Genomic DNA, 72,089 nt, shown 5'->3' on the forward strand with positions numbered 1-72,089 from the left:
TCAACAAAAACACATGATTGATACAGTGATGAAATCACAACAACTACGCATGATTTAACAGCTAATTTAACTATAAGCTACGCACAATTTAGGTTTAGCAAAACAAAAATGAAATCACATTGATGAAATTTGAAATACAAATCAAGCTAAACAAATTGTAGAGAGAGAAGGCTGAGATCGAATCAAAACAAAAACGAAATTACAGTGATGAAAATCGAAGTAAAAATCAAGCTAAACAGAGTGCAAAGATATGGAATTAAACCTCAATGATCGATTAGAGACTGTTGCGAACTAGAAGGAGAGCTTCATCTTCGTTTCGGAGCTAGAGAGAGAGCTTTGTCTTCCTGAGCGAGCTAGAGAGAGAGCTTTGTCTTCCTGAGCGAGCTAGAGAGAGAGAGCTTCACGGTTTGCTAGAGAGAGAGAGTTTCATCGTGGTAGAGAGAGAGAGAGACTGAGTAACTGAAACAGAAATTTAAATAATAGATAGGTGAGGGTAAAATAAGTATGGTTTTTTACTTCAACAGTGTCTGAACTCTTCAAGGACTTTTGAAATGATACCTGAACTTTCAAAGTGATCAAAGTGATACCTGGACTCTAATTTTCTTGTCAACGGAATACCTACGTCAGAATTCAGTTACGGCTCCGTAATCCGGAGGCACGTGAGGCGCATGTGATCAAAAAAGTGAGGGCAAAACAGACTTTTTCTCCTGATTCCCCCCTACAGTCGATCAAAAACTCAATTCCCTCTAAACTAACCACACTTTGGGAAAATCTCATACCTAAATCAGTCCCAAACTATTGCTCCCAAAACAAAAAGATCGATAAAAGCGAATCAACCAGATTGGAAAAGGGCTCCATTCAATTTTATTCCCGACAAAAAGTGATCGATGGCGAAGATGTGGAGATTCTTTAGAGAATCTGGACCCAAAAGAGAAGATAGTAAGTGTTCATTCCTCTCTCTTTTGATAAAGTCAGTAATAACATAGAACTAGTCATGGTTTTCAGAGAATCCCGTTTTGTTAGCTCAGATTACCATTTAGGGGTTAGATTAAAATGAAAATATTTTTTAGGGTTTGGGGATTTGGGGCAGAATATTTAAATCTAGATTGGGATGGGTCCTTGTATTGATAAGTAGTATTTTCCTTGTCATTTACTGGTTTTGCATTGGATTCTTCTTGTTTGAATATGCATAAACAGTTTTTATTGTTTCGATTGGGTACCCATTTCGATTTGATGAACTTGGATTATATATATTTTGTTTTTGTTTTACTTTTTCTGGAATTTCTGGGAAACATAATCTTGTGCTGGGAAGCAATTTTGAAGTTGTTTTGCTTTTTCTGGAATTTTTGGGAAGCAATTTTGATGAGAGATTGAGCATTAATCTTGTACTTTTTCAATTTCATTTTAGTTCCAGAGGATTTATACACCATGGAAATACACCATGGTGGTTACTTTGACAAGATGCCTGATGGTACGAAGAAATACAAAGTGGCTAGGTTCAACAAGGATGGTGGGAAATTTTGGCTAGATGGCCTAGATCCTGATAAGATTGCATGGACAGAGTTTGGAAACATTGCTTGGGATCTTGGGTACAGGGAGAAGCCAATTTCATATTACTACAAGATGCCTAGGACTTACTGCAATGAGGGATGGATGCCACTTAGAAACGATGCAGATGCACTTGAGATGGTGAAGCTTATTCCACTGAAGACAAGGCAGATTAGTGTCTTCATTACTGGTGGAGGGAGGAGGAGGAAGAAGGAGGCAGAGGATGATGATTTGAGGCCAGTGGACCCAAATTGGGAGAATCCTTTGAATAGATTAACAGCAGCTGAGAAAAGGAAGGTGGAACTGGAAGCAAACATTGCTGGGAGTAAGCTAAATAGGCTTGGTGTGTCAGGTTGTGGTTCAAGTGGAGTTAATGTGGTTGGTGGTGGAGATGTTAATGCAAGGCAAGAAGGGGTTAGGCAGAAGGTAAGGGCAGATGGGGTCATTACTTTGGACTCAGACTCAGACTTGGAAGCTACTGAGGGTGGAAGGCAGCAAAGTCAAGGCACCTTTACTGGTTTTAGTGACTTGGTGCCTGACTTGTTTTCTTTTGAAAGTGTGGCCCAAGCTGGAAATGAAAATATTGGACAGGGGCAAAGGAATAAGGCTGAGGAGCAAGCTAAGGTGGGATACAACAAGCACATCAAGACCTAGAGTGAAACATACCGTGCAAAAGAGGTGGGAAGGAAGGCGGCTACCTTGTGTGCTTGCTGCAGAACAACAAGAATCCGAACCAACTGAAGTTGAAGCAGTACCAACCCAAACTGAACCAGGCCATCCTAAAGCAGAAGCAAACCAATTTGAAGCACAACTAAGCCAAGTTGAAGGTGAGGCAAGTCAGGTTGAACCAAGCCAACCTGAAGTAAAGGAAGCTAAAGCAGAAGCAAAGGAAGCTGAAGCTGAAGCAAGCCAATTTGAAGCACAACCAAGCCAAGTTGAAGGTGAGGCAAGTAAGGTTGAACCAACTGAAGCTGAAGCAAAGGAAGCTGAAGCTGAGAGATTGAGCCAATTTGAAGCACCACCAAGTCAAGTTGAAGGTGAACCAAGTCGGGTTAAACCAAGCCAAGCTGAAGCAAAGGAAGCTGAATTCGGAGAGAAGAAGGGCAAGAAGCAGAACCAAGGTGAGAAGGGCAAGAAGCAGAACAAAGGAGTAGGGAAGGGGAAGAAGGTTGGTGAATCAGAGAAGGGGAAGAAGGTTGGTGAATCTAAAAGGGGGAAGAAACAAAAGTTGAGTGAAGCTGAGAAAGGCAAGAAGGTTGCTGTTGATTCTGGCAGACCTGCTTCTAAGAAGAAGGGGAGACGAACTAAGGAACCAAGGTACAACACCAGGAAGAGTAGTTCAAAGGTTTATGAGCAAGTTGAAGACACAGATACCAGCTCTGAGGGTTCAGATTTCTACATTGACAGTGATTATGATCCACAAGTTTCTGAAGATGATGTGGAGTTTGAAGCCAATGTGTCAAATCCCACAATTGTTGAAGAATATGAAGACATGGGATTTAAAGGACAATGTAGTGATGAAGGTGGAGATACAGAGGAAGATCTGGGCAGTTTGCAAGGTTCTGAAACAGAGGAAGATGAGGAAGGGAATCCACTTCCCATGCCTACTTTGAGAGGTATTAAGCTGAAGAGTTGGAATAGAAGGGTGGATTTGAAGAACCCTAAGTTTGTACTTGGCCATGTGTTTCCAAATAATGAGGTGCTCAAAGAAGCTATAAGGGAGTATGGTCTAGTGAGTAGAAGAGGGTTGTGGTTTTAGAAGAACAGTAAACAGAAAATTGAGGTTAAGTGTCAACTTGGCTGCCCTTTTTGGTTGTATGCAAGAAACATTGCAGATCTTGACCCATCCACACTTGTCATCAAGACTCTAAATGATAAGCACAATTGTTCCCACCTTACACATAGTCATCACCTGACTTACAATAGAGTAGCCAAGGAGGTTCAAGCGGACTTGTTGGTGGATGAAGATTGGTCTAGGAAAGGGATTCAAAACCATATCCAGAAGAAGTTCAATTTGGAAGTGAGTGTTCAGAAAATTTCGAGGGGGAAAATCAAGGCTAAAAGAATGAATGAGGGACATTATATAGATCAGTATAACAAGTTAGCAAGTTACCAGAAGGAGTTGATGAGGAGCAACCCAGGATCCACAGTGGAAATAAAGACTGAAATGGTGGGGGAGGTGAGGAGATTTCATAGGATGTATGTATGTTTGGCTGCCTGCAAGAAAGGTTGGATTGAAGGTTGCAGACCCATTATTGGGTTGGATGACTGCCATATAAAGGGTCATCACCCAGGTCAGTTGTTGTGTGCAGTGGGGGTTGATGCAAACAATGGGATGTTCCCCATTGCCTATTCAATTGCTGAGGTGGAAAACACAGATACTTGGAGGTGGTTTCTGGAGTACCTGAAATGGGATTTGAGGATTGAAAGGGAGTCAGCCTACACATTCATCACTGACAAGCAGAAGGGTTTGGGGATTGCCATTGGAGAGTTGTTCCTTGGAGCTGAACACAGACATTGTGTGAGGCATATGTACAACAACTTCAAGGCTAAGCATCCAGGAGAGGGGCTGAAACAACTTGTGTGGGATGCAGCTAGATCAAGCACAAAGGTTTGGTTTAAGAAACACATGGAGGAGCTGCAACAATTGGATGATGTGGCCTGGAAATGGTTTGAGGACAAGAATCCAGAACAGTGGAGTAGAGCCTATTTCAGGGGAGATTCAAAATGTGACTTGCTATTGAACAATTTGTGTGAGTCATGGAATGGAGCTCTAATTCCAGCAAGGGACAAGCCTATATTAACCATGTTGGAGAAGATAAGGATGGAATTGATGGTTAGAATGGAAAATAGAAGAGTGGCAGCACATAGATGGAAGGATATGGTTGGTCCAAGGATTAAGAAGATTATTGAAAAAGTGGCAGAGAGGACTAGTTGTTACAGAGCCTATCATTCAGGGGAGTTTGAGTTCCAAATTACTGGAGGGGGAGATCATGGAAGCAAGCATGCAGTGGACTTGAGGATGCACACATGTACATGTAGGAGGTGGCAATTGAGTGGCATTCCTTGTGTGCATGCCATTTGTGCCATTAGAACCAAAAAGGCAGATCCTGTTCTCTTTTGTGACGATTGCCTACTGCCTTCTACCTACATGGAGTCATACAATCCAATTATTCATGCTATTGCTGGTGAGGATGATTGGGAACCGGTGGATTACCCAATAGCACCTCGCCCATACAAAAAGCAAGCTGGCAGACCCAAAATGAAGAGAACTAAGGAGCCATGTGAGAACAAGCAACCACCACCAGCCCCTAACACAACCAAAATGCCAAGAACCTACTCGAAGATGACATGTCAAGTTTGCTTCAAGAAAGGGCATAATAGATTGGGTTGCCCAATTAGAAAGGCAAAGAAAGCAGCAGCACAACAAGCAGTAAGTAATTCCAATTGTTTATGCTGGTTACATTACACATCATGGAGTTGATATTAATCACTACAAGAAAATGACTCTTTTACCGCCCACATTTTACGGCGTGCATTAATGCGTGCCGTAATAGGTACACATTTACAGCGCATTTACACGCAGGCCGTTAATAACCTTTCTGATATGGTCTTTTACGGCGTGCATTTAATGCGTGCCGTAATAGGTACACATTAACGGCGCATTTTCACGCAAGCCGTTAATATCGTTTCTGATATGGTCTTTTACGGCTTACATTTAATACACGCCGTTAATGTTATTTTTTTATTTAGTCTTTTACGCCGTGCATTAGATGTACGCCGTTAATGTTATTTTTCATTTGGTCTTTTATGGCATGCTCTAATGCACGCCATTAATGTTATTTTTCATTTAGTCTTTTATGACATGCATAGATACACGCCGTAATAGTATTATCTTTTACAACGTGCAAGAGTAGTGCGCCGTTAATGTCCTTTTAAAATGGACTTTTACGGCATGCATTGATGTGTGCCGTAAAACTAAAAGGCGGAAAAATTTTCACTAAGTTTTTATTTCCCTCCATCACTTCCCGCTACACATTTCATTTTCATTTTTTTTTCATTCATAACACAAAAAATTTTCTCTCTCCCAGACACAGACCTCAATTTTCGCATCTCTTCCTTCCACGTCTCTTCCCACCGCCAAGTCCCCGTTCACTGGATTTGCTCCACCACAGAGTCACCGGCCGCGTACCTCCCACCACCACCACCACGACGTTCTGTGCTCCTCTCATCGAGATGTCGTGGATCGATTGAGCTGCGAATTAAAGAACATTGAAGTGGTTGCTGCTCTCAGAGATTGGGGCCACCGGTTTCAGGGTCTTGAAGTTTCTGAAACCCTTTTGGAGAAAGTTGAGAACTTTTTGGCCTTGTCTTGCTCATTTTCTCTCAATCTTCATATTGAGTTGTAGTCTTTAGTAGAATCAATGATTAATAAGCATGTGTAGGAACAAAGCTTAGCCATTTTTGTTTCTGGGTACTCTAATCCAATTTGGTTCATTGCTGGTTGTCTATGTAATTGGGAAAGTGGGTTTCTTTATTTGCTATGTAATAACCCTGCCAATACTTTATTAAGCAACCCAAGTGGAATTTGATGTTGTGAATGAGCATGTTTATAATTGTTTATACTAGGAAAAAAGAAACTAGTGCAGGAGAATACTGGCTATAGTTAAATTATAAGCTTGCCTAGCATATATTCCTCACACCGTAGATCCTAGCATATGTTCCATGCTTTTTTTTTTCTTTCTTTTTTATGATCTTAAGCAGGTTTTTGACTTTTAAATTAATGTGCTGCAGGGTATCAAGTTCTTTGAACCAGAGGTGGGAAGAATTGATTGCTTACATTCTGTATCTGGAGTCAGAATTTTTTTTTGTATTAAGTTTAAACTAGAACTTGAAGTGTTATATTCCCATTAATTTTGTAAGTTTCTTTTAGTAACTATGAAGCATTGGTTTATTGATTGAACCAGATCAAGGGAGATTTGCCTGAAAAGGTGGAGTACGTTGGGATGAAAAATTTGATTAATGCTCTAAAACAAAGTGTTGGACTTCAAAATGGAAAGCTACTATTTGGATATGAAGGTACACTCTTCTATATCATCATCCTGTGCTGTGTCATTTCCAGTAGTTTTTGTACAAATAATTTGGAATCAAATAGAATACTTTTTTAAATTGAATCACTAATTGACAATTTAAATTGTAAGATCAAGCTTAACCAGTTCCATAAGATGAATTATCTAAACATTCATTCATAGACACCTTGGTTGAGCCAGGAAAGAATGTGAATATTGGTCTGGCCAACACAAGTCACTGACTTTTCCATGGGATTCTACAGTCGAGTATTTGATATATCAAAATGAACTGAAATTTTTGGTTTGATCTTTTATGCTTGTAACATCTTTGGAAAAACATACAGAAAAAATAGTTATAATTCTTTTCTCTGACCCAATAACAAAAATTAATAATTTTCTTTCTTCTAATCTTCAGGTAATAATTATAGGGAATTGACTTGGGGAGCTTTAGATGATGTTGTGATGGGTGGAGTGAGTGAAAGTACATTTCTGATCGACCCAAATGGCAGTGAAAATGGTGGACCAACTGGACTTTTTAAAGGTCCGTTCTTTGTAAACTCTAGACTTTTGGTTGTCTAGTGTTTTCTTACTAGTGATTCTATAAAACTGTAGTTAGTAATTATTTTTTTCATATTGGGTTGCATCAACTCAAACATTTAATATATTTTGTATGTCTCCTTTAGGAGTTGTTTTTACTGCATATAACGGTGGGTTTACAAGCATCAGAACAAAGGTAAACAGGGATGCTTTCTCTTGATTGTTAGAACTTTTTACCCAGTCATGAATGTTTTTTGACATCCGAAGTTACTAAGTCCTTGTCAAGTGTAATATTAAGTTTGGCAGTCAAGATACAAGATATTCTAAATTGCTTGCTTTCCTTAATTTACTTGTGGCTTGTTTTTAGAATCTATCAACTCCTGAGGATCTCTCTGCATATGATGGTATAGAGCTGCGCCTTAAAGGTGATGGTCGTTGTTATAAACTAATTCTTCGGACAAGTGGTCATTGGGATACTGTTGGTTACACAGCAGGCTTTGACACCGTAAAAGACCAGTGGCAGACAGTGAGTATCACAATGGTCCTCTCAATTTTTCTCTGGCCAAATCAAGGTACAATTTTTTTCACTTATTGTTTCAGTTTTCATATTCTGCTTGATCTATTTAGGGTTTTTCAATTGTGGGAGGTTTCTTGTCTGGTTTGCCTAGTTTGTTGGTTTGACTGCTTGTTTGACCGTATGTACCTACATTTGAGGTTTTATTTTGATCAATCTTGATTGTTTTTTTTTAATAAGGGGCTGGTTCCCCCCCCCCCCCCCCCCCTATCTTGATTGTTCTTAGCTTTAGTGGGACTTTAGTTGGAGTGTGTTTCGATTCGAGGAATCAAATTCCATTCTGGGTCTATTGAGTTGTGTTCAAATTTTGAGTTTTCTGCATTTATGATTAAGCCCAGATAGATAGTTTAGAGAAAAAGTTTATATTTTTTGTTAAGTTTGAAGTTGAATATGTGCTTGGGTTTTGGTTATATATATATATATATATATATATGTATATGTGTGTGTGTATATCTCTTTTGGTTTTGGTTATCTTTTGTCAGCAGGTGGGATTTTGATTTCTTCTATCTTTTTGGGTTTTGGCTTAGAATCACTTGCTAGGTGGTTTGAGCTGCCTCAGCCGAGCTGTCGGGCTTCACACTCACCAGAGGAACAAGAGAGCCAGACTTTTCGACTTTCAGGTGGGTTTCTTTCTTTCTCATTTTATTCTTGCTAGCTGTGTTGAGGGCCATAGTTTGCTGAAATTCTTGTTCACATGAACATGCAGAGATCTGAGACAATTAAATTCGTAATAATGAGGGAGGAGCGTGATGGGTCTATTTTGATTTGGAACTTGGTTTTATTTAACTGGTTTGGTGATCATTGCTTTTGATCAGAGTAGATAAATTGGATGCTGAAACCAGTTGTTCATAGTTGAGATATCTGGCATCCAAAGTCTAACAGCCCTGATTCTCGCACTTGGTATGAATTTCTCAGCCAATCTTATTCTTTCTTGTTCCCTAAAATTGTTTGAGATCTGCCTACTACTGATGTATTATATGTGATTCTGTACTTTGTAATTTTTCCCCCCTTGTATTTTGTTACTGATAAAATATTATCAGTATGACCAAGTATTTAAGTTTTAATCAAACTCCCCAACTGATCAGGGAGGATGAATTTTAATTTGGTGATGATGATTTCTATGACTAGGCTGAGATTGTAAGTGTTTTTAATTAAGCATGATTATGAAGTTAGTTTTGTGCAAGTAGATAATACTTCCCTTTTGACAGTTCGATTATATATGCTGTACTCTTTTGAGAAAATCTTGTGAGTTCATGTTGTCTTCTGACCAAATATTCACTACTGCAATCCTTTACATTACTATATGAGTTTCAGTAATCCTATAGGAGTTTGACTATATTAACTTAAATGTGTGTTTGCTAGCTGGAATAATGACATAATGGACTTCACAAGGCTAGGTTGCGTATTTCTTACTTTATTTGTTTTCTTTCTTTGTTGTTTATGGTTCTATGATACTTTTGTATCACTTGAGTGTTTACCTCCTTGTGGGGATACTTTTATTTGCTACCAATTTTCTTTGTTTTTGCACTTCTGATGTAAGAGTCTATTTGATTGCATTTATATTACCTAAATAACAACCAGAGAGTTTGGAACACTAAGTATGGCTCAAGGAAGTACAATTGCATGGCCTATCAAGTACATCAAGTTGGTTTAGCTAGTATTGAAACTTTGAGGTAATTTATTCTCTGATCTCTTTTTCTTCCATATCTGTGTGCATCTAATAAGGTGACTTCTGTTCTTTTTGGTTTTCTGGTTCTTACTTCTTAGTTTCATTGCAAATTATTTAAGTTTTCATTTAGCATCAGATTTTTATTGCATTGTTGGATAGTCTGAAAGAGCTGCATTTTTTTGCTAGATTTTGGGCTTATCTACAGGTTCTGTTTTACAGAGTTCATATATCTTCTCCTAAGTTGAGAGCTTGGGTTTTACTTTTGGTGTGATTGGAGGAATGGAAAAGCGCTATGGCCGGATACTTGCACTCTCTTTTAGTGTTTGTTGGTTTATTTTGTGTTTTTATGTCATTGATTGTTTTTAGAAAAGTTGTGCTGAAATATTAGGTAATTGAACTTGTTACTGTTAGTGAAAAATTGACATCTTCATTATATGTTTAACTCAGATGGTCATTTGCTATTAGATGGTTTGCTGAGTACTTGCTTCTATTTATTATTAATTGTGTTTTACATTCATAACAGGGACTTCCAGATTTTGAGGTTTATATTAACATGCCCTACTGATGATAAAGTGCTCAAAGTGATGGTCGATCGAGAGAATCTGCATTTAAATAGTTAGATGTTCAAAAGATGATGCAGTATATTTTGTAATATGCTATATTCTTAACATAAGTTTAAACTCAAGTTGGCTAGAAATTGTACTGAGTCTGTAGTACATTGGATATGACAAGGTTGTTAAAACCGTTTCTATTATCTATGATATATATGTTGATTCACCTGTACTTTGAGATTATTATTCTTGCTTAAGATTTACAAAATGAAATGTTAGTTGACCATTTTTGGATTATGAGCAGCCACGAAACCTCTCTGCCATAAAGACTTTTATGGCAGCCTATGTGCGTCGTAAGCGACATAAAAATTGACAGGAAAGCTTTTTACAGCGTGCAAATTGGGCTGTAAAAAACTGGGCAACTACTTCTTTTACGGCATGCAAAAGTGTGACATAAAAATAGTCTTTTACGGCATTCGAAGTAGGCCGTAAATAGAGTGCTAGATAGCCTTTTACGGCATGCCCTGTGTGCCGTAATAAGTGGTCTAAAAAGTCATTTACGGCGTGCTTTCTCGACATTCACGGCGTGCAAACATCCCATAAATCAAATTGGATATAGTTGAGAATATATTTACGGCCTACTTGGATGCACAATTACGGCCCTCTTATGAACGCCGTTAAAAGGTAATGTCTTTTACGGCTCCAGCATTTACAGCCTGCATTTGTGCGCCGTAAAAGGGTATTTACGGCGCACATTGTGGGCGGTAAAAGACTGTTTTTGGTGTAGTGAATAGACTCTTCTCATTTCAGGGAGAAGGGAGTTTCAATGCACTCAAGCAAAATAAGAAGAGGTCAAGGCAACAGGTTTGTGATTTCCTGTTCAGCACTTGGCTTAGTGACTTGTTCCTGATGTTCAAAAAATAGAATTAGTTTTAATCAATAGAGAGCCCAAGAGGGCTAAGGCCATCTTTTGACTTTTAATATATGCATATTTCTATGGGAAATCCAATAGAAAAACCCACCAAAGCCCACACCTAGACTTGTCATCAATTTATGTCTTTAGAAGAATGTGTCCTTATGAAGGGTATGAGCCTTTAAAACTTCTTCCATGTGGGACTAACCAAGTTGCATTTCCAGCAGAATTGCTAATGCAACAGACCTGTAACTTTGCAAAATTATAACTAATTCTAGAAAAATCGTTTTCAAGAGATTCCAATTCTGAAATGATCTTTAAGATGTCTACTGCAACTTTTATGAAGAAACCAACTTAAAATACCCAACCAAAATGTACAGTTTTCAGTAAAAACACAGCTGCATCAAAAGCTCAGAAACACAATTTCAGAATTTGCAGACCTATAACTTTGTAAAATCATAACTAATTATAGAAAAATCTTTTCAAGAGATTCCAATTCTAAAATGATCTTTGAGATGTCTACTGCAACTTTTATGAAGACACCAAATTCAAATACCGAACCAAAATATACAGTTTTCAGTAAAAAGGTAGCTGCATCAAAAGCTCATAAACACAATTTCAGAATTTTCAGACCTATAACTTTGCAAAATCATAACTGATTATAGAAAAATTGTTTTCAAGAGATTCCAATTCTAAAATGATCTTTGAGATGTCTACTGCAACTTTTATGAAGACACCAAATTCAAATACCGAACCAAAATGTACAGTTTTCAGTAAAAATGTAGCTGCATCAAAAGCTCAGAAACACAATTTCAGAATTTGTAGACCTCTATTCTACCTTGCAATGTAATTTACCTTTTTGAGGTGACTCTAGATGAAATAACATATGAATTAACCCCATAACCCAAACCATGATTCCCTTTTTGCTAGTCATCTTACTTAATCTCACAAGTTCCAACAGTTGGTTGTGTTCAATATGGATATGGTTGTGTTGACTTGTTGGTTGTGTTGAATCTGGCATGGTTGTGTAGGCAGCAAAAGTTCCAGCTTCAAAGGGAAGGCCCTTATTGAATGATAATATCATCAAGTCTAGGAAGGGTTGGAAGAAGATGAAAATCGATGCAGGGCCTTCTAGTTCACAAACTATGCATGATCCTCCAACACAAGGCAGCCAAAATCCTGCAGCAAAAAAGGCAAGGCAGCAAGGCCAAACTGATTCTGAATGGGCAGGGTTGTGAAGAAAAAACATTGTTTTTGGTGTTGTTTTTGTTTAGGTTGTATGTAAGCTTATGATGCTATGAACAAACACATGACATTGCTGTTGGTTTGTCAACCATTTTTTGAAACTTTGGGAACTTGCTATGTCCTTTTTGGTTGACCAATTTGTGCAGTTCTAGAGCAATGACTATCTATTATGTTACAAGCTTGTTGTTTTCAATTTTTCTTTTTCATTTCCATTCACTTATAGTACCAGATTTTCCTTGGAGATGGTACTGTTTTATTTGTTGATGCTATTTGGTACCCAAATTATGTGAATTAAGTCATGCCCAACTTGGTCAATGATTTTTGGAGGGAAACGGTTAGAGGGTTCAACTACATCTATTTATGGAGGGAAAAAGTCTTGGTCAGACCAAACAAAACAAATTGAGGGCAAATAAGCCATTTTGCTCTGTTTTAGGGCCACACGTGCGCCTCACGTGATAAAATTAACGGAGCCGTAACGGAATTTTGACGTAGGTATTCCGTTGACAAGAAAATTAGAGTCCAGGTATCACTTTGATCACTTTGAAAGTTCAGGTATCATTTCAAAAGTCCTCGAAGAGTTCAGACACTATTGAAGTAAAAAACCCAAATAAGTATAGCAAAAAAAGGAGCTAATGGTTTTGGGCCCTAAAGTGACCTTATGTGTACACAACAATTTAGGTGGCCTTATGAGTCATATAAGTCTCAAAGTGACACTTCTTTGTAATTTTCTATAATATTTTCTGCTCAACCAATAATAAGGTCTATGACACTATTAATTAGTGGATATTCTTCGCTATGTAAAATGTACTTATTATTTTTCTGTGGAAAATAATAAATGAGAGTATTCTGCGTGATTTTTCATGTTTGATGCTCTATAATTTCTAAATTAAGATAATCTATCATAAAACTAAAACAGATTTAAGTAGTAAAGTACGGGTTACAAAGATGAAAATTTTAGTATACTGAGATTTTTCTTTCATGCTGTGTTGTGCCTTTATTGTAGATTCAAACACTATTTATACAAACATGCAAGCTGCATGCATAATTACACGTACTATTACACATGTAAGAAACGAAGACTGAAAATTGACACAGCTATAAAAGCTATTGTGGACACCAGGGGACCAATACACACCTCAAGAAGAAACCAAAACCCAGAGTAATTGGTACAGGACAAAAACAAAATTTGCATACATGGAGAAAAGAAAGTGGACCTAGTGGACCTGATACACAGATAATTTTGAAAATAACTAGACCGCAAGGGAGTTACCAATTGAGTATTAATTGTGTAATGAAAGTTTAGCGATTGCACACTACTTTCATTCACACTTGCTTGTTTATTGTCTTTAGCTTCTTTTACTTTGCATCTTTAACTTTAATTATACAATTATTTTTCATCTAATTAATCAGACGATCATTTTGAGATAAAAAAAAACCCTAGCCTCCCTACGCTCCGCACGTGTGTTTCAACCTTCAAAGCTTCCAAGCTCGTCTAGCAGCTCTTAGAATGTCGTCATCGGACGGGCATCTAGGCTAACTTTTTTTAGGCAGGGTAACTCGACGAGATTTTGGGGCTTGGGTGGGATAAGTCTCCATGGACGCGGTCTGATTTGTTTTGGTTCGTTGGGTTGAGGAGGACGACTGTGCTTGCGGGGTAGTAGAAGGCGAAGCGGGCGGCGGAATCCGTTGTTTGTGGCAGGAGTATGGGCGGTTGCATTGCATGTTTGGGTGGACGATTGCTCCTGAATCTCAGTTTGATGATGGATAGCTAGTGCTGCTTGCTTGGATGGACCGACGACGGTGGACACTGATGGTGTGGCTACTGGGCGGGATTGTCGGCGTCGACAGCTTTGATGTTGCCAGTGGTGACGGGGAAGTTGCTTGGTGGTGCCGCTTTGGAGCTGCTCGTCACTCCGATTCTGTTCAAGCTTGAGCGGTTGGACCTAGTTTATGGACCTTTCCCTTGGGTCAGGTCTTTGATCTTTTTGGGTTAGCCCTAATTCTAAGGGCAAAGAACGTTTTTTTATTCATTATTTTTTATCTAGTTTTGCCTTTCAAATGAACTTTGGTTTTTGTTTGCTTAATTCGTAGTATTTCTAGTTGTACACCAATTGAGGTCTCTAGGCGACTAGTTTACTATTTGTCGGAGTTATGTTGTGAGAGTTGAGTCCTTTTGTTTTTTAGACTTAAATATATGAGCTCATTTTGTTTGCAATAAATGTTACCTGTCAATTTGTTTGGCGCATGTGCCAAATATGATTTTAGAATAAGATAACATTTGACGTATGTGCTTTCTGGCCAATTAAGTAATGAAATTATATATATATATTTTTTTTCTTTAAATTATATTTAAAAAAATGCAATTATTTATCATCTTCCGTGCAATAAAAAAAACACATAAAAAGAAAATTAATAAAGTCGGTGTAAATGTCTGTCTCCTTAATTTCTATAATTTTGCATTTTTGTCTGTGGCAACAAACATTGCTCTAAGAAGATCGGGACTGAGACATGAGACTGTGATCCTTTAACTAAAGAGAGATTTTCTTGAACTTCATGAGAAGTATACATGAAATTTGTATTTAATTGTGGCCTTTTTTGTTTGGATGCTTGATATTGTTTGGGCTTTTTTTGCTTAACTTTAGCCTTCATTTTCACTCTAGGTTGACATAGGAGCTGAACTTTCTCTTTCTCTTTCTCTCTATCAGACATTAGGTTGCCCCATTTCCACTCAACTTCATACCCATCTTTTGTTGTTTCTTTTATATACGTATATATCCCAGATTTAAGATTTTAACAAATCAAAGCTCCCTTTGCCTTTACACAGTGTAAATAAGGACCCAGAGAAGTACATTTATCCTCCTACAAGTTTTCATATTATACATACATTAGAACAACCAAACTTTGGATGCAAGCAAACCCTATATTATTTCTCCTTCCTTTCTTCAAACTCACTGTACTAATTTTTAGAAATGCTTCTTTCTTCGTTCATTATTTATTTTCAGCTCTCTCTCTCTCTGATCTCTCTCTAGATCTCAGTAATATAGGAGCCAGCACCAGCTATGGAGGAATATTCAACTAAATCAAGTATGCATGCAGAGGAGTAAAAGTGAATAGGAATTTGATTCCTCCCGAAACCTTGAAGCAGAATAATTAAGCAGCTGCTAGCTGCCTATAGGGGACAGGCTACACAACAAACAAGTCTGCTTTTCTTTCCCTTTTTCCCCTTCTATTAATTCCAAGTCTAACCGCAACCCTATTCCTTTCCTTCTTAGATTATTCTAATTTGGAGTAGTGGGCATATAACTGTGTAAACAAACAAGGGAAATGACTCACTGCAATGATCTTGGTCAGGAAGACCAAACAATCATTGCCAAAGATGGCCTAACCACCAGAACATGTCCTTCATGTGGTTATCAGATCAAATACCAACAACAGGTTTAATTCCCTTTTTTTTTCTTTCAGATTTTTTTGATGTGTAAGTATATACGTTGTAATTATGTAAATCAAAGTACGTGTTATATATTAATTAACTACAGGCCGGAATTCAAAACTTGCCCGGGCTGCCAGCGGGAGTGAAGTTTGATCCTACGGATCAAGAGGTGCTTCAACATTTGGAGGGGAAGGTCTGGAGTAGTACTGATATTGCTGCAGGCAATAAGCTCCACCATCATCCTCTGATAGATCAGTTCATCCCTACAATTGAAGGGGAGAATGGAATTTGCTACACTCATCCACATAAGTTGCCAGGTACATCCTCAATGGCCGGGTTTCATTGATGTTTCATGTCATATACATGATATATATGAATGGAATGATCTTATATACGTACTTTGTCACAATATTGGTATTATAAATGAACATGCAGGAGTTAGCAAAGATGGGCTGGTACGCCACTTCTTCCATCGACCTTCCAAAGCTTACACAACAGGATCTAGGAAAAGGAGAAAGGTGCACACTGATAGGGATAGCAGCGGCGAGGGAGGCGAGACGCGGTGGCACAAGACAGGCAAGACCAGACCAGTATTTGTTGGTGGCAAAGTGAAAGGGTACAAAAAGATACTTGTGCTCTACACAAACTATGGGAAGCAAAGAAAGCCTGAGAAAACCAACTGGGTAATGCACCAGTACCACCTTGGCAATAATGAAGAAGAGAAAGATGGAGAGCTTGTGGTCTCCAAGGTGTTCTACCAAACACAACCTAGACAATGTGGGAACTCAGGTATGAAGGACTTGATTAATAATAACTCTGCCAAATTGATGAAGGGACAAAGTGGGCACAATGAGGCACTTGTTCAGTATTGTAATAATGCTAATTCCTTCATATCCTTTGATCAAAATGGCCAAGATAGATCGAGCAGTAATCCTCAAATAATTCCTCATCATTTTCCTCTTCATGATGGGTCGTTTGTTTCTTTGAAATAAGGAATGAGTGGGAGGTAATAAAGGACAAAAGAGGTATACACATTCGTTCAATAAAGGCAGGTCTGGCCTATTGTTGGCTCTGAAAATTGTGAATGATGAAGTAGTTATTTCGTATGCTGATTTAGGAGGTGATATGTCGTAGGGTGATACAATAAACAAAAGTATTTGGCCTTGGGGGCCGGGGGAGAGGGAAGAAGGTGATAACCTTTTTATTTTTATTTTTTCGATTTAAATTTATGTTTACATAGTTGGTAAATGTACAATGAACACAAATGTGTAATGTATGCATGTCCATCCAAAGACTTGAAGATTTGGTCATGCTTTGTACGTAAGAAACAGAAAGTTGTAAACATCACATGACCCTTTGATTTGGGGAAGTGTAAATTATAAACTAAGCTATACAAAGATGATTCTTACTTTAAAGCAGTCTAAGGTAGAGTGTAGCATTCATTCTCCTTACTTTCAAGTTGTAGTGATTACTCAATTTATATAAAACGATCCTTCCATTTTTTCAGAAAATGCTTGAAAAATTCCCCTGTAAGAGCTTCATTGTCAACAAAATAGTCTTTTGGATTCTGTTTTGTCGGTCTACAAGACTTATTTTTACTGCTGTCCGGTCTCAGTGACTTGGAGGAGATTGCTCCATGTACTTTGTTGAAATTTTAGTGTCAACATTACATCAGCAACCACATTCATCACACGTACGCTAGATGCGATTAATTTCAAGCTCACCAAACTGGGCTCGGTAGAATTTGTAACTACTGAACGCACCATTTCGAGTCCAAGGAGTGATCCCCAAGCTTCAGCTTCAATAACATGACGACTGCCCAATGCCATATTAGCAGTTAAATCCTTAATCTATAAGAGCCACATTCTCTCTTCTAAGGGGGGTGTATTGTATTTGGATTTGTGTAGACTTTTTTTAAATGATAGACTTTTTGAAAAGTCTACAGACTCTTTAAAAAGTTGATAGACTGTTATGGATTTCTTAAAACCATTGATTTTAGCAACAGACTTTTATTGATTCATGAAAATCTATATACTTTATCATGAATAACTTCTACAGATTTCCTAGGATGTACAAAAAAAAAAAACAAAAAAAAAAAATTAAAACAAATGCAGCCCAAACACAAAACAAAATAATAACTTGTTGTCTCTTCAATGTTCCAATATCTTCTAATAGAAATTACTCAAATAAATGATTGTTAGTCCGTCTAGCGAGTTTGTTCTCATTCCTAATCTCCCAACAACATAAATATACAATATAGATCACTTGATGTTTATGGTTAATTATTCTCATCAATTTTGTTTTCGCCGATTAACATATATTGTAGCAATATTGGTCAATGTCTTGATCTATAATCAATCAATTTAAATTCAATTGTTCAACCTTTTTTGAACCATAATATAAATTCAAATTAATGAGAATAATTAATTAATAAAATAAAATTTAGTATGGTTCAAGGTCTTAGAGTTAGACCACAATATTTGAGTTTTAGGGTTTCATAAATCATTTTTATTGCTATTAGGGTTCGAATTATCACAATTGAAAAAAAAAAAATCACATTCAACAACTACAATGAACATGTTGGGTATCAAAAAAGGTTGATATCATAAAAGATTAGAGAAAAGACAAAAAATTAAGAGAGAGATGATGAAAGACAAACTTCTTCTGTGCGTAGAGAGAAGAACTTTGATAAACCTTTTTTTTTTTTTTTTGAAGGAGGAAACTTTGATAGACTTTTTGAAATCTTTGGTCTGGAGGTTGGAAAATTATTGGAGTTTGGTATGTATAGTTAACACTACAAAGTCCCTGATTATCCATGATTTTCTAATTCCATAAGTATGAATGATATTTTGAATACCTCTGTACTTTTATTCATTTTTAAAAGTCCTAATTGAATACCCCTAGATTTTGGTGGAATTCATGAAGTCTTTAAAAATCCTAATTGAATACCTCAAGACTTTCATGGACTATTAAAAGTCTATATTGAATACACCCAGACTTTTAAATTCCATAGATTTCTTTAAAAGTTCCACTAATTCCATATACAATACACTCCCCTAAAGATAGAACCCCTTATGAACGGTACCTTCCCTTATGAACAGTATGTTTCCGCTGTTGCCCCTGCCACCTGTCACGGCATTTACCGTCTTACCCTCACCTGTACTTTTGTCGTCTTCGCACCGCTTTGACCTCGCACAGCTTTGTTAGTTCTATTTTGGTTTTGATCAACAGACAGAGAGAGAGAACCAAGAGAGCAGAGTGATCTGGGTAGAAGAAAAAGGAAGAAGAGATTTCCAATGGCAAACAAATCTCCATGACTCCTTCATTTTTTTTTTTTGGAAGCTCTGCATAACTCTCTCCTCCACTGTTATTCAAGTCGACATCAGTGCATCATTGTCGATTTCGGGCAAACTCATCCTCGCTGGTGATTTCTATAGCATGCATGGAGTCAAATTTTAGCGACATCTTTGAATTCTGTCAGTACCAATAAATCCGTTAATTTTTGTGTTTGGAAGACCGGAACAAGGGGAGAGAGAGAGAGAGCGAAGCTAGAGAGCAGAGGAACACGGGAGGAAAAAAGAGGGAGGGGGACGGGAAGCTCTCATAGAAATCATATACGCTAAACTAATACAATTTCTTGGTAATTGATCGAGGGGTTTCTTCAAAATTGAATCTTGAATCTCCAAATTGGTTGAATTTTGATTTTTTCATTAATTTCTTGATGATTGATCAAGTAGTGATAGTGGTGCTTCTTCCAATTTTACATTTTGTAGCTGTTGGTGGCGGTCTAGTAGGTGTGGAGCTTTCTGCAGAGCTTCGTGACTTTGTAGTTATCCATTACTGTAATGGAAGCAAGCCATCATATTTGACACATACGTTTCTGCATGTGATTGATGGTATTCCGATTGGTGTATTGATCAAGTTAACTATTATGGACTTGGTTTGGTCTTACAGGTTTGAAACAAGATCAATTACAACATTTGCTGGAGAAAAGTTCTCCAGAGATGGTGTTCAAGTAAAAACAGGTCCCCAGGTTGTAAAAGTAGTTGTTGCAGTCTAAAAACCCATTTCTGGTACTGTTCACATGAACAAAGATGTAGTTAACAAATTTGACCCTTATATTATTCCTTAATGTCTTCACAGGTCTGTGTTTTTTTTCCTCGGTTTGATATTATTGGCTTACTACATTAGTTTTTAGCTCTGATAACTTGTGTTGAATTTTTTGAATGGTCTTTGGTTCTTTCTTTATTTTATCGTATGTCATGTCTTATTACCAAAATAGATATAGAACAGCGACATATAAGAAATCCATAAATTTCCATAACCATGGTGCTGCTACTTGGCCTATTCAAATATTGGAAATCAATAACTGCATGCAGCCACCAAGTTTGTCACCCTTAATTTCTTTCCTCAAGAAAACACATTACTGATCCAATTTTCTTGGTCAGTTAGAAATCACAAACTTAGAAGCCTACCTCATTTCTAGACCAAGAAAACCAGCTTCTCCAGATTTGCAACATTTTGATAGCATAGATCTACAGAGCTTGAAAAGAAACATATTTATATGTAACTAAGTGAATACTCTCTCTTTTTTCTTCCAATTTTTCAATGCATGTGGTTTTGTTAAATTGGTTCTTAGATTATTGGGGTGTTCTTCGCCTTCTCTGTGTTTGGCTATGGTTATTGGCTCCAACATCAATTGATCACCTGCTGTGCTTTCTTTTTTCTTTTTCTTTTTCTTTCTCTTCTTTTGCAAAGTAGATTCGCTCTTTGCCTGATGACGCAAATATTGACAAATCTATAGAAACTAGATAGCTTGAGACTACTTGATAAAACTAAATACATCCAATAAGAAATTCTGTATATCAATTCATGTTAGAATGAAAATAGATTGCTTCTTGGGAGCCCATGTGCAGCAATATATATAGTATCTGTCTTGGTGATTCAAACAATATTTTTCTGATTCTAAAGCTACACGCTCTTTAATTTGCAGGAAGCTAGCGCATCATTAGGAACTATGTGAATATAGTAAAGGAAACATAGAAGTTGGTTTACATGTATTTGAAGGGGAATATATATTTAGGCCTCATCGAAAAGCCTGCAGATCAAGTGGGCAGATGGAGGCCCGCCAACTCGGAGGGCCAAAAGCCCGCAAAAGCCAGGTCCGGCCCTCCAAAAGCCCGTAAACTATTATATATATATTATATATATATATATATATGTATGTTGATGTGCTCATATTTTCTTAATTCTTATATTTCTATGCCTCTTTCTCTTGGTATATATGTTTAGTTCTCCTTATTTATGGTTCATTTACGTTAGTTTAGTTTCTTTGTAGGTGTGTTTCAAAGAAAGAAGAAAAGAAGCTAAGCTAAGCTAACTAACACATAAACTGTTGTGCAGAAAACCTAACTTCGCTGAATTACCGGGAACTGCTCGGATGAAATTAGGAGCTGTACGCTATATTCACGGAAAGCCCCATGTGCACACTATCATTTTGGATCAAGATATATATCCAAAGAAGCCTGCTTGTCTTGTAATTACTAGTTATCATCCTCACTTTTATAATATTATAATATGGACAAGGTCAAAAAGAAAAGGTAATTGATTTAATTTGGCCAGTCATTGGTCTATCCACCACTTCAGTTTGTTGTTTTAACTTTTAAAGCTTCAGTTTAGCTGAAATCTTTCATATTCAAGTTTCTAGTTTGTATGAAACATTCAAGTAATAATGTCAGATTATTTACCAGAGGAAGTGCTGATACAGATACTCGCAAGATCACCTGTGAAGTCACTATTGAGATTCAGGTGGTTTTCCAAAACATGGTACTCTCTTATTTCTAGCGCTGCATTCATCAGCTACCCACCTTAATCAAGCTCTTCACCACACTGGAACCAGCGAGAATGGTGAAAGAGACCACCTTCTCTTTCGATATTGCCTGTACACAAATACAATGAGAAATGATGGATATTCTCTATCAACCAAAGCAGGAGAGCGCTTTGCTTTGCACTTGAATGAGGAGTCCTACCCCCACAATTCCCCTATTAAACTTTATTTCCGTTATAATACCGATTTTTACTTCCACATAGTTGCCTCTGTGCATGGAATAGTCTGCCTGGTCGATAAAACTAGCTGCTTTTTGTGGAACCCGTCTACTATCAATAGAACCATACAGCTTCCCATATATTGAACTTAAATATTCATTCCTTCCGGACATGCGCGCATCGTCTTCGGTTTGGCTATGACCGAACTACAGATGACTATAAATTTGTGTATCTTGCAAGGGGTTACTATTCAGAACTTGCACCTGAGTCTGAGATCTACACGCTTAACAATAGCTCAAAGCGAAAATCTGCTCTCCCTTGTCCACTTAACATCGCCAAACATAATTCAACTCCATCAGAGGCCTTTATGTCTGGTGCACTTCACTGGGTTTTGTGTAGTTATCCACCCAATATGCATCGGTAACTTTCTGTTAAACAGCGACAAGAGTGGATGGATCTCACCCAATTGTACCGAGGCCTTTTGTGATTAAAACCCAACACCTATCGGGTGGTTAAGTTAGGACAATATCGGTACAATGGTGGGCTACGGGCCACGCTTGTCGCTGTTTAACACTTTCACTATATGATCCTGGCATTTGATATGAGTACTGAGGTTTTCCATGTTATTACGCTACCTAGATGTTTAGCTAAAAAAAAAAAACCAGTTAAACATGAATGTTACCGTGCTCAAAGGGTCCCTTCTCTAGTGCCGAAAGAGTATGGCATGACAGAATCTTGGACTAAACTGTTGAATATCAAAATTCATGGACAAGAACAACTAAGTAGGGTGTTAGCCTTCAGAAAGAATGGTGAAGTTCTATATACCAGCGAAATGGGAAGATTGTTCTCTTATGAACACATGAAAGTAATAGAATGGCCTGGGGGGGGGGGGGGGGGGGGGGGTGAATAGGCAACGCTCTGAAATGTAAGCACAAAACCGAAACTGATCTCAAGGATTGTAATAAGATTGCTATCCCAAGACAATGAGAAATAGAACAAGCAGAAATCAACGTATCAAGCAAACACACATATAAGAACCAAAGAAACACAGAAGATGTTTGAGCAGTAAAAATCCTCAAAGTGAGGTAAATAACTGTGTGGCCTTAACTCTTGAAGGCAAGTGCTCAAGCACACACTATAAGATAGTAGTCAAATTACAAAGTAGACTTACAACCTCTCGGATAACTCTGAACGTGGTTACCTCTAGCTAAACTCATTCAAGCCGGTTGAACTACTTCACACAAATTTGCTCACTGCTTCTAGATGCACTTCACACGTTTCAACTCGTCAATCTTCAATTCTTGAATATGTTTGACTCCTAACTGAACTCGTAGGACTTCCAAGACATAAGAATAATATGGATGATGTATGAATGAATTCTTGACTCACTAATTCACTTAGACATGGAACAAATGAATTAATGATCAAGACACAGCTTTGCCTTCTTATGAAACAAAAGAACTTTTCTATCGTGCAAAGCTTAAAGAAAAGAAACCTAATGCAGGACATATATATGCGTCAAGAGTAGACTCTCCCTAAAACAATTAGGGTGTGATAAATACCAATAAAAGTAAATTGACACCTAATAGGAAACAAATTTCCCTAAAAGATAATACGCAATAAGAACTGATTTTATCATAATAAAAGGAGATATGTGCTCTAAACAATACAAGTCCAAATCAGAGAATTAAGCACTGACAGAACCACTTGATATGACATTCCTTTTAAAAACCCAGACACCTAGACAACGTACAAGGTGAGAATACTAAATAGACCACTTCAGGATTGAAGCACAGCTAACAATCCTGGAACTCAATCATGCATAATGTAATGAATACCAGACCTTCCATACGAGTCAATAGGATCTTGTCTTGTGTTTCAAGCCATGAACCTCAATTCCAATTGTTAAGATCATTCTTCTCAAACACACTCTTAAGCTAGAACTCTCTAGTTTTGTATAAAGGGAATGCCAACATACAAGTTCCTATACTAACAACACAATACCCAAAAAACTCAAGATATTAACTTCGGAAATGGGTAAACCAGTGGCAAGTGAGTCATTGTGCGCCAAGATCATATTATATAAATACATACATGGAGAGCCTTGTTCTGTCGAATGCATCATCTGATAAATGCACGTCGTCTCACAGCTACTCCTGGAATCAGAAAGAAGATAGATGATGCTACTCCTGCTTCATTGTTGAGGCACTTCCAATACATTGTGTTTGTATGTTTTTGGTATGTACACGCTATTGGTCTTCGGTGTCACGTAATGCTTCATTTCCACTAAAATAGTAAACCTCCACTGTTTACTGATATCTGCTGTTTTAGGTATTCAAGACCTGTGAAATGTTACAGCGAGGATTTTATTTTATTTTATTTTTTGATTCCCATTCCCATTCCTTTTTTTTTTCTTTTTCTTTTCTTTCTTTGTTTTTTTTTTTGAACAAGTATTCCCATTCCTTCTTGTTAAATGCATTGAGCTTCACTCCAGGTTATTTTGCTGTGTTTTGGTTCTATCAAATATGTTCTATCTTAAGTGATAAAAGTTTCTGGACTAATGATTTCAGCAGCAAGCTACTTGCAAGGATATATCACCTTCTGTTTTATTTGTTAATGCTGAATCATCCTATTTATCTGTGTTAAAAGTTTTAGGACTCTTATTGGAGACTTTAAGGTGTCAAACTCAAAATTTTAGGAGCAATATGCAGTAGTAGTATTTATAGCTATATTGAGCAACATGGATATTAGTTCATCTGACTTGTGCTCTATCAATGAACATTAAAAGTTTAAGCTATAAGCTATTAGACGAAAAGATACAATGGGGATATATTAGATACATACATAGACTAAATTATTAGAAACTCACCTCAATCAATATGACAGTAGTGCTCAACAAAACTGATAGTGCTAAGCACAATGGTTCGGAAAACAACAGAACTTGGTAAACTCAGAGTTGGCCTCTTTGTTGACAAAGTCACCAAAGCCCTTCGAATATGCAGCTCATGTTAATAGGTTTATCTATCAAGTCTGCATCAAACTGTATCAAAGAGGATTATCATATTCTTGTTCTTTTTTTTATTAAATTTATTCCTCCAAATTCCAATTCATTCATCTATAACAAGTGTTAGAGGCTTAAAGCTGCAGGCTGAAATATGTTTGCGAGTGAGACGGGGAAGAGTTGCTAAATCCAATGGAAAAATTATGTTGTGCCGGCCGGGTTCAAATCCAATTTGATTCACCAGGTCAAGAATTTAAAGAATTTAGTCTAATCTTGTCTGAGACAAAATGTAAAGCATACAAGAACATAATAACAAGATGGAGATTAACTTGTCTTTGACAAATATAGTGACAGGCAGACTTTTCAAATTGATGTGATTTTGTCAATTCAGTAGAACGATTTGGTATATAGTTTGTCCATATGAAAACAATTCATAGCTAGGGTACAACTTATATCATTCTAGATTATATGAAATAGTCATAGTTGCTTTCTTTGGTGACTAGAATCATCATCCGTATTATAATATTGTCAAACTCTGAAAGATTGATATGGTTGATTCAGTTATTGGGTTCTCCGAAACTTGCACAGCAAGCTACTTGTTTTTGTAAAGCTTCAGTTCTCTTCTTTTAAATTCTTCAGTTCAGCTTCTAAGTTCTTACAGCAAAAGCAATAGAATGTAAGGAAAAGAAATAGCAAAAGAAAAAATTTACGAGCTATTTTCTTTTTATGAGAGCAAACAGACAGACAATGTCAGATTATCTTCCAAATGAAGTTCTAATAGATATACTTGTGAGACTACCTGTGAAGTCACTGCTGAGATTCAGGTGTGTTTCGAAGATATGGAACTCTCTCTTTTCTAGCCTGCATTCATCAACACCCGTCTCAACCAAGCTCTTCTTCAACAAACCAACCAGGAACTGCTTCTCTTTCGATACTACTATTCCATAGATTATGTAATGGAAGATGACCATGGAATGCACATGACAGTCAATGACAGGCGTGAAGAACGCTTCACTTTGCACATAGATGATGAATTCTTTCCCCACAATCCCTACTTGAAACTTGATTTCCCATATAGATGTGGGGGCTACTATAAACATTACTTCCAAATAGTGGCCTTAGTGAATGGGATAGTCTGCCTGACCGACCCAAATCGCTGTAATCTGTGGAACCCTTCGGTGAACAGAGTCATGGAGCTCCCGTTTGCATTTCAATATCCAGATCGTTCTGTCATGCATCATCTTGGATTTGGCTGTGTCCGAATCACGAATGACTACAAGCTGGTAAGACTAGTCTATTTATTGTGTAAGCCCCCTTTAAGATCTTTGTGTTTTACTACTTAAGAAAAATCAGAATAATAGATGTACTGAAAACATAAACAAACACAGCAGATTTTATGGTGGTTCAGCCAAAACTTTAGCCTACGTCCACTTCGTGATCTCTCTTGAGAGATTCACTAGCATTATGAAGAATTTAGGTGTTTACAAGTACTTATTGCAGATCCCTCAAACCCCTCAGACTAGATCTTATCTCTCTATCACCTTGACTCTCAGTTTTCTGCACTTTCTGTCTTCTTATTCCAGAAAACTGACTGCAGCTCCTATTTATAGGGCATAGAGGCTGCTGATACAACATGGGATTAGGATTCCTAACCCTAATAGACTAAACCTTTAATACAAATCCTAATAGAACTTTAAAGGCTAACTTTCCTAGAACTTATAGAAAAGCTGCGCGCAAACCTCTTTCCTTTCTATACTTGGATTTGAATTCTGAACCCTAATTTTCAGATTGTATCAATGAGCCAAAAACACAACAATTTCCACCTTGGTGAGTTGATACCAAAATGATTGCTGCAACCTTCAGGATGTCTTGAACTTCTTGAAGTAATCCCGAACAAACCTTCAAGAACCTTCACCTTGGCAAGACTCTTCTTGCCTCAACGCACCTCAAGTGAGGAGGTGCTCCTCCACAACTCAGCATGTTGTGACACTGAGCAAGTTCAAGCAATGCTTGAACTTCTCTACAGCAACGGCCTTGGTAAGACAATTTGCAGCATTGTCATTTGTGTGAACCTTCTCCACAATAATATTTTCAGATTCTACCCAATCTCTGATCCTGTAATAGCGAACATCAATGTGTTTCGTCCTTGCATGAAACACTTGATTCTTTGCCAAGTGAATGGCACTTTGACTGTCACACTTCACTACCACGCCTTGTTGGTGAATTCCAAATTCACTTGCCAGCCCATTCAACCAAATAGCTTCCTTTGAAGCTTCTGTTAATGCCATATATTCTGCCTCAGTAGTAGATAGAGCTGTGACTGCTTGAAGAGTTGATTTCCAGCTCACAGGTCCTCCTCCACAAGTAAAAACATAACCTGTTATGGACCTCCTTTTATCTAAGTCTCCTGCATAATCTGCATCCACAAAACCAGCCACGCATGCTACTTCTTGTTTCCTCTCAAACATGATTCCAAGCTGCCTAGTTCCTTTTAAATACCACAAAATCCACTTCACTGCTTCCCAATGGGGCTTACCCGGATTTGACATGTACTTAGAGACAACACTCAATGTTTGAGCTAAATCTGGTCTTGTGCAAATCATCGCATACATGAGACACCCTACTGCACTTGCATATGGAACATCCTTCATCACATCAATCTCTTTTTGACTTGATGGCCTTTGCTTTGCACTTAACTGATAATGTGTAGCTAATGGGATAGAAACAACCTTAGCTCCATCCATGTTGAAGCGTTCAAGTACCCTCAGAATGTACTTTTCTTGTGACAGCCAAATTTTACCAGCTTTTCTATCCCGCCTTATTTCAATTCCAAGGATCTTTTGTGCAGCTCCTAGATCCTTCATGTCGAATTCAACTCCCAATTTCTTCTTAAGCTCTTAAATTTTTGACATATCCTTGCATGCAATTAGCATGTCATCTACATACAAAAGTAGTAGAATAATCTCCCCATCTTGAAATACATGGTAGTAAATGCAGCAGTCATATAGAAACCTTGTGTAGCCTATTTTCAGCATGTATGTGTCGAAATGCTTGTACCACTGCCTCGGTGATTGCTTAAGTCCATATAGGGACTTCCTTAACCGACAAACCAGATCCTCTTTTCCTATTTCAACAAAACCCTCCGGCTGCGACATATAAATGTCTTCTTCGAGGTCCCCATGAAGAAACGCAGTTTTCACATCCATCTGCTCAATCTCCATATCATACTGAGCTGCTATAGAAAACAATAACCGAATTGAAGTGTGTTTGACGACCGGAGAGAAAATCTCGTCATAATCCACTCCCTCTTTCTGCGAATACCCTTTTGCCACCAAACGTGCTTTATACTTTATGGCATCAGCATCATGTATTCCTTCTTTCTTCCTAAACACCCACTTGTAGCCAACAAGTTTTCTTTCTTTGGGTTTAGGAACCAACTCCCACACGGAATTCTTATGCAAAGATTCCATCTCTTCTATCATAGCACCAATCCAACCTGCTCGTTCTTCGCTTTCTATGGCATCTTGATAAGTAGTTGGATCTCCTTGACTTATACTCAGAGCATGACTCACATCTTCTTCCGGTTCGAACCCAAACCTTTGTATCTTTTTTTGGATTCCTCTTAGGTTTGTCAAGTGCTATGCTTCTTTTAAATGACTCAGGTGCTTGTGGGATAGGGGAATTTCGACCCCTCTGTGGGGATTGCTCCACCTGAGCCCTAACTGGTGACTGTTGCTGCTGCTCTGTTTCTTCAATAGCTCCTTGATCATTCCCTACTTGCTCAATTTGCTCCAACTGAACTTGGGAATCTTCATCCGATGGTTTAGCTAATGAAATCTTGATTGCTTCTTCTTCAACAACAGCCATCTTCTCCTTCTTGCTATTAACCTCCTCATTTAATGGCATAGTCTTCTCATCAAATATTACATCTCTGTTGATCACTCTTTTGTCGTTGACTATATCCCACAACTTATAACCTTTCACCCCTTTCTCAAAGTCGATGAACAAGCACTCATGGGACTTTGGTTTCAGTTTGGTTCTTTCATCGCTGGGAATATGTGCATAAGCACTGCAACCAAACACTCTCAAGTTGGAATAATCAACTGGCTTTCCAGACCATACCTCCTCTGCGCACTTGAAGTTAATAGCCCTAGAAGGTGATCGATTAATCAAATAACATGCATGATTAACCGCTTCTGCCCAAAAAGTTTCAAGCAACCCCGCATGAAGTCTCATGCTTCTTTCTCTCTCCATGAGAGTTCTGTTCATCCTTTCTGCAACACTGTTTTGTTGAGGAGTCTTCTTAACAGTAAAGTGTCTTGTGATGCCTGCATCTTTACACAACTGTAAGAACTGATTATCTCTATATTCACCTCCATTGTCGCTTCTCAAACACTTGATTTTTCTACCTGTTTGGTTTTCAACTTCAGCTTTCCACTCCTTGAACTTAGTGAAAACCTGGTCTTTAGTTTTCATAAAGTATACCCAAACCTTCCTTGAAAAATCATCTATGAAAGAGACAAAGTATCTGGCTCCACCCTTTGATTTTGTTGGTGTAGGCCCCCAAACATCTGTGTGAATATAGTCCAATACTCCTTTGGATTTGTTCTCACTGCTGCCCACATTGAACGTCACCTTGGTCTGCTTTCCGAGTGTGCAATACTTGCAAAATTCAAGTTTGCAGCTCATTACACCTTCCAGCTGATCCCTTTTGTGTAATTCCTGCAACCCTCTCTGACTCATGTGCCCTAGCCATTTATGCCAAAGCTCAGTCTTGTCTTCCTCTGTACAAACTGCAGCTCCACCAACCACCGTAGAGCCCGTAAGTTTATACATGTTATCTGGTTGCATCACACTCCTCATGTAGACCATTTGTCCCTTTCCTACCTTGAGCTGTCCTTTTTCAGATTTATACCAAAATCCAGCCCTATCCAAAGTGCTCAATGAAATCAGATTTCTGCTCAATTTTGGGACATGTCGGACGTTTCCCAGCGTTCTGACAATTCCATCATGCATCTTGATCTTTACTGTTCCGATTCCCATGATTCAACAAGGTGAATCATCTCCCATCAACACTTCCCCGGTGTTCCTATCTTCATATGTGTCGTACCAATCTCTGTTTGCACACATATGAAATGTGCAGGCTGTATCCAAGGTCTAATATTTAAGTGCGCTGGAGCTGGTTGTTACTGCGAGAAGTTCTCCATCGTCACTGTAATTTCCAGCAACAACATTGGGTGACTTAGAGCTTTCTCCTAACATCTGCCCCTTTTTCTCCTTCCATTGTTTGCAATTCCTTTTCCAGTGGTCAAGTGAACCACATTCGAAGCAACCATTCTTCTTTTTTTTGCCTTTCCCCTTGGATTTTGACCTGCCTCTTTCTTCAAATCCACCGCCTTTATTCCTGGACCTTCCTCTCTCCTTGCCACTGACATGAAGTCCCCGTGCTTGAGAACTTTCTTCTTCTTTGTCCATTTTGACATATGATTCCAGGTTCTCACACACTTTAGAAAGTGTGATAGTATCTTTGAATATCATGGTGGTTTTGAAGTGCTTGAATGAAGGTGGAAGCGAATGAAGTAACATGACAGCCGTGTCTTCATCATCCATCTTTGCTCCAACCTTCTCCAAGTTTGATATGCAATTCTGAAACTTGCATATGTGATCATTAAGATCATCCCCTTCCTCCATCTTGAGGCCAAAGAGCTATTCCTTCAAGAGTAACTTGATGCTGATAGTTTTACCTATGTAGACGCTTTCAAGCTTCTCCCATGCTTCCTTTGCAGTCATATTCTCACCAATATGAAGCAAGACATTATCGGCAAGATGCAGCTCGATGGAGCTCTTTGCTTTCTTATTCTTCTTCGTATAATCTGCTTCAGTCATTGTTGCAGGCTTATTTCCAATTGCCTCATCAACCTCTTGCTGAACCAGAACGTTTTTCATCTTCCTCTGCCAAAGCGTGAAGTTGTCCTTGCCATTAAAGGGCTTAATGGACGGTTTCACATCTCCTGCTTCAACAATGACTTTGTCGTTCACCATTGCAAAACACCTTGAGCCTAAGCTCTGATACCACTTATTGTGTAAGCCCCCTTTAGGATCTTTGTGTTTTACTACTTAAGCAAAATCAGAATAATAGATGAATTGAAAACAGAAACAACACAGCAGATTTTATAGTGGTTCAGCCAAAACTTTAGCCTACGTCCACTTCGTGATCTCTCTTGAGAGATTCACTAGCACTATGAAGAATTTAGGTGTTTACAAGTACTTATTGCAGATCCCTCAAACCCCTCAGACTAGTTCTTATCTCTCTATCACCTTGACTCTCAGTTTTCTGCACTTTCTGTCTTCTTATTCCAGAAAACTGACTGCAGCTCCTATTTATAGGGTATAGAGGCTGCTGATACAACATGGGATTAGGATTCCTAACCCTAATAGACTAAACCTTTAATACAAATCCTAATAGAACTTGAAAGACTAACTTTCCTAGAACTTATAGAAAAGCTGCGCGCAAACCTCTTTCCTTTCTAGACTTGAATTTGAATTCTGAACCCTAATTTTCAGATTGTATCAATGAGCCAAAAACACAACACTATTTTGGAAGAAAAGACCATTATGTGGTTCCACCTGTGGTTGAGATTTTCACTCTTAGCACAAATTCATGGCGACAACTTGCAGCTCCTGGTCCTATGTATGTCACTGTACAGCATTCATCATCATCACAGTGCTTTGCATCTGGTGCATTCCACTGGGTTGCGAATGCTCCACCAGAAGAGGGCACTTTCTGCAATCTGATTCTAGCATTTGATATGGCTAATGAGGTTTTCCATGAACTTCCTCTGCCCAGCTGTTTAGCAGCAAAATCAAACTTGAATATGACTCTTGCGGTGTTGAACGGTTTACTTTCTCTGGTCCCTCGGAATAATGGTCCAGTCGATGACGAGTCTTACTCAGACTCAGTGTGGATCATGAAAGAATACAGCATGGCAGAATCTTGGACTAAGCTATTCAGTATTGATATTCAGGGAGGAGTAGTAAGGAGGGTGCTATCGTTCACAAAGAATGGTGAAGTTATATTACTTAACAATTCAGATGAACTGGTCTCATATGAATCCAATACCTAACAAACTAGGGATCTTGAATACAGTGTAGGCAAGAGATTCTCAAAAAAAGTGTATTCTCTGGATACTTACATGGAGAGCCTTGTTCTGTTGAATGTAGCTGATGCCTTATAAGGGCTAGAAAATTTCTATGATGCTTGCAAGGTAGTCTAATAAGATGGAAAAGAAAGATATGTCTGCTTTGTTACTTTCTACGCTCTGGTTTCTAAAACCTACAAAATGTTCACCAGTCACTTCGCAATCTCTACTGTCATTTTTGTTGTTATAAATTTCTAGAGTATCACTGAAGCAGCAAGTATTACAGTACGTTTTTCATGCAGAGTTTACTTGTCCTGCAACAAAATCTAAAAAGTGGGATGTCTAATTGACAACCACTTCAGCACTCCTTTACAAAATATAAGCAGACATCATAAGGGATTGTTCATTCAACGGACATTTTCTTATATCATTCCTAGTCAAGTGCAGACGAGCATTTTCTAAAGCGAAACAATAAATGAAAATAGTTCAGCAATGTCAGCCTCACTGATAAAAAGTCCCAATTCAGCAAAAGAATTAACCTTACTGGAGTCGTTAAGCCTGGCAACAGAATGAGAGGTTTCGCCACCCAAATATCCTCCCAGAAGTTCATTTTATTTCCATTTCGCACAACAAAATGACCAACAGCTCAAAACTGAAGCATTGCCAGGGGATATGTGTTTCAAAGGACTGCAGCTGGAGCCTCTCTCAACTATCTTAGAATCTCACCCCATTGGCATGAAGCCACATTTGCTTTCAATCACTCTATGCAAAAGAGAATCGTTTTCAAGAGCCTTGTATATGTCTAGTTTGTTTCAAATTCCCAAACCTCTTCTTTATAACTTATGAAACCAACTCCCACGACTTAAAAAGATGATACATTCATGCCTGTCTCTCTCATCAAGCTCTCCAACTTCAAAACCAAATGGTCTTTTTGTGCTCATGACCAAATTAAACAAACTTGAGCTCAACATTAAATGAAAGATATGCCAGTCACAAATTACAAGTTGAACTGAAAGTCACTAGACCACATCTGACACAAGTTGTTTCAAACTAAATTGGGCACTGATCCAAGGGCTCTTTATCTTCAGTTGGGCAAGAAAGACTCAAGATTAGCAGAGAGGAAAAATGTGTCTGATCTACAACAGATAACTTCATCTCCCTCTCTCATATTCGACCAAGTGAAAATAAGAATTAGAAGAAGTGGAATCCTTGGTTTTGTTTTGGAATATATGATTGTGATTGTAATTCTTATGCAGAAGTCGATTTAAGTGTACTAGTTCGATTTATAGGTAGACTGACTCCATGCATTGGTAGACTAGTTTGGAACTACTCTACATCTGTATCAAATTAATCTACCTCTATGCCGAATTAATTCTGTCGGTATATTGATGTACAGCAGAACTATAAGTACATTGTTGGAAATGCAAGGTTTCACTGTCGTCGTCAATTCCAGGTTTCTTCGTATTCATTTAGGGTCAGCCACATAGTCTCTGCTATTGTTGCTTGCATCAGAATTACTCTAAGGTTTCAGGCATATGGATTTCTTGGACCGAAATCCTACCTATGGTCTGTTTGTATAACTTGAGGAAGTACAATCAGAGGAAGATGCTTGTACAAGTACTTTGTAGAAGAACAAAACAGCAGTTTGCCAGGAGGAAGGAAAATATAAGTTGAACGAATGAACAATATCATAGAGTTTAGCATCATACTATATAATATGAATACTACATAAAGTTCTCTAATTCAAAACCACTACGCACTGCCTTACAAAATAAAAACAGAGATGGATCAGGTATTATTCGTTTTAACAGTAGCAACTTATCCAAACACGTAAAAGTTCAGTTCAGTTGCTATTTGTTTTGTGATCGACTTGTTTGTAGTAACCAAATGAACTTGTGTTTTCCCATGAACCTTCAAATGTTTTGGCACAACTCTTTCACATAAACAAAAGTTCAGCCAACCATAATGTAGAATCTTTAGCTCTATCCTGGATCCATTTGACTACACAAACACTTTTGCTCTTACTAGAATTCAGTACTGTTGTATAAAGCCATCCAAAAAATCGCTCCGGCATGACAGTCTTCAGATTTTTCGAGCATTTTGTAAGCATATTTACAATCAGAGTGCATAAGCAGAATACAGTACTAAACAAGCGCAAATTCCCATCATAAAAATTGAAGCAGCACAACAAGCAAACGAAACAAAATCCATGAAAACAACTGAAAAACCTGAGCTGAAGAGTCAGTTTTCCTTTTTCTTCTTGCGCAAGATATAGACATCGGTCTCCTCATAGGCATAATCCGGGTGCAAATCCTGGTGCGGAACTTTCTCGATCACAAAAACCCCTTCACACATTTCCCAGAAGAGCTTATGCGCCTCCGGCGACCTCAATTGGTACCCAAGCAAAACGACGCCGTCGTCCTTCACCATCGCCTCCATGGTGGAGATCAAGGGTCCTACGGTCTCCTCAATATAAACCACATCGGTCGCCACAACGACGTCGTACGGAGGGCTGAGCGCGGCGATCTGGTCCGCCTTGTTCCAGTGGAGAATCGCGTGCTTGAGGTTCTTGCCGAGGACCGGTTTGTTGCGCTTGAGGTTTCGCTTCAGCGCCGGCATCACGGCGGGGATGTCGGTGATGACGACGTCGGTCAGGCCGAGGAGGTAAAGCCCCATGGCGGCGACTCCGCATCCGGCGCCGAGCTCGACGGCGCGCTTGGCGCGGAAGTCGAGGAGGTCGGAATAGGGGTTTTGGGGTTGGTGGTTGCTTGGTGGGGCCCAGCGCTCGGCGAACTTAACGAGGACTAAGGAGCAGGGCCAGACGGTGGTGCCGACATGGAGGGAGCCGTTGTCTTGTTGGAAGGAGAGGACGGCGTCGCGGACGGGGAGCTCTATCACCGGCGAGTCTGTGAACTTCATACCTTTGCCGCCGATTTGTTTAGATTCTGGGTTTTGCCAAACAAATGAGGCAAAGCGTCAACATTTGTATTTTCGGACTTTAACCGAAATAGAGGCCCAGTTTGATAAAAGCCAATAAGGTTTTTCATTTTCTTTTCATTGTTTCCAAACTTGGAACTTTTTCTTGTCTTAAACCCTAAACCCTAGACCTTGAACTCCATTGCTTCAAACTCAGAATCGATAGTATAAAAGAGTCGATCAACAAACCTCGGGGAATTAAAGCTGGTTCAAGATATTGTGGTAATTGAGACTGGTGACGATTTGGGAGTATTCACTTCATTTGTTGGCCGCCATTGTTTTACAATTTGATGAGATAAGATGCGGTTGTTTTTATCCTGCTGGGTTATTATTATTGTCCAGCAAGGTTTTTAACGAGACAACATGAAACGCGTCCAACACTATATCATTCATTAGTAGACATGTAAGGGGGAGTACTGTTACAACTATTATATATGTGATTGTTCATACGTGTAAATACTAATTTGTGAGGTAAACACTAACTCTTATATAAAGAGGTCTAATGAATGAATCACAGACTTTTTGTAATACCCCGAAAATTCGTTATTAATTTTTGGTAATTTTTTAAAAATTAATAAGTTGGTCTTTAGTACAATTACTTGGTTTGAGGGCGGAGCGAAAGTGTTTCGGACGAATAATTACTAGAAACGTTTTACTTTCAAGGAGTTGACTTTTTATTTGTTGAGTTTCTCCAAAAACTTCCTCTCTCTCTCTCCTCTACTGACCCTGACCCCTCACACAACCCAAAAACCACCGTGCATGGCACATCAAGGGTCGAAAAGTGGAGGCCGGGCGCCGGCGTTGCTCCAACCTTTTTCTGGCGATGATAGGGCCAGAACCATACATGGTTTTGAAGCTCTCCTCCTTCTGATCACATCCATATTGGCCTTGCAACACGATTCGTTGTGGATTGACCAAAATCTAGAATTGAAGTTCAAACGGCAAAAATCGCTGATCTAGCTTTCGAGCTTGATCCTGGCCGAATCGACCTTAGCTCCAAGTATAAAGTTTGATCCCCTTTTTGTGCTCTACATTGTGTATGGTTGGATTAGCCTGGAATGGAGGTCGGAGTGACGGCACATGGGACCCACGTGTAGCCACTGGCGGCGGCGCATGGTCACTTGTCCTGCCTCTGTTGGAGCAGATCCTTGCTCTGCTATCATCTACTTATGAATACAAGCATTTTGATATATGATTTGTAGCATTTGGAAATCACTTGAGCATGTTAGGGTTTTTAGTGGTTTCGATTATCTCGGTTTTCGATCCCTGAAGATCCGACTGTTGGATAATCCTTTTTGTTTGGGCGATCTGACTCTAAGAGTGTTCAGAAGACTTTGGACAGTCTCGGATGATGTTTTATCTCGATTGACGTAGTATTCGGGTTATAGTTCGCATGTTTCGAAGTTAGATGCTTTCGTACCTCAAGTAGTATTAAAATGTGACCTTTATGTAACTAGGTACATGACGAAGTTGTTTATATACCAAAGCTTTAATGGATCCTCACTAAAATTTTCTTCTAAGACTTTATATACCAAGTGTTTTTTGCTGAGTAATTGAAGCTTTGTCTCACCAGGTTTGGTAAGTTCAGTTATTTCATCACCACGTTGGCTTAGCGCGAAACCCTTGTGACATTTATATTTATGTTGTGGTAGGAATGGAATTTTGTGTATTTCACCATTAATATTGTTGACAAGCTATAAATCATATAGTCTGAACGGTCGAGATGACTAAATACGATCGAAAAATGGGTCCCACAAGGGATCCCTTCATAGAATGAGCTTAATATATATATATATATATATAGCTCATTCTACTAAGGGATCCCCTTTTTACGCCATTTTAAGGAATTTCTTGTGGGACCCACTGTCACACCCCAAACCCGGGGTATGACTTAAGGGGTTCTCAAGTAAGAGAAAGTGTGAATGAAGACCAAGATCGATACAATCTTAGCCTAAAAGTAAGAAGTACTTCAGGAGGGACTTTGATTTGAAGAAAGAAATGTAAGTAACCTTAAACCAAATGAAACTATATGTTAATCAAGCAACAAAATACATTATTTGAACTAGAAAACTGTAGATGAAGAACTGAAAGCTGACTCAATAGAGTTACAACGAAAGGGAGACATAAGTGGACTAGAAAGTTAAGGCATGAACAACTTAACTTTGGAGATCTACTAAACCTTCATTTATGCAGCAATGAACTTGAAACTTTCCAGACTAAAAGTAACCATGTTAAAGAAAAACATACTAAATTTTCAAGCAAAACGGAGTTCGAGAAGTAAGGGTGAAGATGGATGTAGATGGACTTAACTGTCAGGTTTTAGGAAAAAAATATATTGCAGCAACAAAGTCAACTTAGAAAATTCGCCAAAAATTCATTGTAAGTCCAACCGTCAAGAAATCAGTTTCAAAACGAGCATTAGGATGCATAGTTCATTACACACAAAAACCAGAGGTTAAATAATTCAAGTGGAAGTTCAAATGTCAATAGAAAATCAGAGGAGACATTTAGAGTGCTGGAACTTTTCCAAATGTAGACCAAATTTGGAAAAATCACCGAAAATTCACCACATATCAAAATAAGACAAAATTTTACAAATCCTTTGTTAACTAACAGAAAAGAAACATATCAAAATTTCAGAATAATTAGGGGCCAATAAGTTGGGAAAAAGAAATACCAAAGAAGGCTATGCTGCAGGGCAGTTTCTGCAAAATTCCAGCTAACTGACTTTTCTTTGGGAAGAAGCTAGGTGTTTGAACTTATTTTGTTTTGAACGAAACTTGTTTGGAGAAAGTCTTGGAATGTCCAATTTTAAAGAAAACAAAGCTGAGCTGAAATCAATATTGAAGGATGAATAAAAAATAATAACCAAAAATTACGCTGAGATATAACTAGAGATTTGAAAAGCCAATATGGTGTCTCTATGTAACACTTTCACATTCTGAACAAATGATAGACAATGATATAAATTAACTCAATCAAACTGAAATCATGAATCTAGCAACAGACCCTCAAGAAAGTTAAATTCATTACTCAAGCACAAAAGCTACAATGGTCACTAGACTTGCTCCATGAAAACATAACATATAATACAACACAAATGAAAAGAGAGAATACAAAACCCCATGCCATATGGTTGTCTCATACCCAGGTAACTAGAGCTAAAGCTTCCCTTCGTACAAATACCCAACTATCAACAAGGTCTACAATTTACTACAATCTGGTCCGCATCCGAACTTGCTCAAAATAATAGCTTAGCTCATTCAAGAGATAAGCTGCCAAAAATCCAGAATCTTACACCACCCAAAGCTCCACTTAACTACTAAACACCATCTAAAAAGTTCGAGGAAAAGGGGATGAGCATAAACGATGCCCAATAGGGGTTTTTTAAATGTGTAATTATAGTTGTATTAAAAAAAAATCTGAATATGCCCTTCTTGAAACAGCTTTGAAAGAAGTTCAGGATAGAAATTTAGTCTGAACTCAAGGAAAAACTCAACGAGATCTCAAACCACAAATAATCCAACAAATAATTGAAACATCAGAGAGAAGGAGAATACGTTTCTTTGGTAGTATAGCAGAGGAACTAAAATTCATTGTTCCAAAGAATTCATCAAGTTAAAAACAACTCTTTTATTTTCCAGATCAAGGCAGAAATCATCACAAGAAAAATCAACACAACTGGAAGGGATTTCAGAATACCTAGCCACTCACTTACATCTCATAATCATATCAAACTGCCCTCACAAGGGGCTTCCCCGGGGAATTTGGGTTATTGTGCCCATTATAACTCGAGCTTAAGGGTCATTGTGCCCGTAACATAAGCTCCCACAACATACATATTGGCCACAGAACATCCACTTCCATTATTCAAACAATTACATGTCTAATTTGGATTTTCAGTAAACAAGAGTAACGAAACATTATTTTCAAAACCAGCTAAAGCATTTAAAGCATAAGGGGAGTGATTTCTATCTTTGGATGAATTCGTCAAAGCAAGATCTGTTTTGGTGTTTCACTTGTGAAATCATAGTTTTCAAGTGCTCTGTTGGAATGTAAAGCTGATGGTAATAAAAGTATGTATCGGAATTTGAAAACCCAAAACCAATACTTCGATGAGAATATCAAGTAATCTCAGTCATTGTGTAAAGCACAAGATCATAGTTACGAAAGAGTTCAAACGATTCATTTTGAAAATCCCCTACCTCAAGTTCAACATGTGGTTTTCACATGATCACGGTGCTCAGCGACTTGCTTCAAATCAGTCTCCTCCTCCTGCTTATCTAAAATAAAGATAACTACTTAAAATCGTAATCCAACAACATATCCTAAGTAAGTCCCTAATGCCAAAGTTATGCTGGTTAGGGACTTTTAACAAACACTTGGTGGGCATGCAGTAGAAACTAACATGCAAGGTTATTTCTCTGTTTTTCCAGCAGCCCAACCAAAGTGTAAATGAAATTACTTAAACAAGCAACTAAAATCAAGATTCAAAAACTCAAGTATTTGAATTAGGATCAACATGGAAAAAGATACAGCTTATAGAAACGTTACCTTGTCATATGGTAGAATGAAGGGTGAAAAACCTTTAGTTTCTTCAAAACCACATGTGAAAGAAGTATAAGGATATACCAGCTCTAGGAAGCCAAAGGTTACTGGAATGAAGAAGAAGGAGAAGATCTTTCTCTGAATTGAGCTTTTGTAGAACAGAATGGGTTAAGGTTCAGTGACATTAATTGAGAAGTGTGGGTCTATTTTCTTTTTCCAGACAGCAAAATAAACACAACGGACTGAACAATAGAGTTGTAAATTCATTCTCATTCTACCAGAGGTGGGGAGCACGTGTAGAAGTATCTGGAACCCCTTTTTGGGCCATCTTGTAAAAACAAAAGAGTAGTTTGGTACAAGCTAAAGTTCCTCTAAGTGCTAGACCAACTTATTTACGTAAAAAGAATTTATGCTAAAATTTTTGGGTATTACACCCACTTTTCGACCGTATTTTAGCATCTCGACCGTTCAATTTTTAGGGCCTAATGTATAGATCATTTCTGATGATCATCCTGGACATAAAAAGTCATCTTCCTGGACATAATTTCTCTTACATTTATTGCAAAATTCATGATCATGAACAGGTAATTCAAGACTTTTCATGGAATATTCAGAATCATTGAATATTAAAGATTTTGGCATTCCAAAGCTTAGTTTCATCATAAACCATGATGACTGGGAACTCGCAGCCATTGAATGGAGAATAGTTCACTAAATTAATTTCCAAAGTTTAAATACTGATGAAATAAAAAAAAATTCCTCAATTTATCAAGACAGTTGTGTATCATGTAGCAAATAGCCACATGCTATCCAAATATTTAACCTTCAGCATTGCAAGTACTATTGGATGGAGAGAAAGAGAAAAGTTCTTCCAATTACCATTTCAAATATGGTTGCTAACAGAGATAGATGATCATCAAGTTAATCAAGTTATGGTCCCCAATGAATAAGTCAATAGGGTAATCAGCACCCTGAATCTAGAGCAATACACAATCAGGTGTGGAACTCAACTTAAACAAGTCGCAGAAGAAGTCAGACAAAGTAATCTGCTTAAGCTGACTGGTGGAAGAAGAATTTTTGCCACACATATGATAAGCAGCTATCAGCTGACTCCTGAACAACAGAAGGAGGCAGAAGACCTATTGGCTACCATGGCCACATATGTCACACACTAGACATACTAGTCATGATGGCACATGAAATTGAAGAGTTAGCATATCTACAGTGCTCAGAAGAAGCCAATTCTAGCTCAAACTAGAGTTTGGGATTAGATGACGTGGGCTACCACAATCTGGAAAACGCTATGGAAGCATAGTGGCACCCACAAAGTACTACCGGTAGAAACAACAACAAGATAAAAAGTCTACAGTCGCTTTGAAGATGGTAGAGGTTTGTAGATATTGTATAAGTGTCACTTTAACCTAACCAAGGTTAGTGACTTCATAAATTGTAACTCTAGTTAAGTTATTTTTGTAACCATAGTTAGTTAACTCAAGTTACTTTTTGTTAACCATAGTTACTTCTCAATTGTGGATCTATTAATGAACAAAGACTATACGGTTTATAGCCTGTGAAAAGTGCACAGTATTTCTGGCCAATGTCTTCGATGTTGCTTCATTTACTGCGAAAAGAGCACTTGAACATATAGTCTCTAAAGGCCATTTTTCTGGCGGTAGAGCATTAGGTCTGCATGCACACCTATAAACCACATATACATATATATATATATATATATATATTTATATATATATATTTATATATATATATATATTTATATATATCTGTGTGTGTGAGGACCTGGATTTTCGTTATTTAATTCTTGCATTTAATAATGGACCAGTTGTACGAATTTTTGTTCTTATGCTTTGATCGTATGTTATTTGTAAAGTGCAATTATTTTTGGATGAATAAATGCTCGGGAATGCTTTGTTTTCGAGAGCTCAAATGTTAACTTTTTATTCATTATGATTTTGGGGAACTTTCTTTATGAAAGTCGTAGAGCGCGTTGATACGAGTTCGTGGACATGCGGAGAGTGAAAATCGGAGATCGTATGAAAAAATTATGTTCAGCGGAAGATTTTTTATTTTCAGAAATTTTCCAGATTTTTTTTTCGTAATTTCTAACTTTCCAAATTTGGAAAGTTTCCTCTCTTCGTTCTCTCTCTTCAGAAACCCTAATCCATCTTGAAACCGGCATGACCAGACTCGATCCTATCTTCCATTTCTGGCGACATCCAACCAGTCGGCGAAGCCACCGGCCCAGAACGAGTCGGTGTCACATTGCCGTCCTCCCCCAGCAGTTCACTTTTTCTGGAAGCCATCGTACGCAGTGGATCGAAACTGGAAACACCGGCAGTGGCAGACAAGAGTTCATTTCCCTTTTTTGGCTACTTGACGGCTTGAAACTGGTTGGTTTTGAAGCTCTCCTCCTCCTGATTCCAACCATACCAGCCTTGCAACTTGATTATATGGGTAGAGCTCCGATTTCTGATTTGAAGATTTTGGCTTTCGGCCATGATTTAGGCCAATCCAGGCTGGCCTAATTGGCCCTAGCCCCAGTTATTAAAATTGTTCCTCTCACCAAGATCTTCATTTTGACTGGTTTGGATCAACCTGGTTTTGAGGTTAATCCAACCGCGCCTCTTGTGGCGGTGCGTCCGGCCACCTTTTTTATTGTTTCTTACTATGTTATCATCTACTCGTAGATATGAGTGTTTTGATATATGGGTTAAGTCCTATTTCGATCGTTTGAAACTTGTTAGGTTTTTCATAGTTTCGATTAGTTCGATTTTTTATCCGTGAGGATCTGATTGTTGGATCGGCTTGTTGTTTTGACATATCGATCCTAGAAGTGTTTGTAGACCTTCGGTGGTCTCAGATGAAGTTTCATCTCGATTGGCGTAACTTAGGATTTTAGTTCAAATGCGAGATTCAACTTTAATCGCTTTTGATTTCATGTACTAAATTGAGACTGTATTTTCTTAGGTGCTTGATTGAGTGTGTTTTGTATATTATCTCATGTTGTGTGAAGACGCAGCGGGTTATTGAGGTGAGTAAATCTCACGAGGTTCATTTATGAGCGGAGTTATTTATTGTCAGATTTATTTATTTAAATCGTGAATTATAGTTTGTATTACGTGGTCATCCATGCATGGTCATCCATGCATGGTCATCCATGCATGGTCATCCATGAGTGGATGACCACGTGTATGTATGTTTGTATGTATGTATGTATGTATGTATGCGTATGTATGTATGTATGCATGTGTATGTATGTAAGTATGTATATACATTGATGTATTTATCGTGTGATGGAAAACAATATTAGTGATTGTGTTCATTTTATTGTTTTCTGACTTGACTTTTCGAAAAAGCAATATATATTGTGAAAATCCGATAGGCAGCCAATGTCGAGCAAATTAGCATCGTCAACCTACTCCAATGAAATGGCGAAGTTGGCCACAATGTCTTTGATGTTGCTCATCAAAAATATCGAACAGGAACAAGTTAAGGTTTGGATCTTTAGGACTACTGGACTAGCATGTACGTGGCTGCTTAGGTTGTTTTTTTATTTTATTTTTTTAATTTTTTTTTGCAATTTCTAGGATTGGAAGTCTATTTATAATCCTCATATATCTGTGATTGAAGAGTTGATAAGTTTGATTTACTTGAGGGTTATATGAAAAATGTTATACGATATTGCAATTTATAATAGCCTCACACATTATTTCTTTTATATTAATAAGGCTTCAGAGGTACGGGGATATTCATTATTTCAATACAAAGGAGTTCAAAAGCACATAAAGCTTTAAAAACCCATTCCACCTTCAGCTTTAGTTAAACACATTCGGTCCCAAGACCGCCAATGTATTTTTCTGTGCTCCTCAGAACCACCCCAAAAGAATTGAGCACAAAGTTGATGCATATCATCACACAGAGACTTAGGTAACATGTAGCAGTTCATAACATACAAAGGGATAACAGTAGCAACTGATTTAATTAAAATCTCCTTACCAGCAGCACGAAGAATCTTGGTCCGCCAACTAATAAGTTTCTTAGTCAATCTCTCCTTAAGGTATGCAAATATAGCTGTCTTTGATCTCCCCACATGAAGAGGTAAACCCAAATATCGACCATGGTCTTCAACACATGTAACCCCCAAGATAGCTGTTAGTGAAGCTTTCAATTCCGGATGCACATTTTTACTGAATGCGACACTACAGAGACTCCCTCTTTTGCATGGAGAAGCATTATGGATGCACGCCCGGTCCTTAAGGCGGGTTTAATTTGGCAGGTTGGGTCGGGTAGGGATATAAAAATTTGGAATGATGATTGGATCCCTAATGTTCCCAGCCATAATCTTCATCAGCTTAAACATTGCAATATTCATTCGGTCTCTGATCTTATTCATTTGGAAAGCAAAACTTGGAAAGAGAACTTCTTCAAGATTTATTTTCTGAGGAGGTTCAGGCAGCTATATTATGCATTCCTTTGAGTTTTCGTCGTACTCGAGATCGTTTAACATGGAAGCTTGATCGAAAGGGTTTCTTTTCAGTAAAGTCTGCATATTGGGTTGCTCGAGATTTTGTGATAGGGAGCTCTCTTTCCTTTACCTCTCTTGGGGATCCATTTAGCATGCTATGGAAAACCTTGGGGAAAGCCAAGGTTCCAGGTAAGGTTTCAATTTGCCTTTGGAGAGCTTGTCATAATATACTTCCCACAAGAGATTGTTTGAGCAAAATGGGATATTCGGGTGAAATGCGTTGCTTACTTTGTCCTCATCAGTATGAAACTATGAGTCATGTTTTTTGTGGTTGTTCTGTAGCAAGGGAAATCCTCACATCCCCTCCATTTTCTATGCAACTGCCTATTTCTCCTTCTTTTATGTTTAAGGAATGGATGCTGGAACAGGCGATTTCTTTGTCTGATGAAAACTTTGCTAAGTTATTGATGATATTATGGGGTTTGTGGAAAAATAGAAATGCGAAGCTTTGGAATGATTCTGCTATTGCTGCTCCTGCTATTGTCGCTAGTACTATGGCCTGGTTTGAAGAGTATAGCCGCATAAACAAGGCTACTGGCAGTCAGGCTTCTCCTCGACTTAAAGGCAATCAACCTTGGCGCCCACCTATAGCAGGGATGCTAAAATTGAACACAGATGGAGCATTTCTACACTCAGCAACTCATGGAGGGGTGGGAGGTGTCTTGCGGAATGAAAATGGTGAATTCATTGCTCGATTTGCTTATCATAAAGAGTATGTCACTTCTGCAATGCATGTGGAACTTCTTGCAATTAAACATGGGCTAGAATTGTTGCAAGCCATGACAGTAACGAATGTTATTGTTCAAAGTGATTGTCTCTTGGCTATAAAGGCTATTTGTGAGGAGGGTGAGGATTTCATACCTCTAGGCAACTTAGTGGACGATATCAAGGCACTTCTTCATCAGTTGCCTTCGATTGGGATACAACATGCTTATCGAACCTCCAATAGAGTAGTCCACAGGTTTGCAAGTTATGGTTTTGATGCTAATACCCATATCGAATAGGTCTCAAACGCTCCAGAGTTTGTTCTGGATGCCCTCATTTACGATTGTAATCGTATGTTTCAATAATAAAAGTTCTTTTTTCCTCAAAAAAAAAAAAGCACATAAAGCTCCTTTAAAATATACAATTGTCGTGGAAGCGACATAGGTGACAATTACGAAGTCAGCCACAATTTTTTTTTTTGAAACATTTACAACGTAAATTATTAATTTTGCCTCACTAGCTCGCTTTTGTATAGATCATTTCTCCAAATTTTTAGCCAAATTGATAATCATTAAGGTATCGAACTAGATTAAATCAATGAACGAACAGAATCTGTCAAACCCGAACCGTTCGTGTTCATAATTGTAAATCGCAGTTTTGAATGTCTTAATGATTATCAATTTGGCTAAAAATTTACAAAGAAGATCTACTCATATATACCTAAAAACTGAACGATCGAAATGTGGATATGCGATCGAAAAATGGGCCTATCAAGGAAATCCTTAGATATTAATATCTAAAGACCTCTTCAGAATAGAAGGACTATATATATATATATATGGCCCTTCCACTAAGGGATCCCATTTTTTGGTCTTTTTTAGGGATACGCCTTAGAAAAAATTTTCATTACATTTCAGCATCTCAACCGTTCAGTTTTTAGGTCCTAATGTGTAGATCATTTCTGCAAATTTTCAGCCAAATCGGTGACCGTTAAGATATCAAACTAGATTAAATCAATGGACGAATCAAATCTGAACCGTTCGTACTTATAATTTTAAATCGTAGTTTTGAATTCTTTAACGATAATCAATTTGGTTAAAAATTTGTATAAGTGATCTGCACATTAGGACCACAAAACTGAACGGTTGAGATGCCAAAATATGATCGAAAAGTTGGTTTAATGCCCTATCCCTAAAAAATACTAAAAAAAAGGGATCTCTCACTAGAAGGGCCCTGATATATATATATATATATATATAGAGAGAGAGAGAGAGAGAGAGAGAGAGAGAGAGAGAGAGGACCTCCTTATTTTAAGCATTTAAGGATTTTTACACATGTGACCTAATTCAATGAGCTCAACCATTGATTCTTAGATTCCTACGCAAAAGTGATGTCTACAAAAAATAACCAAATCCATAATCATTTGGTCATTCAAAATTGTGTAAACACTACCAGTAAATAGGTTTTTTTACGGCCCACAATGTGCGTCGTAAATGACCTTTTATGACCCACAAATGCAGGGCGTAAATGGACATGCCGTAAAAGACAACTATTATTTACGACACTCATTTTGAGCGCCGTAAATGAGTCACAGCGTGTGTCATAAATAAGTCAAAAGTGTGCTGTAAAAGAGGAGTATATTTACTGCACACATACTATGCACGCTGTAAATGAGTTACAACGTGCGCCGTTAATGAGTCAAATGTGTGTTACAAAAGAGAGGTACATTTACAGTACACATACCATGCACGCCATAAATGATGTTTGAGAAAATAAATAAAAATAATCCAATTCACAATTTCTATATTATTTCATGTTTCTATATTTTTATTAGTAAATAAACTTCATTTATATATTATTAAAAATAAATAAATAAAAGTTCATTTATATATTTATTGTACATCATATATAATTTGTTCACAAGCAAAGAAAAATCCATCGCAACCAAAACCAAACCTACACAACTGCTTTATTTCCATTTCCTACACTACTTTACATACATTTCTCTTATCCACTCTATGAGATAAGCATCTATTGCACCAACAAAATGACAGGCTTAGAGCATCTTTAGCAGACTCTTTATTGTGGCTTCTTAGCTATTTTAGAGAGCATGTTTAGCTTTTTATCTATTTTAGCTGCTGCACCAGATTCCTAAGTGGCTCTCTATTATAACTTTTAGCTATCTCGCTCCTAAATATAGAGAGCGGGATGAGACTCTCTATAATTTAAAACATTCATTTTAAGTTATTTTATGTAATTTATAAATACATTTAAACTATTTAATATTCATTTAAAAAATAATATAAATTCAAAATTAGCTAAAATAGAGAGCATTGATGCAGACTTAATTCTAAAGTGGCTAGCTAAAATGACTTTTTAGTTACTTTAGCTAAAATTTGACTCAAAAATAGCTAGCATTGCTAAAGATGCTCTTATTTGAACTACCTTGTGTCTGAGCTGCTTATTTGAGTTACTTTACAACTTTCTGTGATTACCTGCAACACAAAATCAACAATCAATGTGGTCATATAAACATGTAAGTGTTCATGAAACAGCAAAAAATCCTAACAAGCGACCATCCTTGATACATAAAAAGCTACTTGCTTAGATAACCCGCCATCTGAAAAATGATAACAAGTTCCAATATTCTGACTCCCACTCTAAATATTTATATCTCAACTGTTTCAAATTGTAACCTGTGTTTGTTGCATATAAGTTATTATCCCATATTGATAAAACAAGAAGTCATTTACTAGTCAAAAGTCACCCACTAAAAGATCAGGCTGCTATTTTATATTATATGTTAACCCAACCAGAAACCAGTAACCATTCACCAATGAACTTTTAGACATGAACCTAAACAACAAGAAAAATTAGAAAATCTGTTTAGTACTTTTAATGCACTAAGTTTTCCATTGTTTTTCATCAACAACACCATTAACAAAGAAAAAACTGGAAATCTATTTGGTTTCAAAGAAAATGTGAGGTTTCCAATTAGTATCAATACCAAATGTAAATCAAACCCAAAAGTGCTTAATATATTAGTTAAAAATCTAACCAAACAGAGACAGTAATACTCAGTACTTAAATAAACCATTCATTTGATTTCCAAACATGTCTGAAATCTAGCACTTCTTACCTCCAAAGCCATGTCTTCGGTGGTTACATCATTGTTTTCATCATAACCTAACTTACCAGCTACTTCTGCTAGGACAAGGAAGATATGTTAGAACCAAGGAGGATATATAAATAATCTATTAAATAGTTGCTAACAAGACAAATTTAAGGGAATATATCAGAGATTCAAAAGAAGTGTCAATTTTCATGAAAGCAGCTACCTAATAGCATTTATTTTTGAGTTAATTACTAGTTACTCCCTATACTTATAGGGTTTCGTCGTTTCAGTCCCTGACCTTCGAATTTCACCTAAACAGTCCATAAACTCTCAATTTCCTCCCATTTCGTCCCTACCGTCAAGCTCCGTCCAAACTAACTGTTAAATTGTTGACATGACATCAATTTCACGCTGAAATGTCTATTTTACCCTCAATTACCTCTTTTTTTTTGCCCTTTTTCCTTTTTTACCTCGTCTTCTTCCAGGCTCTCTCTTTCTCCTATATTCTCTCTCTCTCTCTCTCTCTCTCTCTCTCTCTCTCTCTCTCTCTCTCTCTCTCTCTCTCTCTCTCTCTCTCTCTCTCTCTCTCTCTCTCTCTCTCTCTCTCCTTCCCCTAAACTAACTCTAACGACCTCCCATATGGGTAGTCTGCCGCCGCCGCCGTTTTGGTGAATCTGAAGTGCTTCGGGAGCACCATCTGGGCCTCGCTGGACATCATTTCGGAAAGGGTCGGGCTCAACCATGGTGGCAGCGACACCTTGAGCATACTATTGAACCTAGTGAAGTTCGAGTTATAAGAATAGTTTTGGCCATTGGTTAAAGTGGGAGTGAAGTCCATGACTGGGGATAAGATCCCTGTAGAGAATCGGATCCTGAACAATGACGACGATGAAGAATTTGAGATGGGTAGTCCTCAACCTGATCGAGCTCGCGAGTCGGGTCAATGGGTAGTCCGCCACGGCGGGAATGGGTCGGGATTGGTTTTGAGGCAGGACAACACCAAGAGTTCTCGGGAGAGACAATCGTCGGCGAGTCAAGCTTTCTGGTCAGGTTGTTGTTGTTGTTGTTGCAGCGTCTGGGTTTGGTGGTTGGCTGTTGATGGGGGTGAACTTTGAGAGCAGCAGCAGTAGTACTAGTAGATGTGGTTGTTGCCATGAAATTGAATAAATTAACGCAAGAAACACACAGTGAAATCCGGCAGTGTTTGTTAGGCATATTCATCTCCAAAGAAGAAGAGATAAATAGAGGAGGAAAGAGAGAGCTGGGTTTGGGTTTGTTTTTAGAAGAAGAAGATGGGGATAAACAGAGGAGGAAAGACAGCCTGGAGGAAGAAGAAGAGGTAAGAAGGAAAAAGGAAAAAAAGAGAGAGAGTTTAAAAAAAAATTAAAAAAAAGTAATTGAGGGTAAAATTGACATTTTGAAGTGAAATGGATGCCACGTCAGCAATTTAACTGTTAATTTGGACGGAGCTTGACGGCAGGAATGAAATGGGAGGAAATTGAGAGTTCAGGGACTTTTCAGGTGAAATTCGAAGGTCAGGGATTGAAACGACGAAACCTTATAAGTATAGGGAGTAACCAGTAATTAATCCTTCATTTTTTTATTCTCTTCAAATTAAATGGTAGAGTCTATTTACTTCCTTCTGAGAAAGAAGATGGTTCTATATAATTACAAGTTCAAGGAGAAAGAGATGACCTATGTATAAGATACAGAAGTAGATAGATTGTATGCAAAGGACTGAGTTTGATCTTCGACCACACCCCTGGTCACAATGTCTAAATGTACGTCAATATATATCATGATCCCATATCTTAAAAGTGCCCTACATATGTATTGAAACAAGTCAGAACTACACAACTAATATCAACTAGGATAAATGGAATGATATATCAAAAAATGAGATGGAGTTCCTTTTGTTTAACTCTGCGTTGCACCATCTCTAGCACAGACCACTAACCAACCCATGGATGATAATTACTTCAACCCTTCAGCCTGCAGCAAAATTTTGATTTAGATACACAGATAGTGTCTAGCATTTGAAAAAGAAAAAAAAAATGTTACAAATGGAGTGCCAAATAATCTACAAACACCTTCAGGACTTTTTTTGTGAGGCATTTTCACAAACACCTGTGCATTCTTCAAGTTTCTCCACCAGCTTCTATCTCTTTCCCAAGATCCGGCTTGTACTGGAGATTCAAATCCAACTCCAAAACCGGCTTCTCGGGAAATAAATTATGCGGAAGTGCCCACACATTCTTCTTCGCCGGCAACGAATAGGTGGAGATGGCGAAGGTGGCTGGAGTTGGGTCAGGGAGAATGGGCCGGTCCCTAGTCTCCTTTCTCTTCTTCATCGGAAAAATGGGGCAAAACGACATCATCATCGTGGTGGCCGTGTTGGTTGCTGCATGAGTTTGAATCTTTGGAGATGAGGCAGGCCATGGAATTGGGGATCCCTAAACTAAAAACCCATAAAATTTCAATTGAAATTAAATTGGGGAGTGGGGACATTTACCTTTTAGGAGAGAATCAGCTTTGGAGCTAGACTGCTGCGATGGGTTCTTTGTCAACTGTGTTAGGCACCGACTAGGTCCTCTTCACCCCTTCATGTGCCAAAGGAGCTCGAGCTTCAGGTTCTTCTGCTCATATGTAGAGAGGCTGCCCTGGATTATGTGAGAGAAAGAGGACTCAGAAAAATTGGAGAAGAGAGGGTTTTGAATCTAGGGCTCTCTCCGGCTTGTTCTAATTTTTGTGATACCGGCTCTTGGTCACTTGAGCCTTCTGAGAGAAAGAAGACTAGGTTCTGGTGTGGGAAAAGAAAAAACAGAGTGGGAAGTTCAATCGTTGGCCTAAAAATATTAGCGGGCTCTTAAAATTTGGTTACATTTAAGGCGCACCTGAAAAGCATGTCGTAAACAAGTAAAAATAAAAGTTTTTTTTCAGCATGTATAAGAAGCATGCCGTAAAAGATTTTTCTTTTATTTACGGCTCACATGAGAAGTACGCAATAAAAGACAAAAAAGAAAATACTTTTACGACACACCAAAAAGCTTGAATCTGTCATTTACGACACACACGGGAAGCACATAGTAAATGACCAGCAAGAGAAGTCTTTTATGGCGCATAAAAAAACACGCCTTAAATGACACTCTTTTGCGCGTCATAAAAGACAAGTTTTCTGGTTGTTTAAAAAAAATGTAATCCGTTGGATAAAATTATAACAAACATTATGCTAATCAAATGGTTAAACGTTTTTTAATTTGGCTAATTTTTTGTAGAATTCATATGTATGTAGGTAACTAGGGAATGAGTGATTGTGATTATTAAAATACATCCTAAAATTAAAACATTTTTACTTTTCAAGTTTAAGAAGGTCCTCTCTTATCCTTCCTCTCTCTATATATAAATGAGTAAATGACCCAATGAATATTTATACTCAATGAAGAAGTTCCTAAATTTGAAAGGTAGATGATAAACTAAATTGATGAATCTCAAAAGTGAAGGCTTTGTCAGTAAAATGATAAAATCAAATTGAAATTTCATAATAAGAGTATAAATTTGCACATTCTGATGCATCATGTAATCCAGGACATAAAACCCTTTTGTACCTGTAAGTCCACTAAATGATAGCTATGTCCTTTGATGTCCCCATGCATGATGCTTTAGGTATTGCCCAAAGGCAAATAATATTCCCCATAATTACAATATGGTGACGTGCAGTTCATTTCTTTGGTTCGACATTCTTTCTATCTTTAGACCATACATATTGCAAAAGCTCACATTTGGAGCTTCAAGTTCTCTGCACTGCTATATGTCTACTCCAACTTCACGTAATCATTCTTAGAATTCTACAACACGCCAGCACGGATGCACTGTCCTCGTTCAATCATGCGAGGCAAAAGAAAAAAAAAGTTACATAAAACAAGAAATTAGGGACAAGTAGAATCTAGCTTCTCTTTTTATTTTTACTCTCCCTTTTCCCTTTTTCCTTTATCTTTTTCTTCTGAATCCCATGTTAGCATCTACTGTACAGTCATGTTAGATGCGCTAAATATTGTCACTGGAATCAATCGATCAGTCAGTGGTCGATGAGATCTAATCAACCCCAAATTTGTACAGTATGTATCAAATCAATATTCCGAGTGATGAAGGAACTTCATGAGGAAGTTCTCCTTGATAATTAAAGAGTGTTCAAGAGAAAGAATTGTGACTATATATTATGATCTTTTCTATTGGGGATTTTTTTTTTGTTGTTTTTCGAAACAAGACCCTTTACCAAAAAAAAAAATCTATGTTACCATTGTTGGGATAAAAGTCAGAAAACTACCACCTTACAAAAGATGGAAAAAAAAATGAATAACACCATCCACCCTTCTTAGTTTTGCTCTCTACCGCCCTCGTTAACAACCACCTCAGCTAAGTATAAATGATTATTTTGTCTAACTAATGGCAAACCCTAATGTTTACATTGCAATCCTATTTCATTTTGCAACTTTCATTTGGCTTACCCCTACCGTAAAGAAGCAGAGAGAGAGAGAGAGAGGTCTCCAGAGATGATCGATCAATCACAACATGGGTTACAGAACTATATATGTAAGGTAGGACAGTGCCAAAACCAGTGTGCTTTGCAACTTTCATCCGGCTTACCCCCCCTACCGTAAAGAGGGGGGAGAGAGAGAGAGAGAGAGAGAGACAGTGCCAAAACCAGTGTGCTTTGCAACTTTCATCCGGCTTACCCCCCCTACCGTAAAGAGGAGAGAGAGAGAGAGAGAGAGAGAGAGAGAGAGAGAGAGAGAGAGAGAGAGAGAGAGAGAGAGAGAGAGAGAGAGAGAGAGAGAGAGAGAGAGAGAGAGAGAGAGAGAGAGAGAGGTTTCCAAATGTGATGCCCCGGAAATTCGTATTTACTTTCTGAGGATTTTCTGGAATTTAAATTAGTAATTATTGAATGGTTTCGTGGCTCGTGGATGGAGCGGAAGTGTTTCGGGAGAATAATTATTCGGGAAGCGTCATTTTAGGGGGGGGGGGGGCGCAAGAGTTGACTTTTTATTCGTTGGGATTCTCCGAAAACTTCCTTCACGAAAGTTGTAGAGCGCGTCGATACAAGTTCGTGGACATGTGGAACGCGGAAATCGGAGTTCGTATGAAGAAGTTATGGGCTTCGGAAAAACTTTCTATTTTGGTATAAAATGACGAAACTTTCCGGAAATTGCAAATAAGGCCAGATTTCCAAAAACGGAAACCCAGCTCAGTTTTCTCTCTCCCCGAGCCCGAGTCGCCTCTCCACTTCGCCGGCTTCGTTCTCTCTCCTCCGGCCACCATAGGACGCGATTCAAAGTGGTTCTCTTCGCCTCAATCCCCTCTTGAGGTCTGTGGAAGAATTGGAGCATGAAACGAGTTGTGGAGGGCGGTGTAAGGCCGGGAAGTTTGGCGGCGGCGATGCTTCGAACCCAGATCGGAACTTCCGATTCCTGCCCCCTTTGCCGGTGGTTCTTGAGGGCTTTTGAAGCCCATAGGACGTTGATGCTTCTCCTAAAGCGGCTTGGGACGATTTCACTTGTGGAGGACAAATCGAAGCTTTGAAATTCTAGGGTTCATCGAATTTCAGATGTTGCGAGGTAAATTCCGGCCAAACGGCTATGATTTAGACTTTGTGTTAGTTATGAAAGTTTAAATTGGAGTTGAGATGAAGAACTTTGGTGTTGGGAGTTTTGTCAAATTCTGACTTTGGTCCGGCGGCGGTGCCGCCACTGTGGTGGTGTTTTCTGGCGGTTTCCGGCCACCTCAGGGATAGTTTCTGTTCCTGAGTTCGATCTACTCGTCGATACGAGCATTTCGATATATTTTTTGTAATTTTTGGAGATCGTATGAGCATGTTGTGATTTTTACGGTTTCGGACCGTTTGATGTTTCGATCCGTGAGGATTCTAGCTTCCGATTGACTTGTGGTTTTGGCATAACGATCGTAGAAGTATTCTGGAGACATTGGGTGGTCTCGGATGTGGTTTCGCCTCGATTGGCGTCACTTTGGGGATTTTAGTTCAAAACAGGGGTTTCAGACTTAAATCGTTTGTGGATTGTTGCTAAGTTGAAACCGTATGTGATTAGTTGCTTGACGAGGTATCCTTGGACGGTTGTTTTGTGGGCTGGCTGCTTTGTTCTGTATTGAAGACGCAGCAGGAGTTTCGAGGTGAGTAATCTCACAAGGTTCATTAATGAACGGAATTACCATTATCGTTTTGGCGTTAATTATTTAACTGCAAACTATAGTTGGTATTAGTAGGCATTCTTGAGCGAATGACTACGTATAAATATATTTACGTGAAATATATATATTCTTTGTGGATGATGTGTAATGAATAATATGCATGATGAGTTCATATTATTGTTGAATGAGACTTTTCATAGAAACAATATTGTGGAAAAAAATGTTTTCTATTGTTTGAAAAGTATCGAGTTTGATGTTACATTTTGGAGTCAAGCGTGACTCATTTTAAATGTATTGGTCCTTGTACCAAGGGTCACAGATGGTCGTAATGTTTTTAGGTCAGGTGTGACTTACTTAACGTTGACTTGAGATCAGATGGGGTCTGAAAAGCATGGGTCGCAGATGGTGACCAACGGTTGGTTCTAAGACCAGATGGGGTCTGAAAACCAAGAGTCACAGATGGTGATAGGTTGCAGATGGTGACCAATGATTTATCTGTGTTATGAGCCTAGTTACCATATTGTCTTGGAGTTATGGGATTAACCGTGACTATAGATGGTATTAGCGGCATTTCTAAGTGAACGATTATGTGTGTACATATATATATTATGGGATATATATATATATAGATATGTATTCATGTATTAGTGGTATTTCTGAGTGAATGACTATGTGTGTACATATATATATTATGGGATATATATATATATATACATATGTATTCATGTATTAGTGGCTTCGTGGTGAATCTGTGTTGATGTGTTGTGTGTCTAGGTTGGACTGATTTGTTGTTGGTACATCATGGGGGGTAGCGGGGAGCTATCTGATGCTCATGAGTACGTGTTTTTAAAACAGAGTTTCAGGGATTCTTTCTTTTAAATGTCCTGGGAGGACTTGTGAATCATATGTTATTGTTAGGTTAACGATAGGTATGATTGATGTGCTTATGTGTTTTATCCAGGTTGGATCGATTAATCATATTTGAATTGTTAGGTTAACAATTTATATGATTTTTCCACGGTGTGACTTTTGTGTTTTCCTTTTTGGAAAAGAGTATTGTTTTGGGAAGCATGGTATGTTTTCATTATCCTCGAGTCGAAAGGTCTTCCTCGTGTTTGGCGTGAGTTGTGCGGGCTTTTATCCCGTGATTTGGTGTGAGTTGTTTTGAGTTACTCATACGGGCTTGCAAAAGCTTACCGAGTTTGTTGTGTGACAACCCAGTGCACTATTCAAACGGTGTAGGGGTTAATCTTGCAAGTCAGGGAAATCGTGGCTGAAGCTGAGGTATCTTGTTGGCAGCAGAGCTGGTAGGAAGCAAATTTGATTAGCTTTGCCATTGTTATGACTTCCGCTTTGTCGTAAACTCTGAGGAGTTTTTACGTTTTATCTTGTTGTTGACAATTTAATTCGTAAGCTTATGTAATATATGACTTTGTGGGCGGGTCAATATTGACATAGTGGGTTCAGGGCATCAATATGTATATGGTATAAAGGGAAAAATTTTTCCAGGTATTGGTATTGATGGCTGAACGTTCACGCATGTATAATTATGGGGTTATATATTGATTTTCTTGTGTGTAAAATCAGGGGCGTGACACCAAAGATGATCAAGTTGTTAGAATCAAATGGACTTGTCACATATTATTATAATGTATATGATGATTAGTTTAATATCAATCCTAGTTTAACATGGATACAAAATGTAAATCAATACTAGTAACTTAATGAAGCAGTGTATCAATTCATTAAGGATAGTAATCCATTGATTAGTCTACAAGAAAGGCTACAAGATTGTGATACATTAGGATTCTAATTAGGAGACTTGTCCCTTAAAAATTACCTTAATGGAAGGAATCTAAGGGTTAACTATCCTATATAAATAGATGAACTTGGTCCCTATTACTACCACGTTTTTGCATATTGTTCTGTCCATTGAGAAGTAAGTTGGTAAGTAACAGAAGGCCATCTTAAAGTGATCATTATTGTGCAACTGCAGAGATGGAATCCATGCCAGTAATTACTGAAGGTAAGTCTTGATTCTTGTGTGATTGTTGTCGAGCTTGTATGCATATGATTGAGAGCATGAATATGGTTTTACAATTGGTATCAGAGCATAGGCTCACAAATATGTTTTTTTAGTTTTGCTTGACATAAAAATTGATTTAAGGGTTTTGCAAAACAACCAAACAAAAAAAAATTCTTTGCTTTACGGGTTAACAAGCCTTCAGCCTGTTAACGACTCTAGGCCCAGTCATAGCACGCAGACTATCCAAGCCCAAACCTAACCAAAACCTCAAGAACAAGTGACCGTTGTATCACAACGGTTAGTTTTGATCAAGACGAAGGTCTGAGACTAGATTCGGAAATGCGCGAGAAGTTTTCATCTCGGGAGGGGATTCAAAACCCTGATTGCTGTGAATCAAGAAGCCAATAGAGTCGATTGCTGCATTTGGTTATCAAATTCACGCTTCCGCTGAGATTTTTAGCAGCAAATTGGGGAAAAAGCAAAATCAGGTTTTTCTGAGAAATTGTTTCCAATTCATAGCATAATTGTTAAGTTTTGATTGTGCTCAAGAACCCTAGTTGCATTCCCGGTGTGCGTCAGGCTAGAGTAGGTGGTGACCAGATGAAGTTTATAATTTCTTGATTGTTCTGTGGTTTTCTTGGAATCGAAACAATTTTGGTTGTGCTTGAATATGCATGATGAATTGATTGCTTATATGGCATTGTATCTGTGATTGTGTAACAATGTATGAAGAATTAGAATCTCCCAAAAGCTTTACACATTGTAGAAATTGACAGATGTAAGAGCTTAATTTTCTTATAAAGATAATGATCTGGGTAGAATATAAAGTGAAAAGCACATGAGTTTTGTGGTTTTTTGTTGGCATAAGTGAACATGGTGCATAAAGCATTCTTCATTGATGTTAGCAGAAAGCGTATGGTATAACAAAAGTCAAGTTGTGTCTTGTGTTTTAAGACTATGCACTTGTTTATCTTCCAAAGAAGTAGTCGAGTGTGGTTTTAGAATGCAAGACAGCAATATGCATGCTTAATGGAAATATATTTGGATACTTACAGATTTTTCTTCTGTCTAAAGATGTGGATAAATTTCTTTGGATAATTTGTTTTTGTTAAACATGGCATATTGATAAAGAACTCCGGAATATTATGCTTCTGCTCAAAAGTGATGCTTAATATTGTTTTATGTATGGACTGACATGAATGCAAGTATGGATTGTTTAGGTTTTCTATATGATCTTGTATTGGATTGTTCTTGTTTTGGTTGCTTAAAGCTTAATAAAACACAGAAAACTTAAAGTTATTTTCTTTACAAATTGAGAATTCACATGAATTTTGTTTTGCTCCTTAGGTAACTCTTACATGAACTTGAACAGTGTCTTGATGCTAACTGGAACCAATTATAGAGCTTGGCTAGACTATGTAGAAAATTACATGGGAATGCACGAAAACATAGACTATTGCTTTACTGAGGATAAGCCTGCAAAGATGAATGAAAAGAGCACCAAGAAAGAAACTGATCTTTACAATAAGTGGCATAGATCCAATAGGATGGCTAAAAATCTTATTCGTACCTCTATGTCCAAGACTGTTAGGGGAAGTATAGAAGAGCCTGAGCTAGCATCAGATTTTCTGGAACTTATATGTGCTAAGTAGAAAGTGAAAAGGCAGAAGCAGCTAGGCTAACTAAGGAGTATATTATGAAGATGATCAATATAAATGGCAGACTCAAGGAGCTCATGATGGGGATTAGGGATGAGCAGGTAGTGCATTATGCACTGCATTCCCTACCTAATAGTTTTAGTCATCTTGGAACTAGTTACAATTCTTAAAAGGGAAACTGGACTCTAGAAGAACTTATATCCATCTGTGTGGATGAGGAAGCTAGGATCAAGGAAGAAAAGGAACCTGCTACAACCATAAATCTCATAGAGAAGCCCAAAAAGAAAAAGCCCCAGAACAAGTTGAAGCCTACCAAAGCCATAACTAAGAGTTCAACAGCTGCAATGGCTAAGGAAAATAAGCCATTAGGTTCAAGTGCTACTTTTGCAAAAGAGTAAGACACATGAAAAAGGACTGCACTGGCTACAAGAATTGGTTAGCCAAAAAGGGTAAGATTTTTTCTAATTCAGTTTTTTCCCTAGAAATTAATCTTATAAATGTTGAACCACAGTCTTGGTGGATAGATTCAGGCTCACCTATTCATATTACTAATTCTTTGCAGGGATTCATAAGGAGGAGAATCCCAAAAAGTGATGAAGTGAACCTGTGTGTGGGCAATGGCATGAGAGTGGCAGCCAAGGCTATTGGCACCTTAAAGCTTGATCTAGGATTAGGAAAATTGTTAGTTTTGCACAATGTTTTTTATGTACCTTCCATGAGAAGGAATTCAGTTTCAGTTTCTCTTTTAGTCAAATTTTGTTATAGACTTGTTATTGATAATAATGGAATTCTTATTTCTAAAAATTCTGTTCAAATTGGTTCTGGTGTTATTATGAATGATTATTCACAGTTAAATTGTTCAATGGCTTAACAAGAAATTTTACTTATTGAAAATAACACAAACAGTACTAGCACTTTAACAGATCTTAAAAGAACCAAACTAAATGAAAAGTCTGCATTTTTATGGCATAGAAGACTTGGCCATGTGTCTAAAGAGAGACTGAAAATTTTGGTGAAAAAAAAATTCTAAATGAACTTGATTTTTTTGATCTAACAAACTGTGTGGAATGCTTTAAGGGAAAAATAACCAATACAAGAAAGAAGACTGCATATAGAAGTCAGAATTTACTAGAACTCATACACACTGATATATGTGGTCCATTTAGGCATCAAACTATATGTGGGAATGTGTATTTTATCACATTCATTGATGATTTTTCTAGATACAGTTATGTTTTTCTACTTTCAGAAAAGGCACAAGCATTGAAAGCCTTTCAAATCTTTAAGTCTAAGGTAGAAAATTAACTAGAAAAGAAAATCAAAACAGTGAGATCAGATAGAGTTGGTGAGTTCTATGGCAAGTGCACTGAATCCGGCCAACAAAAGGGTCCATTTGCCTTGTTTCTGCAAGACAATGGAATTAAAGCTCAATATACAACACCCTATAATCCACAAAAGAATGGTGTTGTAGAGAGAAAGAATAAGACTCTTTTGAACTTGGTTAGATGCATGATGTGTACAACTAGTTTGCCTAAATTTTTATGGGGTGAGTCTTTAAAAACTGCAAATTATATTTGCAACAGGACACCTAGCAAAGCCATAGAAAAGACTACTTTTGAGCTTTGGTGTGGCAGGAAACCTAGTCTTCATCACTGCCATGTTTGGGGATGCCATAAAGAAGCTAGGATTTATAATCCAAGCTTGAATAAACTTGACCCCAAAACTGTTGGTTGCTATTTTATAGGTTATTCAGATAAATCTAAAGGCTATAAATTATATTATGCTCATCATTCACCTAGAATTTTTGAAACACATCAAGTAAAGTTTCTAAGTGAAAAAGTTCACAATACAAATTTTGAGGATTTAACCTCAGATTTTGAGGAAATTGTGTCAGATGAGAATATAAATGTAGCATTGCCTTTAGAACAAGAACCATTAGCAACAGAAATTGTTACAGAAAATCAAGATGCACAAGATCAAGTACATGATCAGGAAATGCATCTTGATGATAATCAAGCTGAACCATAAATTTTACCAGAACCAATCCCTAATGCAGAACCTCAAAATCCTCAAATAGCTCAACCAAATCCTGAAAATCCTCAACCTAGAAGATCACAGAGAGCAAGAAAACTAACTTATGGGGGGGGGGGGGGGGGGGGGGGGGGGCGGGAAGTGACTACATTGTTTATCTGCAAGAAGCAGAAATTGAAATGGATTCTGCAGTGGACAATGATCCAATTACATTTAATCAGGCCATTGAAGTAGTGAATCCCATCAGTGGCAGCTGGCAATGGAAATAGAAATTAATTCCATGAGTCAAAATGCAGTTTAGGAATTAGTTGAACCTGACCCCAAACAAAAGCCTATACGTTGCGAATGGGTTTTCAAAACCAAAAGAGATGCAAATGGCAATGTAGAGAGACACAAGGCAAGGTTAGTTGCCGAGGGTTTTACACAGAAGGAAGGCATTGACTTTACTGAGACTTTTTCTCCAGTTTCTACAAAAGACTCATTTAAGATAATCATGGCTTTAGTGGCTCATTTTGATATGTAACTGCACCAGATGGATGTTAAAACATCTTTTTTGAATGGTGAACTAGATGAAGTGATTTATATGAGGCAACCAGAAAGGTTTGTACATGCTGGAAGTGAAAACTTAGTGTGCAAGTTAAGAAAATCAATCTATGGCCTAAAACAAGCTTCTAGACAGTGGTATAAGAAATTTGATTATGTGATTTCTACTTTTGGATTTACAGAAAATCTTGTTGATGAGTGTGTTTATTTGAAGATAGTTAGGAACAATTTTACTATCCTAGTTCACTATGTGGATGATATACTCTTGGCTAGCAGTAACCTAAAATTGCTTAAAGATACCAAGAGTTTTTTGTCAAGGAATTTTGACATGAAAGAGTTAGGAGAAGCATCTTACGTACTAGGTATTGATATTTGATAGGAGCATTTTAATGCGACGTTTTAACTGCATTTCCCTACATTTTCTGCGTTATTTCCTTAATAAAACTCTGTTTAGGAAAGTTTCCATTCTTTGAATGGGAAAGTTCCTATTTGTAGAAAGTTTCCATTTTTGTAGTTTCTATTTTTCATTTTTAGAAAGTTTCCCATTTTCAGTTTAGGAAAGTTGCCATTTTTCATTTTAGGAAAGTTTCTATTTTTCTTATTAGTTTCTATTTTCATGTCCTTGTCACAAATGAGCTGAAATGAGCTCACAAATGGAGAGAGAAGCTAGCCAACGTCGGAGGGAGACAAGATGAAGTACAAAGGGAAGCACAAATGAGCAGAAATGAAGAAATGAAGCTTTCCTGGTCCAACCAGGAAACCTTGTCCAGAAAAGGAAAGCTTGCCAAAACAAGACTCTTGAGCCAACCAAGAATGGAGATCGAATTAATGAAGTGACATGGCATGAGAGAAGCTTCTTGAAGACTCTAGATGATGACATGGCATAAAGGTGGCGCATGGAGGCCCAAGAACTCTCAAGAGGTTATGGATTTCAGCAAATGGATAAAGGCCCATGGAAATTAGGGTTTGTGACACATGAGAGATATTTTTGGAGAATATATATGTGTTTGCCGTAAAATACAAAGAGGAAAAGGAGGAGGCAACATGAAAATCTGAAAATATAATTGAAGATTTTGATTGGAGTAATTCAAGGGAGATTTTTAAGGGCAAAGAGATATTCTTGGAAGATTTAAATGTGATTTTTGGCCGAAAATGGTGAAGCAAATCAGCATTTATTTATGGAATTTCAGCAATTACTTTCCCAAGGATATTTGTGGCCGAAATTGGTGAAGCAAATCAGAATTTATTTATGGAATTTCGGCAATTACTCTCTCCTAAGATATTCTTGGCCGAAATTAATGAAGAAAATCAGAAAATCCTTATATAATTTCGGCAAGGATATATATTAAAGGAATTTAGGGAATTAATTTGGAGAGTTTTGATTGGTTAGATGACACACCAAGGCTTACTTGGCATTCTACGATTGGTTGGACCACATCACAAGGCTTACTTGGCATCATACCATTGGTTGAAGTGATGTGGAAATTTCTGATTGCTTGGAGAACCCTAGCCGTGCCCCTATATATTCTCCCCTTTTCTCAACGTCAAGGGGTCCTCTCCTTTACATCTTTACACTTTAGAAAAAATTCAGAAAAGTTCTTAGCATAGCCGTGAGTTTCTCCATCCTCTAGTCATCTCCACGAGTTCAAGCAAGGCCAAGGGAGAAGAAGAATTGCCGTGAGCATCATCCTCCATCACCATCCTTGAAGCTTGCTTTCGAGATTCAAGAGACCACATCCTCAATTCGTTCATCTCATCTTCATCCACGGTGTAATCCGATTCTCCTTTGTAACCTTTGCTTTGATTTCGTTGGTTTTGTTCTAGTTGACATATGTGTTTGAACAAATATTAATTTCTGGAATTTTTATGATTAATTGAGAATTTTCAGATTCATATATTGTAATTCGAGAGTTGCTTATGTGAGTTTGTTTAATTAAATTTGAGTTATAGATATCCTTTGTGTATTAATCTTATTTGGGTCGACACTTAGAGGGTTTATGCATAATTGTTGCTAGGTTTAAGAACATGAAATCGACTTTTCGTTTTGTGTAAACTTGAATCAAAGTAGTAAAGGTTTTGGACAAAGATCGAATTTAATTAACGAGGATTGCAATTAGGTGGACTTTTCCATACTAAGTTGTACACTTGAGTTGATAGCCTTTCTCTATGTGTAATGCGTTGAACATGTTATGATTGACTAGCTTTCTAGGGCTTGAATGCATGTTTGATAGGATTAGTCTTTGTGCTTCCACTTAGATTAATTAGCATTGAAAAGTAAAATATGGGAAATTGTTTGCTTTTAACGTTTCACATGATCAACTCCTTTCTCATGACTTAGATGAACAATATTAGGGTTTGAATCAATTTTAATCATAAGTTTCGGTTTTGATCTTTGTTCTCTCATTCCATTTGTATTTTTATGTTTTTGCATTTTAATTATTTTGTTAACTTAGTTGTATTTTCGAAAACCAAAAACAAAATCCCCCCTTTTCGTAAATAATGTTTATATTTGTGAATATCTTTGTGAATATTATACTTTGTTTTAATTTTAATTGTTTAATTGTTTGACAATGACAGGTGTACCCTCAATCCCCGGAATAGAACGATCCCTATTTACTTATACTACTAATGACATTTCAGGGTTAAATTGGTCGCTTCCCAAAAGCGACATCAATATTAAAAGAGATAGGGCACATAGACTACTTGGTTTGTCTCAATAGAATCATGTTACCAAAATTTTAAAGAGATTTGGTATGGAGAAGTGTGTAGCTGGAGAAGTTCCCATGTCCAAAAGAGATAAACTGACAAAGAAGCAAAGTCCCAAAAGTGATATTGAAAAAGAGAATATGGAGTCAAAGCCTTATGCTAGACTTGTAGGAAGTCCCATGTATGCACAAGTTTGCACTAGGCCAGACTTGTCTTTTGCAGTAGGGATTTTATTAAGGTTTCAATCTAATCCAGGTCATGAGCATTGGGTAGCTGGGAAAAAACTGTTGAGATACCCGCAAAGAACAAAAAGTCACATGCTAGTTTATAGGCAAGTGGATGATCTAAAACTTGTTGGATTTTCATATTCTGATTTTGCAGGGAATTATCCAGACTCCAAGAAGTCAACTTGTGGATATGTATTCATGCTTACAGGAGGTGCTGTTGCTTGGAAGACCATGAAACAAACACTTGTTTCAACTTCCACCATGAAGCTGAATTTATTATTGTGTATGTGACTGTGTGAAGGACTTTGGATTAGGAATTTTTTGATGCAGACCAAAGTGTTAAGTCACATTGTACCAGGCACACTTGTGATTTATTGCGATAATGAAGCAGCTGTTTTCTTTAGCAAAAACAGTAAAAGATCAAATAATTCTAAACACATTGACTGTTAGTGTGAGTCATCGTTCCCTATTAGGAATAGACTACATGGGAATATATTGTTGTAATTACTTACCTTGTACACAATAGGTGTAGTACGTTGTAGTACGATTGTAATCTGTTTATATACACCACAGAATGGGTGTAATAAGATCATCAGAAAATTGTCTTATTTGACTTGGTATCTGAGCAAAGATCCGAGAGGACTTTGTCTATTTTCTTTTTTAGTGTGAGGAATTAATTCAAAAAGCCATTGTTAGGGTTATTTCGTCCAAGAACGATCGTTTGCATCTTCTTCTTGGGCGTCACTCAGACTGGCCTCGCCTTCAGCCAAAGGCCGCCCTTGTCTTCTCTCCTTCGGATCGACGTCGTCATCCGTTCAAAGACCGGTCGTCCTCATCCTCCTGACCCATCTGCACCAGCTGCTATCTTTATCTTCCTGTTCCATAGCACAGCAGCTCCATCGAGCCAAACCGGCGTCGCTCGTTCATATCAGCGTCGCCCATCCAGACCGACATCTCACGCCCAGATCCGGCTTCGTCTCCGACAACCCAGACCGCCATTGCTTCCATTCCTCACCCAAGTCGGCCAGATTCTTCAGTTGGCAGCCCAAGTCCGACCAGGTCTGACCTGATTCCCCACCTCTTTGCAACCCAGATCGATCAGACCCGACTCGGTCAACTCAACCCAGTCCACTTCAACAAGTTCCAAAAAAAAAAAAATCTTTTATTATTTTTTTGGAGCCTTTTGTTCTTATTATTTCCGCTGCATACGTTGGGATTTGTGTGTTTTTTGCTATTGTACTATTGCAATGGGTGGTGATGACAGTCAAAGTTCTAAGGCCAATGAGGTCCAGAAGATTGAGGTCTCTGTCAAGAGCTCAGAAGGTGGTTCTTTCGGGGGTACCAAACTCACTGGTACCAATTTCCGAAAATGGAAGAAGATTATGTCAGTTTATCTCCTGGAATACACAAGATGGGGCATGTGACTGGAACAATCAAGGCTCCTAGTGCAGATGATGTGGAGGCCTATGCTAAGTGGGAAGATGATGATGGTTTTGTAATGTCAATTCTATTTCGAGCCATGATTGATGATGTGCTACAGATGGTGGAGGAATGTGAAACTGCTGAGGCGATCTGGAAGACATTGGGGGATTTGTATACCAATGAGTCTGATTTTATACAGGTTCATGAATTGATGTGTAAAGCTGCTAGTATGCAACAGAATGGGCAACCAGTAGCTGTGTATTTCACCAAGCTGAAGAATGTATGGGCTGAAATTGATCAGAAGCGTCCTTGCAAGATCAAGAATCAAGAAGATCTTATGTGGTACCAGAAGGAGAAGGAGCTAAAAAGGGTCCATGTATTTCTGAGAGGGCTTGATGAGAAGCATAGCAGTGCCAAGGGAGAATTGTTTAGAATGACATACCCTCCTAGATTGAACACAGCTTTTACATACATCCGTAAGGATGAGTCTCAACAGGAGAGTGTCAAACATACACAGATTGAAGTATCTAGCTTAGCCATTCAGGCCAAGTCACCGGCACCTTTCCTTCAGCAGCAAAGTTCAGCCCCGTTTCATCCGTAAGGTTCACCATAAGGCTTCACCAATAGCCCTCGTCCTTAATGTTCTTATTGTAACGACCTTGGGAATGTTCGGGAGACTTGTTGGAAGTTGAACCCACACCTTAAAGTCTTAAACCTAAAAAGCAAGGTTATCGTCCTAAGGAGAAAGCAGCTGCTATTCAATTGGTCCAAGAATCAGATTTCTATGGAGTGGCTGGCCAAGATCATCATACAGCAGGTGGAGCTACCCCTACATCCTCTATAGCTGGTCGAGGGAAAATTGGTATGGCTTTACAGATTTCTAACTTTGTTGGTTCTGATACATGGATTATTGATTCTGGTGCCTCCGATCATATGACTTATGACAAATCATATTTTACTGAATTGTCTTCCCCATCAGTGTCCTATGTAACCAATGCCAATGGTGAGGCTTTTCCTGTGTTAAGGTCAGGGTCAGTGCGTCTTACTCCCACTTTAGAACTTCATAATGTGTTATATGTGCCTGACTTATCTCATCACTTGATATCTGTCCCACAATTGAATACTGAGTCTAAATGCTCTGTAACCTTTTATCCTATGTATGTGATTTTTCAGGATCTTCTCACCAGGGAGATAATTGGTCGGGGGTATCTGAGGGGCAGGTTGTTCCATCTGGATCAGACATACGTAGGAGAGAAACTAGGAGCACAGTCCTGCGCCGCTTTGACTTCGAGTTCTGATAAGCTAAGTGAAATTTGGTTGTGGCATCGCCGTTTAGGGCATCCCTCTTTTAGTCTTATGAGAAAAACCATGCATACTTTGTTTATTGGTGTGGATGAGTCTATTTTACATTGTGAAACATGTGTTTTGGCCAAGAGTCATCGTGCTACTTATTCTCCTAGTATTTCTAATAACAGTGTTGCTCCTTTTGAGTTGATTCATTCTGATGTTTGGGGGCCATCTAGAGAACCCACTGTGTCGGGTATGAGATATTTTGTGTTGTTTATTGATGATTGTACGAGATTGTCATGGGTTGCTCTACTAAAAACCAAAGATGAAGTTTTTCCAGCTTTTCAAACTTTTCGTACTCTTGTTCAAACACAATACCATAGCACCATTAAAGTCCTTTGTTCTGACAATGGGGGGGCAATATGTTAATCATGTTTTCCAAGAGTTTTTTACAACCAATGGGATTGTTCACCAAACTACATGTCCACAAACACCAGAACAAAATGGAGTGTCTGAAAGGAAAAACCGTCATTTACTTGATATGACTCGTGCCATTCTCTTTAGTGCTCATATGCCTAAGTATCTTTGGGGCGATGTTGTACAGGCTTCCTCCCATCTTATCAATCGTCTTCCATCTAGCGTCCTTCAGGGAAAAATTCCATTTAAGGTTCTTGCATCTCATGTCTCCTTACCTTCCTTTCATAATCTTCCAGCTCGTGTCTTTGGTTGTGTTGCCTTTGTCCATATTCCTAAAAACCAGAGGTCTAAGTTGGATGCCCGGGCACTTAAGTGTGTCTTTGTTGGCTATGGAGGGAATCAGAAGGGATACAAGTGCTATCATCCACCTACCAGGAAGTACTATGTCACTATGGACGTTACCTTCTTTGAGGACATGAGTTATTTTTCCTCTTCAGATACAGCTCTTCAGGGGGAGAATTCATATTTTGAAGAGCTGTATCATGGAGAAGGGGAGGAAATAGAAGGAGGAGAGGAAGAAGTCACACAGGCAGGAGGTATTTTGACGGATCCAGTTGAGACCATCAGCTCGCCACCTCTTGAATAGCAGTAGCTCCAAGCATCCAGGCACCAGTTTCTATGGCTGAAAATGAAGTTGAAGACACAACTGCCCCTCCTGCCATCACTTCTACCCCTGACCCACAGCTTCCTGGTACGGAAGATCACTCATTTGAGGTATGTCCATCCACTAGTACTGGTAGTAGTGAGTCTAGTGTTGAGCAATATGTGTTACCAAATAGGACCACTCGGGGTCAATCAGCCAAAAGATATGAAGCTACTCTTACTGCCAAATCAAAATACCCAGTAGCTAATTATATGTCCACTAGGAGATTGTCTAAGTCATATGAATCATTTGTGAATCAAATATTTGCTGTATCAGTACCTAACAAAGTGCAGGATGCGTTGGGGGATCCAAAGTGGAGGAAGGCAATGGAGGAAGAGATGGAGGCGTTGCAGAAGAAAAATACTTGGCAACTTGTGCCTCTACCACAAGGCAAGAAGGCTGTAGGTTGTCGTTGGATGTTTACTGTGAAGCATAATGCAGATGGATCAGTGAATCGGTACAAAGCACGCCTTGTAGCAAAGGGGTTTACTCAGACATATGGTATAGACTATGATGAAACATTTTCCCCTGTTGCCAAGATGAACACTATTCGGGTTCTGCTCTCATTTGCTACTAGTTTAAACTGGCCACTCCGACAGTTTGATGTCAAGAATGCATTTCTTCATAGAGAGTTAGCCGAGGAAGTGTACATGAGCCTTCCACCTGGGTATGTAGTTGCTTCTCCTGGTAATTTTGTCTGTAGATTGAGAAAATCTCTGTATGGTCTCAAACAGTCACCACGTGCTTGGTTTGGAAGATTTTCACAATTTATGCGGAAGGTTGGTTACAGGCAGAGCAACTCAGACCATACCTTGTTTCTCAAGCATCAACAAGGGAAGGTAACAGCTCTAATTATTTATGTGGATGATATGGGAATCACTGGTAATGATACTGTTGAGATGGATAGATTGCAAATACAGCTAGCCTTTGAGTTTGAGATGAAGGACTTAGGTGAGCTTAAGTACTTCTTAGGAATTGAGGTAGCCAGGGGGAGAGAAGGAATCTATCTGTGCCAGAGGAAGTATGTTCTTGACTTGCTGACAGAGACAGGTTTGTTGGATTGCAGACTTATTGACACTCCTATTGAGTAGAACCATTGTTTAGCTGAGTATCCAGATCAGGTACCTATTGATCGAGCTCGCTATCAGAGGTTAGTTGGGCGCTTGATTTATTTGGCTCATACTAGACCAGACGTTGCATATGCAGTGAGTGTGGTGAGTCAGTTCATGCATAATCCGAGTGAGAGTCACATGGATGCGGTTATGCGGATTCTCAAGTACTTGAAGTCAGCTCCAGGAAGAGGAGTACTGTTTTCTAAACACAACAACATTCTTGAGGTTTTTGGCTTCACAGATGCATATTGGGCCGGAAATATCACAGACAGAAGGTCGACATCAGGTTACTTTACCTTTGTGGGAGGTAATCTGGTTACATGGAAGAGTAAGAAATAGAAAGTTGTGGCACGTTCTAGTGCTGAGGCCGAGTATAGAGGTATGGCTCAAGGAGTGTGTGAATTGTTGTGGCTGAGAAATCTGTTACGTGATCTGGGTTTCAAACTCAAAAATTCCATGCAGTTGTATTGTGATAACAAGGCAGCTATTGACATATCACAGAATCCAGTACAGCATGATCGTACTAAACATGTGGAGGTTGATCGTCACTTTATAAAGGAGAAGCTAGATGCCAAAATTATTAGCTTTCCTTTTGTTCCAACTGAAGAGCAACTTGCAGATGTACTTACCAAATGAGTTTCCAGGAATGCGTTTTATGAATCACTTAGCAAGTTGGGCATGGTTGATGTATATGCGCCAACTTGAAGGGGAGTGTTAGTATGAGTCATCGTTCCCTACTAGGAATAGACTACATGGGAATATATTGTTGTAATTACTTACCTTGTACACAATAGGTGTAGTACATTGTAGTACGATTATAATCTGTTTATATACACCACAGAATGGGTGTAATAAGATCATCAGAAAATTGATTCTCTCAATATTGTCTTATTTGACTGACTTAAAGTATTACAGTGTTAGAGAAAGGGTAAATCATGGTGAGATAGCTGTTTTGAGTATTGACACCAATTCACAGCTAGCAGATCCTTTCACTAAGGCATTGTCAGTGGTTGCATTAAAGAAACATACAGCAAGCATTGGAGTTTTAGCTAATCTACATGCTTAGGTTCAATACAGAGTTAGTCCAGTTGGAGCGATTTAAAATTTTAAGGTTCCTCAGTTCTTGTATTTTTTGAGTTGTGATTTTTAGGTTTATGTATCACAACTTGTTTGTAATGACAGTTTTTATTATCAATAAATTTTTGAGGTATTTCCAAATATGGTTTTGCTGTAGCTTTATTGTTTTATTTTGGAAATTATTATCTTGTTTTTGAATATCATACTTGCTATCGGATGGCTTAAATCATGTATAGCCTGATGTTAAGGTTCAAGCAATAATTTTAAGCCATCAGTGTTCAGTAAATTTGCTTGAGTTTTAGAAACATAAAGTAGGACCTAATATATGTTTACTTGTTGATACACATTAACATATATTGTATCACTCCTGGTTGGACATATGTGGATTGCAGAAGCTTGTGTAAGTGGTTCTGAAACTTTGCATTTTGTTAAAATGTATACTGTTTCTTGCTCTGCATAAGTAACTATGATCTGACCATGTTGGGATGGGTTTTTTTTATTCAAGTTTGTTATCTGGGGCGCACTTTGGTAAGTTAAATTAGTTTTGATATTTTCTGGTGCAAATCATCAAGTATAGTATGTGTCAGTCCAAGGGGGAGATTGTTAGAATCAAATGGACTTGTCACATATTATTATAATGTATATGATGATTAGCTTAATATCAATCCTAGTTTAACATGGATACAAACTGTAAATCAATACTGGTAACTTAATGAAGCAGTGTATCAATTCATTAAGGATAGTAATCCATTGCTTTGTCTACAAGAAAGGCTACAAGATTGTGATACATTAGGATTCTAATTAGGAGACTTGTCCCTTAAGAATTACCTTAATGGAAGGAATCTAAGGGTTAACTATCCTATATAAATAGATGAACTTGGTCCCTGTTACTACCACGTTTTTGCATATTGTTCTGTCCATTGAGAAGCAAGTTAGTAAGTAACAGAAGGCCATCTTCAAGTGATCATTGTTGTGCAGCTGCAGAGATGGAATCCATGCCAGTAATTGCTGAAGGTAAGTCTTGATTCTTGTGAGATTGTTGTCGATCTTGTATGCATATGATTGTGAGCATGAATATGGTTTTGTACAAGTACAACATGGGTTACAGAACTATATATGTAAGGAAGGACAGTGCGCAAAACCAGTGTGCGCAATATGGAAAAGCTTCTAAAAGTATTTCTCCACAAGAATTAGGGAAGTGGTTGGATCTTATAAGGTTTACGGTATCTAAAACTATGTAATATATGAGAAATTCTACAATAATTGCATGTATGTGATACACTCATTTACCGATTTAACAACGATTTTGTTGTCACTGTGGTAAATAGAGTTATTTTTTGGGTACTTTTAGTTCTATTACAGGTAATTACTCCACCTACGATATTTTTACAAGTTTATGAACAAATTGTTATCGATGTGATAACTTGGTTCAATTATATGTAAATGCATAAAATAAATGTGATAACTTTGGTTCAACTAAATTGTAATTTTAGTTCAATTAGATGTAAATGAGTGTATGATAAACATCCAAGTAATATAGACAACCCCGTAATATATATATTCAAATCTGAAGATTTTGTAAGCACTCTATATAGATCTAGCGGTCTCATGAACTAGTTAATTAGGCGTTCATACTAGTCTATCAAATACAACACTGACTTGATAAAGGATTCTTGAATAACACCATATAGTTGCCCTAATCGTCGGGAGACTTTTCGTTCATGTAATACGCGCATCTTCTCCACCAATAATAGAAGTGAAGAATGATAAAGTAATCTGAGGTTCACATCCAAAACCAATTGGCAATGGATGGAGTGGCCCAAACCCTTATAAACCCATAGGCAAGGTCCCATTTTTCCCATGTGGGATGTATATATTCTCAACACGCCCCCGCACGTGTGGCGAATTTTCAAGCCATACACGTGGACAACTTGGGTGACGTGGAGCCCGTGTGGGGGTTAGGCATGCACACGTGGGTAACCTGGCTTTGATACCATGATAAAGTAATCTGGGGTTTGATGCGCTTTTGGGAAGCGCATAATTTAACCCTGAAATATCGTTAGTAGTATAAGCAAATAGGGATCGTTCTGTCCGGGGATTGAGGGTACACTTGTAATTGTGAAACAAATAAAGAAAAGTATTATTTACAAAAATAAAATAAAGAATATAAATATATACAATTGTATAAACAAATAAAGAATTAAAATAATAAAGTATTATTTACAAAAATAAAACAAAGAATAGAAATATATACAAGTAACAAAATAAAAAGGGAGGGGGGTTTAAGAATTATATAATTGAAAATTAAGATAAATAAAATAAAGAAAATGTAAAAACATATATACAAGGGTGGATCGCAAGGAACAAAGATCAAAATCACATCCATATGCAAGAAATCCAATTACAATTCCTATAGTTGATTTTAAATGTCATGAGAGAGGAGTTGATCATGTGAAACATTCGAAAGCAAATGATTTCCCATATTTTACTTTTCAATGCTAATTAACCTAAGCGAAAGCACCTAGATTAATCCTATCAAACATGCAATCAAGCCCTAGAAAGCTAGTCAATCATGACATGTTCAACGCATTAGACATAGAGAAAGGCTATCAACTCAAGTGTACAACTTAGTATGGAAAAGTCCACCTAATTGCAATCCTCTTTAATTAAATTCGGTCTTTGCACAAAACCTTTACTACTTTGATTCAAGTTTACACAAAACGAAAAGTCGATTTCATGTTCTTAAACCTAGCACCAATTATATCAAAACCCTAAGTGTTTGCAACCACATAAGATTAAAATACAAAAGTTTTCTATCATGCAAATTTAATTAAACAAACCCACATAAGCAACATAAAAATCAACATATAGAAATCACAACTTTATCTCAAAACATATAAACGGGCTTTAAACTTTGCCCTTAACATTATTTGTTAACTAGAATTCATAGTTTTACAAAATCAAACAAAGAAAACAAGAGAAAGGATATAATACACCTTGAAAGATGAATGATAAAGCCTTGAGACGAAGAACTTGAAGATCCTTGAAAACAAGCAATCTTCTAGGGACGA

At 37.9% G+C, this 72,089-nt stretch overlaps 3 protein-coding genes across 3 annotated transcripts; 2 read left to right on the forward strand and 1 right to left on the reverse strand.

Annotated features, from left to right (window-relative positions):
• The first annotated feature begins 5,631 nt into the window (after positions 1 to 5,631).
• On the forward strand, positions 5,632 to 8,457 carry LOC121050886 (probable complex I intermediate-associated protein 30). Its single transcript, XM_040512305.1, has 8 exons — positions 5,632 to 5,897; positions 6,343 to 6,402; positions 6,516 to 6,627; positions 7,033 to 7,158; positions 7,301 to 7,350; positions 7,522 to 7,726; positions 8,256 to 8,348; positions 8,435 to 8,457. The coding sequence occupies exons 3-8, from the start codon at positions 6,555 to 6,557 to the stop codon at positions 8,440 to 8,442; spliced, it is 555 nt and encodes a 184-aa protein (XP_040368239.1). The 5' UTR covers positions 5,632 to 5,897; positions 6,343 to 6,402; positions 6,516 to 6,554; the 3' UTR covers positions 8,443 to 8,457.
• A 6,442-nt stretch (positions 8,458 to 14,899) lies between these two features.
• LOC112181270 (NAC domain-containing protein 73) lies at positions 14,900 to 16,933 on the forward strand. Its single transcript, XM_024319690.2, has 3 exons — positions 14,900 to 15,541; positions 15,643 to 15,853; positions 15,972 to 16,933. Exons 1-3 carry the CDS (start codon positions 15,431 to 15,433, stop codon positions 16,526 to 16,528), a joined length of 879 nt encoding a protein of 292 aa, XP_024175458.1. The 5' UTR covers positions 14,900 to 15,430; the 3' UTR covers positions 16,529 to 16,933.
• Positions 16,934 to 33,412: 16,479 nt separating this feature from the next.
• On the reverse strand, positions 33,413 to 34,833 carry LOC112181275 (protein-lysine methyltransferase C42C1.13). The gene has a single exon (XM_024319694.2). It carries the CDS (start codon positions 34,638 to 34,640, stop codon positions 33,963 to 33,965), a length of 678 nt encoding a protein of 225 aa, XP_024175462.1. The 5' UTR covers positions 34,641 to 34,833; the 3' UTR covers positions 33,413 to 33,962.
• Between the last annotated feature and the right edge of the window lie 37,256 nt (positions 34,834 to 72,089).

The sequence above is a fragment of the Rosa chinensis genome, unplaced genomic scaffold (assembly GCF_002994745.2).
Source record: "Rosa chinensis cultivar Old Blush unplaced genomic scaffold, RchiOBHm-V2 RchiOBHmChr0c19, whole genome shotgun sequence".
In the NCBI taxonomy this organism is placed as follows: domain Eukaryota; kingdom Viridiplantae; phylum Streptophyta; class Magnoliopsida; order Rosales; family Rosaceae; genus Rosa; species Rosa chinensis.

Bases quoted from the DNA above. Each gene is read 5' to 3' on its own strand.
- LOC121050886 (XM_040512305.1), top strand. From the start codon at position 6,555: ATGAAAAATTTGATTAATGCTCTAAAACAAAGTGTTGGACTTCAAAAT. The intron at 6,628-7,032 runs GTACACTCTTCT...TCTAATCTTCAG, and splicing joins GCTACTATTTGGATATGAAG to GTAATAATTATAGGGAATTG. The intron at 7,727-8,255 runs GTACAATTTTTT...GTTTTGGCTTAG, and splicing joins TTTTCTCTGGCCAAATCAAG to AATCACTTGCTAGGTGGTTT.
- LOC112181275 (XM_024319694.2), bottom strand. From the start codon at position 34,640: ATGAAGTTCACAGACTCGCCGGTGATAGAGCTCCCCGTCCGCGACGCC.
- LOC112181270 (XM_024319690.2), top strand. From the start codon at position 15,431: ATGACTCACTGCAATGATCTTGGTCAGGAAGACCAAACAATCATTGCC. The intron at 15,542-15,642 runs GTTTAATTCCCT...AATTAACTACAG, and splicing joins AGATCAAATACCAACAACAG to GCCGGAATTCAAAACTTGCC. The intron at 15,854-15,971 runs GTACATCCTCAA...ATGAACATGCAG, and splicing joins TCATCCACATAAGTTGCCAG to GAGTTAGCAAAGATGGGCTG.